At 37.8% G+C, this 72,089-nt stretch overlaps 3 protein-coding genes and 1 long non-coding RNA gene across 4 annotated transcripts; 1 reads left to right on the top strand and 3 right to left on the bottom strand.

Moving 5' to 3' along the window:
- Window positions 1-987: 987 nt before the first annotated feature.
- Window positions 988-4,204, bottom strand: LOC133741508 (uncharacterized). The gene is made up of 3 exons (XR_009861975.1): window positions 3,400-4,204; window positions 2,617-2,693; window positions 988-1,737 (listed from the first exon to the last, which is right to left on the bottom strand). It is a non-coding gene; the product is annotated as an uncharacterized LOC133741508 (long non-coding RNA).
- Window positions 4,205-10,377: 6,173 nt separating this feature from the next.
- Window positions 10,378-27,644, top strand: LOC133739703 (phosphatidylinositol 4-kinase alpha 1). The gene is made up of 26 exons (XM_062167492.1): window positions 10,378-11,679; window positions 11,839-12,180; window positions 12,279-12,440; window positions 12,855-13,025; window positions 13,214-13,372; window positions 13,471-13,598; window positions 13,781-14,087; window positions 14,940-15,108; window positions 15,283-15,500; window positions 16,173-16,331; window positions 16,440-16,622; window positions 16,756-17,289; window positions 17,377-17,736; window positions 18,329-18,543; window positions 18,862-19,048; window positions 19,211-19,347; window positions 19,473-19,626; window positions 21,198-21,464; window positions 22,883-22,960; window positions 23,166-23,213; window positions 24,227-24,399; window positions 24,504-24,699; window positions 25,503-25,643; window positions 26,128-26,336; window positions 26,891-27,052; window positions 27,151-27,644. Exons 1-26 carry the CDS (start codon window positions 10,696-10,698, stop codon window positions 27,407-27,409), a joined length of 6,102 nt encoding a protein of 2,033 aa, XP_062023476.1. The 5' UTR covers window positions 10,378-10,695; the 3' UTR covers window positions 27,410-27,644.
- Window positions 27,645-31,417: 3,773 nt separating this feature from the next.
- LOC133740227 (uncharacterized) lies at window positions 31,418-34,307 on the bottom strand. Its single transcript, XM_062168166.1, has 2 exons — window positions 34,249-34,307; window positions 31,418-33,443 (listed from the first exon to the last, which is right to left on the bottom strand). The coding sequence occupies exons 1-2, from the start codon at window positions 34,291-34,293 to the stop codon at window positions 31,689-31,691; spliced, it is 1,800 nt and encodes a 599-aa protein (XP_062024150.1). The 5' UTR covers window positions 34,294-34,307; the 3' UTR covers window positions 31,418-31,688.
- Window positions 34,308-43,971: 9,664 nt separating this feature from the next.
- LOC133741115 (BURP domain protein USPL1-like) lies at window positions 43,972-46,454 on the bottom strand. Its single transcript, XM_062169062.1, has 2 exons — window positions 46,394-46,454; window positions 43,972-45,719 (listed from the first exon to the last, which is right to left on the bottom strand). The coding sequence occupies exon 2, from the start codon at window positions 45,356-45,358 to the stop codon at window positions 44,147-44,149; it is 1,212 nt and encodes a 403-aa protein (XP_062025046.1). The 5' UTR covers window positions 45,359-45,719; window positions 46,394-46,454; the 3' UTR covers window positions 43,972-44,146.
- Window positions 46,455-72,089: the final 25,635 nt, after the last annotated feature.

The following is a 72,089-nucleotide window of genomic DNA, read 5'->3' on the forward strand; positions in this document are numbered from 1 at the left end:
GAGTTACACTTACAACTCTAAAAAAAAATCTCGATCACTCCATCTATCAATTGCTTCAACAAGCAATATGTACCATCTTAGCATCCACTAATCGATACTGGTACCACACTCAGTATCTCACCCACGAATCACCTCACTGCTCATTTGGTGGTAAGTCAACATCTAGTGGGTCAAAATTCTGTGATTATAGCACTTCACACTAACCACGTCATAATCCATAATCTGTCCTCACAACAGTATCTGGCCTCATAAATTAGTTATACAACCCTAGCACTCCTAGAGTTGAAAACAACGTTATTACCTAAGCTCATACATCAACACAATGTCTCTTCACAGTCAATCCTATCACGAGGTCATATCAATCTTTCCATAAGTCAACCATACACAAAATCCATCATAGTAACAACGAATTATGCATTACTACTCAACAATAGTCAGTGAACCAGCACTCCACAATAATTTCCAATACCATCCGCAGATCTCAAACCACACCCCGACATTTAGCTAATATATAGTAGCTATCCTAAACACCAAACAACTGTGCATGAATGAATGCTCCATTATAACACAATTCCATCACTAAGCAACCAATAACTGCTAAGTATTCTTCAACTCAAAACATCTGCATATCCAACTAATGGAAAGTATCACAACTACTAGTCAAATACTCGTAACGACTTTAGATACAAGCATTGGTCAAACACCATGACCCCAACAACCAACGACTACAATGCACATAAGGATACTGTTTTTCGTGAAAACCATCCTCAATAACTCCACCAGAGTTTAATCCAAAGGTTCCCATTCCTCAAAGGTGATAACTCAAAGAAGCTACACAAGCTCCACTACTTCACTTACAAAGTCAACCTATGCCATGATCACTTGACATACTACCCTTATTAAAGGTAACATAAGTATCTCCCAAATTACATCACTACACTCGAACACCAATATAGTCTTGAGAATTCTGTCTCATAATCTCTCACACTCCTATCATCTTGAGTTGGTGAGATCAATTCTCTTTTCAACTATTCCTAGGGTCTCAATCTCTTTCACCATTTCAACCCAAGAATAACATCCATCACATCAACTACAGGTAGACTAGGCAACTCAACCTCTAATGCCTCCACCTCATCCTCAACTGTCTCCATAGAAAGGTCATGTCCCTACATCAGACTCGACCTCTACCTCACCGACTCATCAGAGTTAAATCCAGAGGTTCCTATTCCTCGAAGATCACAACTCGCGGAAACTAAACTTATTCTAATACGAACTTAGTAGACAACTCTACCGTCCTACGGACTTACACGTTGTCTAGACCCCATACTAAGACATACCCAATGATTTTACCAGTACCGAAGAGTATATGATGGGGATCCGCTGCAGACGGGCCATCACTCGGGAGGTACTGATTATCACCAAATATGTACCTTACGCTCTGATACCAAACTGTCACGCCCCGAATTTTGAATAATAAATTCAAATCCGAAACATGAATTAAACCACTTAATTAAATAAACGTTCTGAATTTTTTTCTCAATATAATCTCACCACAAGGTACACAAACTCCAAATCTCGAAACCTCGAGTTCATTATTACAATTCACTCTCACAAGCAATATTGTAAAGCTCTAAATGAGCATAACACACCTCACAACTTACAATTGCTGTAAAACTCTAACAATTGCTCTAACCGCACGATCACCGTCCTGGTTCTCCCGTCCTGTAGGATTACCCGCTACACAATTTGAATAGTGTACCGGGAGTTGCAACAACACAAAACCCGGTAAGCTTTTGACAGCTAGTATGAGTAAACAAGAAAGAACTGTTGATTTATTAAATTACAAGACCACCACAAACCCACGTTACTTTCTCACTCTCATATATATATATAGACACTTATGAGTTACTCTCAATTTAGCTCATAAGATCACTCACTCTCATATATATATATAGACACTTATGAGTTACTCTCAATTTAGCTCATAAGATCCCTCACTCTCATATATATATATAGACACTTATGAGTTACTCTCAAATTCGCTCATAAGATTTCCCAACATTTGGTAGACAGACTCATATATATATATAGACCCTTATGAGTTACTCTCAATTTCCCTCATAAGGTTACCATATATATATTGACACTTATGAGTTACTCTCAATTTCACTCATAAGGTCACTCCACATTTGGCAGACAGACTAGAGCTCTAACTGAACGTAACCACTCGTCCGGCCACAGACGTGATTACGATTTAATACTATTAATAACCACCAGCCCGGTACGAGAGCGTGATTCACTAATAGATGCCATGGTCACCTCGTGACCTAGTGATTTCCACAGATCACAACAATTTATTGTTCCTCAACAATAAAACTCAACACCTCTCACAATATATTGTTTCTCAACAATAAACTCAATATCTCTCACAATATATTGTTTCTCAACAATAACTCAACACAACTCCAACAATACATATTATTTCACGTAATAATATATATACAGACATTCACACAGGAATGTCTAGTAACACCAACAATAGTTCATATGATTGCAACAAAATAAAGCAATTAATTGTATTGGGTTCGTAATATGAACCACGTGAGGTTTACTCACCTCGATAATCCCGCTGCGTCTTAAATTCAGCTCAAAATACGATCCACAATCGTCCACCAACTCAAACCGTCAATCACCTAGTCAGATACGATCTTAACTTAGCAATCATTCATAACCCACACATATACGGAAATCCAACGGTCGGATTCTAATTTAATGATGATCCAACGGTCAGATCGAATTTATACGATGATCCAACGGTCGGATCTGAATTTAATGATGATCCAACGGTCGGATCCTCACGGATCGCCTTTAGGATCATCCTCCAAAATTATCACGAAGACTCAGATCTTCTTGAATCACTCTAACAAACATCTCCATAAAATTATATGAAAATCCGACGGTCAGATTCTCACGAATCGCCTTCCGAATCACTATTTCTCAATTATACGAAGATCCAACGGTCGGATCTTCGCCCGTGACCTCACAAAGTCACCGGGACAGTCATACGATCAACATATCCAAAATTGAAGCAAAACCGATGGTCAGATCTTCACAGATCGTAAACCGAAGATAAACGTAAAAACGTTAAATAGTAACGTCAAAACGAAAATCCACTATTTATCAACTTTTTCTAACATGACCATGTTATATATCAAAACGCTCGTATGGATGCATAGATCATCGCCTAGATAATGAAAACTCGAAATATGGTCTGATGCGCCGCCACAAGCGGTGGTCAGTGGGCGGTCAACGCGGCGGTCAACGCCGGTCAACCACCTCAGATGGCAAAGTGACCAACTACAAACTGGTTCAAAATGAAAGGGTGGTCGACTTTCATACCTGGAGCTAAGCCTGGTTCGGCCTAGATCGTCCTAGATCAAGCGTTGAAGTTGGATTAATCTCGTGCGTCTGATCAGATTCCAGATTGAATCAGGGACGTCGAAATCTTCAACTCGTGATCTTTCACTCCACACTCCAAATCGTCAAGCAAGGCCTATATGGGGATGATCAGGGGGAGGAGGAGATCACGAAAATGGGAACGATCGGCCCATGCAACGCCGGAAAAATGGAATTCCGGTCGGGTCGGATTCCTCTTGGCTGGCTTCTTCGATCCGGGTCTGGGAGCAGCGACGGGGCGAGGCGACACCGGAGGGAGGCTCGTCGTGGGCCGGCGATCCCAGGGAGGCCCGGGTCCGGGGACGGAGGAGGCTGGAGGGGGGTGAAAAAGCCGGGTCGGGTCGAGCTCGACCCGCCGGGTCTGAGGGGAAAACAGAGAAAACGCGGGGACTGTTCCGCAATTTCAACATGTTTTCGTCCTTAATGAAAAATCAACATTTTTTTTGATATTTATAGAAAATTCCCAATTTTCAAATATTCATAACTTATTCATACGAACTCCGAATAATGCGTTCCACATGTCCACGAACTCGTATCGACGAGCTCTACAACTTTCATGAAGGAAGTTTTCCCAAATTTTGAACGTATAAAAAGTCAACTTTGTTGACCCCCTAAAAACGTTCGTTTTCGAAAATAAAATCGTTCGAACTAATTCCACAACTTCTCCAAGCTTCGTACTCGCTCCTACTATCGTGAAATCATTTCTAAAAATCCACGGAATTTAATTTGGATTTTCCGGGGTATTACACTATATCCACATAGGCTGTTATATATTCTATACTTTTTCTCTTAATGCAAAAGCCGGTGATTATTGCTTGGACCTGAAAATGCAGTGGGTTATCTGGTTTACTTATAAAGCTTAGAGCCACTGGCTTCTCTTGGCTGATGGTGCAACTTTTTATTTTCCATTATGTTGCTTTACCAATTGTTTATCTCGAAGTTGGAAAAATTAGAGGTTCAATTTTTTTTTTTTTTTCACTTTCTTTTGTGTCTTTATTTTTAGCTCTCGGGTAATGTTTATGGTCCCCCCTTCTTTGATTAAGTTGTATTTTTGTTTTTATGTTATTAATAAAAGGGTTAAATACTTGTTACTCCTCAAACTTTTCCCTGAAAAACAGTTTAGTCCCTCGCCTTTCAAATTAAACTGGATAGTCCTTATTCTCTCCAATTCTCACACAACGGATCCAAAATGACTATTATAACCCTCCATTTTTTTTTCCACTTTTTTATTTTTATCTTTTTACTTATGCTTGTACTATCCACGTCGTTCGGCGAGGCACCCAAACCTTTTCTTCCTCGCAGAGATCGACGACCTGCAGCTGCACAACAAACCTCAACCACGCCACTAACAACTCCTTCCTTCTCTGGTAAGCAACGATCACCTCTCCTATTCGGTAACTTCCAAAATCCAAAAATTTCATGGTTCTGGGTTGGGTTAATTGATGAGATAGAGAGGTGGAGAGAGACTAAAATATCAGATTTTCTCTCCGTGGTCGACTAACTTCGATCATATTTGTGGCTCACTATTGCCTCCGTCATGCTCACCGACCCTCGACGAGCAAAACCCATTCTCCATGTTGTCCGGCAATGCCCAAAAGTGAACTCAGGCGCCGGCAAACCAATATCCAGAATTGATTTGGACACCTTGGTCCGACACAACACCGCCAAGAGCCTATCTCTTCTTCCATTAATCACATTTGTAAACCTCATAGTTGTGGATTCATGTATGATAGAGAAACAAGAAGAGATAAGCTAAATCCCGGATTTCCTCTCACCATGGTTGACGAATCTAGGTACCCATCCCGACAGCTCCTCCGGTCACCACTCCACATCTCAGCACTAGTCTTGTATGCCGGGAACAATGGCATCGATCTCTCGGTGGCAATTGCACAACCTAGCTCCCAGTGTTGTCGTCCTCATCCCGACAACTCCTCGTCTCTTCACCTCTGTTTAAACGGGCACTTGGCATCCTTTACTGACAGTCCACAAGCTGCTATCGCTGTCACACCTCACCGCCTCTTGGTGAACAACACCCCACCTACTGTCGGCGCCCAACTACCGGCGACACCATACGTACCGGCAACACATCCCGGTGACCCACACCGAGCTCTTGCTCAGAGATGTCGGCACGAACTTGGAGAGGGGGAGAGAGAGAGAGAATAAAAAAATTAAAAAGAGGAAAAAAAAAAGAGAGAGAGATTTAAAAAAAAAAAATAGAGAAAAATAATAAAAAAAGAGGAAGTGAGGGTATAATAGTCATTTTGGACATATTGTGGACCTGTTGTGTGAGAATTAGAGAGAATAAGGACTATCCAGTTTAATTTGAAAGGCAATGGACTAAACTGTTTTTCAGGGAAAAGTTTAAGGAGTAACAAGTATTTAACCCGTAATAAAATAAAAATAAAGGGATAGGCGGTGGGTTTTCATAGTATGGAAAACCCCTCTCTTTTGGGATTGGGGGTGAGACTTGTACCATATATTGTTTGCCTCCGAGAAACTAATATCGCTTAATCCCTTATTTGATTATAAAAACAAAAAACAGTCATTACCACATAGAGAAATAGAACATTTTATGAGTTTATGTTTTCCTTAATTTTCTGAGTCATTACCACGTGATAACGACCAAGCTTCCTAGCAACTCCTACTTCTCCAAACTCTCTTCATATCCCTTTCAAACAAAAAACTCTCCTCATATCATCTTCATAGTATGGAAAACCCCTCTCTTTTGGGATTGGGGGTGAGACTTGTACCATATATTGTTTGCCTCCGAGAAACTAATATCGCTTAATCCCTTATTTGATTATAAAAACAAAAAACAGTCATTACCACATAGAGAAATAGAACATTTTATGAGTTTATGTTTTCCTTAATTTTCTGAGTCATTACCACGTGATAACGACCAAGCTTCCTAGCAACTCCTACTTCTCCAAACTCTCTTCATATCCCTTTCAAACAAAAAACTCTCCTCATATCATCTTCATTATGACGTACAGTGGATATCAAAATATCATTTGCGTACAGAACCAATAGTCATGAAACTTTGGGATGCCAAATATTAAACAATATTGTCTTAAGCACATTAGTCTTCATAGGTCATCAAGAACTAGGGCTGGGCACCTGAAACCGAAAACCCGAACCCGAACCGGTCCCGTACCGAAAACCGGCGGGACAGGACGGTTTGAAATCCTGAGAATCAACTATTTGGGCCTGTCCATCGGTTCGGAAAGTTTGAATCCCGCATAGGCCTGGCTCGTCCCGTTTTATTTTCATTTATTCTATTTTTCTTACTTTTCTATTTATATGGCATTTGATTGGTTGATTTTCGAGTCTATAGTCTTAACATGAACTCGAGCACACTGGATAGGCCGATCCTAACGGTAAAATAATCCCCAATTATGATCCCTTCATTCCTTCACGCAGCAACCACTCAATCACAAACTCACAGTATCACTCACCGTTCCAAGCTTAGAACCCTAGATCCCCAATTCATCATTCATCAATTCGTCCTCTTGCTTTGTTGTTCCGATCGGATCTGAAGCTCTCTTCAGACTCAAAAGTCATTTCACTTTCTCTCTCTCTCTCTCTAACCCACCAGCCATGCAAGACTGCTCTGCTCTCTGATCATGTACCACTCTTTCAGCTTCTTTGATTATTATTCGTCTGCTTTTTTGTGAAATCGAGCTGGGTTTTTGTAAAGAATCGAAATTGGAAACTGGGTTTTGGGCTGTGATAAGTGAGGGTTTTGGGTTTTCTTGAGTCCCAAACGAAAGTTGAAAATGGCGTTTGTTTTGGGGGAAATTGTTGCTTCTGGCCTTGGATTGTGAAAGATATGTTCTTTGAGTAATTGAATTCGATTCAGAAATTGGGTTTGATTTTGATTGTGAATTAAGGCTGTAGATATATTTGTGCAGATATTTTGTTCCGAGTCATCAACATCTTGATTCTTGCGGCTTGAGGAAGCTGATGGCTAGAGGGAAGAAAATAGCTCGACCTCGATCAGATGCTTCTGGTCATGTTTTTCTTCTTGTTTAACTTTTAGGCTTTTAGCTGCAGCTTGCAGGTTTGGTACTTTGGCAGTTTGGTATGCAATTGCAATTTGCAAGTGTGGAACTATGCAATATGCAGTATGCACTATGCAGATTTGGTCTTTTTTTCCATCAGTTTTAGCCTTTTAGGCTTTTAGCTTTTATTGAATAAGTCAATAAGATCAGCTTGTTGGATTATGGAATGATATAGTGTTGTAGGGAATTGCAATCTTATTTGTTCTCTTTGAAATGATCATTTGAATGTAGTGTTGAAATAATGGAAAACAGAAATGCAAACTGGGAAATTTTACCAGATTGCAAACTCAGGTAATCTGTCTTTTTTTTTTTTTTTTTTTTTTTTTTTCGGGCCTGTCCCGGATTGGGCCCGGTCCCGGCTCGGCCTGTCGGGATTACTTCTCAAAATAGCCTTAACCATCCCGGCCCGTCCCAACTAATAATTCCGGGCCCGGGATCGGGATTACCAAGATTTCGGCCCGTCCCGGCCCGTGCCCAGCCCTATCAAGAATCATTGTTCAATAGATGATGACCCAAAAGATTGTGAGTTTTGCAAACCTGAAGTTGTTTTTGATAAATTTCTTCACTAATCTTCACATAGGTTATGTTGCCATGCACAATAGCTAGAGGCAACCCTAGGTTGGCATTTAGAGGAGCGCACGTGACGCACATTCCATTCACATAAGAGTCTATGGAATTTCTCTATCTTTATCTTCCCACCTTTTTATTTTTTAATTTTTGCTATTCTTGGTCTTTCTTATTTTATGAGAGCGGTCTGGGCCTAGTCCCTCACTGTCCACTTCTTGTACTTGGACAGTTTGATACCCGATGTATTAAAGGGGACAGTTTGGTACCTGAAGTTAGACTCTGTTTGACACTTTGGTACTTCTGTTAATTTTTCTGTTAAATGTAAGGATAAAATTGACATTTAGAATATATGTATAAAAACATAATAAAAAAACATGAGTTTGTGGGTTGATTTTCTTCATAATTTTATAGGTATGAATTAATGCTTATGGGTTATGTTGAAGGTGAAATATTCGAATTTTATGTTTAAGAAATATAGTAATCATATAGTGAACACCCATGAGAGTACTCCATTGAAACTAGTCTCGTACAACTAAATTTTTTTAAACATAAAATTCAATTATGTCAACTTTAACATAACCCAAAAGCATTAAATCATTTTCATTTTCTCCTAAATGACCCAAAAAATGATGAAGACCTAAAATAATACCAAATAATATCATCGCATTGTGTTTATGAAGAGGAGGAAAAATCCAAGTTTTGGAGGAAAAATCAGTGGATTCATAGAGAATAGTACCAAAAAAATATTGATTATTATATTTCTTTAACATAAAATTCGAATATTTCACCTTCAACATAACTCATAAACATTTATGGCACGTTTACTTACTTGGAATGGAAATAATCATGAATCGGAGACAAGTGGAATGGGAGAAGAAATGAATCGGTATTGATTCCGGAGGAATGATTCCTAAACCCATCTCCCCCCTTCGTAATCGAATTCCTGAGTATTCAGGAATCGATTCCTGATAAGGAGGTGGGACCTACATCCATTCCGATTCATTCATGTGTTAGTAAACGCAGGAATTCTTTTACTCGGAATCATTCCGATTCCTTTATGTGTTAGTAAACGCAGGAATGTTTTTACCCCGTAATCATTCCCTTTCCTTCCAAGTAAGTAAACGTGCCCTTATTCATACCTATAAAATTATGAAGAACGGCAATCAACCCACAAACTCATGTTTTTTTATTATGTTTTTATACATATATTCTAAATGTCAATTTTATCATTACATTTAACAGAAAAATTAACAGAAGTACCAAAGTGTCAAACAGAGTCTAACTTCAGATACCAAACTGTCCCCTTTAATACATCGGGTATCAAACTGTCCAAGTAGCAATACCTCAGGTACCATAGGAGGAATTTACCCTTCTTTTAATAATAGTTTTGGCGAGAGGCAGACAATGGCCTCCCGGATGTAGTGCTTACCTTCGGAGTTGTGTAGGTGCTTAGACATTCCTCTCAAACTGCTGTAGAAAAGTTAATATTGTCTTATCTTTGATAGCTTTTAGAAAAATAACATTTTATTAAATGATGTGACTTTGCCACAATAGCGACCACATGACGAGGAATACAGCTAGTATCTAAAATGATGATTCACTTTTGGTTCGCAGAATTGAGGACTCAGGACTTTCCTTTTGGTAACCACAAACTCCAGAAATACTTTCCTGACAGAGGGGAAAGTAGGGGGAAAATCATTCCACTCAGACCCTATGGGATTGATTTTCCCTTCCCATTTTTCAGCATTTATTATAAAAGTTTTGGACAACAATACCCTCTCTTACATAAAAAATTGGTGTTTACTTTTAAATTTTTATGATGTTGTTTTTATTTTAAAATACAAGGGTATTATTGAAACATTGATATATTTTTACTTTCCTTTCCTGCACCAACCAAACACCGACGGAGAAATCAAATGGTCTTTCCTAAATACTTTCCCTGCTTTACCAAAAAGAGGAAAGGAAACATGACAGGAACTTTAGTTTCCCTTCCCCATGGGAAAGAAAAAGGAATTGATTTCCCTTCCGTGAACCAAACGAGAAAATCTTTAAGAAGACAGAGTCACGTGTTGACCTGTAAAATAGTCAAAATCACGTGCACTGTTTTAACTCACCGCGACTCGCTCGCACAGCAAGAAGCACTAGTAAGTAGCAATCGTGCGTTGCGTTCGGGTACGGTGATGACGGAAGAGAGGAGGGAGCGAAGACGCAGAGTCTGACTAGGATCCGAGGGGCGCGAGGACAGAAATAAAAAAGCCAAAAACAGAATCTCAAAAAAAAAAACAAAAAACAAAAAGTAAAAACTCACAGAAGAAACAGAAAGCCAAAAACACAGGAAGCGAGGAACTAAAGGAGAAAAGCGACCCTTCCTACAAGAAGAGAATTGAAATTTGTTTCCTTTCTGGCAAACCCTAATTTCTCTCCCTCTCTCTCTCTCTCTCAGTCTCGCTTCGTTTGTACGGACATTATGGCAGTCTCAGTCTCCAATCCGCGGCGGAAATCCTGAGGACGGCCTCGGCTTCGGCGGCATTGTTTATGCGGGGAATCCAAAATTCCTCTTGATTAATTTTCGAAATTCGGGTTTTGAATTTGTCGGATTCGGATCGACGCAATGGAGTCTCTGATGGAGCTCTGCGACCTAATCGCGGAGCACCCGGCCCAATTCTCCGAGAAGCTTTCGTGGATATGCGACCGGTGTCCGGCGCCGGAGTCTCTCCTAGGCAGATCGCCTCGGGTGACTCGGTCTCAGCTCAATGCCGTGCTCGCCGTCGCTCGCTTTCTCTCCAAATGCCCCGATTGGGCCGATCTCCGCCCCAAGTCCGTCGTCGTCGAGTTTCTCCGCTCCATTCCCTCCTCCTTCGACCGCTCCTTTTGGCCTCAGTCCTTCGGAACCGACTTGATCGCTTCGTTTTTCGTCGATTTTCTCGGATATGTGTCGAAAGCCACTGAATTGTCGCCGGAATTCGCTGCCGAGATCGCCGGCTTCTCTGGAGAGGTCGTCGTTTCAGCGATTAGCAACGGAGGCGAAGATTTAGGGATTTCTAGGGCTTTTCTTATGGCTCTGTCGCAGAATTTCCCTCCAATTTTGCCTCTGGATGCCGAGAAGCTCATCACGATGCTAATTGAGCAGTTTGCGGTGGTTTCCGGCAATGTAGCTCAGTCACCGGTGACGCCGAGAGGTCAAAATACTGCAAACTCGGAGACTTCGTCGACGCAGAGCTCGCCGATGAATAATGGTAACCATCAGCAGCCGAATGAAAGTAATGAAGTCAGTAATGTGTCGGGTTCATCCGGCAGTGCGTCTTCTAGGGGGTCAGTGGTGATGAATGGGAGCAGCATTTTGTGGAAGAGTGGGGTTGATCAGTTGGGAGTGACTTTTGGTTTGAATGATGGAGGCGGCGGAGGCGGAGCGGCCATGCTTAGGCAGCAAGTTGCTCAATTTGAGGAAGAGTCTGTGGAAAATTTGGAGAAGCAAGAAGTTGCTTTCAAATTGATTGCTCATATTTTGGAAAAAGCTCGCATTGATACTGGGCTTTTAGAGCAGGTTAGATTAATTTCAAAGAGGCAGCTGCAGTCTATGTACGTGTTCCTGAGGGTAAGGTTTTCAGAGTTTTCATTTTGGTTATATTGTCGTGTGCGTATTATAGCTACTGCATTATAGTCTTGTGTATGTGAAAATCTAGAGAATGTGCTTATTTGAGGGAAAGAAATGTAAGAAAGAAATTTGTTGGAATGTTTGGTTACATTTTGGCAGATTAGGAAGCGAGATTGGACTGAACATGGGGCTCTCTTAAAAGCCAGGATCAATACGAAGCTGTCAGTTTATCAAGCTGCTGTCAAGTTGACTCTTAATTGCCTTGCTTGCTTTGATACTGATGGGAAATCAGCCAAGAAATTGGCACATGAGACTGTTGCGTTGTTGATGGAAGCTGCTGAAGCATGTTTACAATCTGTGTGGCGGAAGATGCGAATTTGTGAAGAGCTCTTTGGTTGTTTGTTGTCTGGGCTTTCCCAAATTGCTGTCAAACGGGGAGGCCAGGCCCTGCGCATTTTGCTCATCCGCCTCAAACCCGTTGTGTTAGCCGTATGCACTCAGGTACATGTTTTTGATGGCTTTAAATTCAAAATATCAATCAAAACCTTTGTGGTGAAAAGTGAATGTTACTTTACATTTCCCCAATTTGATTTAAACAGGCTGATACTTGGGCAAGCAGCCAAGGAGCGATGTTTGAGAGTGTATTGAAGACAAGTTGTGAGATAATTGAGTCATGTTGGACCAAGGAGCGAGCTCCAGTCGATACATTCATAATGGGACTAGCTACAAGCATTCGTGAACGAAATGATTATGAGGAACAGGTTGGTTGTATGATTCCCTTGACTAGTTAATAGATTTTCATACACGATGCACATATGGATGCATACATGCAAGCCTAAACACGATGCACAAATAGATGCATACATGCATGCAGATTTGGATGCATTCATACATGCACATATGGATGCATTAGTATTGATGCTTTCAGGAGTTTTTAAGTAATTTCTTTTTCTTGTTTGGGTTGAATTGTTTGTTATTCCTTTTTGGACCCTTTCTGTGAGGAAGGGTTTCAGTGTTTTTGCAAAGTCTAAATGTTCCATTTGAGACCGTGGTACACTGCATTTTCTCAGTATGCCAAACGCTGATGTCCATGAGTAATAAATACTGTCAACTTTTCCCGTGCATCTAACTTGACCTATTTTGATTTCATTCTTTTGTTGTCTTACCAACTTCAGGGTGATAAAGGCAAAGAGGCGGTGCCTGTTGTGCAGCTTAATGTTGTACGTCTGCTAGCTGATCTGAATGTTGCTGTTAAGAAGTCTGAAGTTGTAGACATGATATTACCTCTATTTATTGAAAGCTTAGAAGAGGGTGATGCAACAACTCCTAGTTTATTGCGACTGCGGGTAAGTTATATTTGTACGAAGAGCATGTATGTCTAAGGTTGGGTTCTGTTTCTACTGTCTCGTATTTATCTAGCGATTTTGATCAATAACTGTGATTGTCCAGCAAGCTATTAGCTAGATGGTTTTGTGAATTATTACTATTATTATGCTGGGAAGAAGTTTGTCAGTTTTTTTATACTCTATTGCAGCTCCTTGATGCTGTATCACGCATGGCAAGTTTAGGTTTTGAGAAATCTTACCGTGAGACTGTTGTTCTAATGACAAGGAGTTACTTGAATAAGCTTTCAAGTTTGGGATCTGCCGATAGCAAAACTGTTCCACAAGAAGCGACAACAGAACGTGTTGAGGTTCGTGTACTGTCTAGACTATGAACTACTTATGATAGTGTTAATTTCTCGACCTGATATATTTGAAATGGATTCTCACTGGTTCAATCACATTCTAGACTCTTCCTGCAGGATTTCTACTCATTGCTAGCGGTCTTACAAGTACTAAATTGCGTTCAGACTATCGTCATCGTTTGCTATCTTTATGCTCAGATGTAGGCCTAGCAGCTGAATCCAAAAGCGGAAGGTAGAATTCGTTAAAATAGTATCTTCTGATTGTATGCGATAATATCTTTCAAATACTTTCATTTGAATCATTACAAAATATGCACTCTGGAGATTTTTGTTTTCTGATACTTTGTTCAACATGTTTCTTTGTCACATTGCATATTTTGATTCAAAGTTTCATCTGATATCTAACTATTGCAGGAGTGGAGCAGATTTTCTGGGTCCATTACTTCCTGCTGTAGCTGAAATATGCTCTGATTTTGATCCTACAGTAGATGTGGAGCCTTCACTTTTAAAGTTATTTCGCAACTTGTGGTTCTATGTTGCTCTTTTTGGCTTGGCACCTCCTATACAGAAGGTTCAACAACCTCTGAAACAAGTATCAACTACACTGAACAGTGTGGGAAGCATGGGTACAATTCCTCTTCAAGCTGTGGGTGGACCATATATGTGGAATACACAATGGTCTTTTGCTGTTCAGAGAATTGCACAAGGAACTCCTCCACTTGTAAGTTCTCATTTCTTTTTATGTCAAGTAGTAATTGGAACTATATATGGGGTATGCTATCTGCATTTTGCATGTTAGATCCTTTGCTGATCATCTTATGAACAGAAACTGAGTCCTGGAGAGATGCTTATTTTATGCAATTTAGGATTGAATATGTCTTTGGGCTGTTGTTATCTCATGGAAATCATTTTCTGGAAATGCAATGTGGGTTTTGACTTCTGTGTATGAAATATTTTTGCTCGAAAACATTGTTTTGCTTTGTGCGGCTATATGGTCTGAATGTCAATTTAGTTCATAGTTTCATACCAGTTATTATGCTCCTCAATTTTCGGTGCCAGTGTGTAACGGAATGGTATGATTGTAAGTTCAAATATATGTTTCTTGATGGAGTTGGTGCCTTCAGTATCTTCATGCTGTATTCAAAACCTTTTTTATTTTTTCAATCCTTTATTTTTGCTATATGCAAACTTGGTATGATCTCAAATCGAGAAGCAACTTCCCAAACAATTAATCAAACAACATAAGAATTCTTTCTGTAAGACAAAGTGAGAAATAGTGAACAAAGAAAAAGAATAGAGAAAAGAACTAGAACGTGATTAGTATGTAAAGTCTCTTAATCAAGTCAATCAGTTGAAGAGAAGTCTGAAAGACTGAAACCCTATCATGAAAAGGACTTTATGTAGGTAAATGAATTTATACTTCATGATGCTTAGGCAGTTGTAGGCTTGTAGCTCTCTGAAACTCTTTGTATGGGCTGATGATTACCTGCAGGTCACACTTTTACTAGCTGACTGGTTTTTATTGAATTCAGCTTCTGTATGTGAATGTCTTACCTGACAATAACTTTCCCAGGTTGTTAGCTCTGTGAAGTGGCTTGAAGATGAGTTGGAACTGAATGCTCTTCACAACCCTGGCAGTCGTCGAGGGAATGGCAATGAGAAAGCTGCTTTAGCTCAACGAGCTGCCCTTTCTACTGCTCTAGGAGGGCGAGTTGATGTTGCAGCAATGACCACTATATCAGGTTTTTAATTCGGTTGTTTTACTTGGTGATTCATGGCGTTGAATGCACATAATCTGTCTTCTTTTATTGTCTGGAATCTCCTCTGTGCTTCGATATGAGAAAGAATAGGTCCTTGTACTCGCTTGATTTCAATCTTTCCAAAATTTAAAAGCTAATCTAGGTAATGGTTTGCAGGAGTGAAGGCTACCTATCTTCTTGCGGTGGCATTCCTGGAGATTATACGTTTCAGCAGCAACGGTGGCATCCTGAATGGTGACTCTAGCTCAACTGCTTCTAGAAGTGCATTCAGTTGCGTATTTGAATACCTGAAAACTCCAAATCTCATGCCTGCCGTCTTCCAATGTTTGATGGCAACTGTCCATAGGGCTTTTGAAACAGCAGTTTTATGGCTGGTATGCCTTTTATCTCATATAAAGCTTTGAGATTGTACCTTTTTTCTTTTATTTTTCTCTTAATGTAGACTCATGAGGGCTCATTTGGGATTGCTTCTGTTACATAGCACTTCCACCGGAAGTGGCTTTGTTAGAAGCACATAAAACGACTTTTATAAAAATTTTAGTGTTTTTTATTTTTTTTGGGTAAAGCTGAAGTGCTTTTAGGAAGCACATGCCAAATGCGTAAAAGTGCTTCTATAATTCAGTAAGCTCTTTTAACTTGTTTTGCCAAACACTACCAAAAGCGCTTTTGGTTGTCTGAAAGCACTTTGCTAATTCTAGAAGCAATTCAAAGTGAGCCCTCATTACTCATTGGTATTCTATAGCAGATAATAAAGGGGAGTGATTTTGGCACCCTATTTTTACACTTGCACTCCACTTTTAACTACTGAAAAGTGGAGTGCAAGTGTTAAATTGTGGACTGCCGCAATAAAAAGGCATAAGGGGCATCATATTGCATCTATGGTCTTGTTCCAATATATAAATAAATAGTCTAAATGATACTGTGTGTAAATGAGTAGAAGGGCAGTTGAGCATTTTTGTTCTAGTACAATGTTGGTTTTGCTTCTGTATCCCATGCGTGTATGTGTATGGCATGTCAGTATCACAGCTTCTTTGATTTGGGTTCAGGAAGATCGAATATCTGAAACAGGAAATGAAGCTGAGGTGAGGGAGTCAACTCTTTTTGCCCATGCTTGCTTTCTTATCAAAAGTATGTCGCAGAGAGAGGAACACATTCGGGAGGTTTCTGTGAACTTGCTGACTCAGCTTAGAGATAAGTTTCCACAGGTGAGATTGTTAGTATATTTATATGCACTTCTCTAATTATTACCTGGTGCTTTTTTTTCCCATTGAACTTAGCTAGTAGATCTTAAACAAATGTAACTACTAATGCAGGTCTTGTGGAATTCATCGTGTGTTGATTCCCTGCTATTCTCAATTCATAATGATTCGCCTTCTATTGTTGTCAATGATCCTGCTTGGGTGGTGACTGTTCGTTCTTTGTACCAAAAGATTGTTCGAGAGTGGATCATTAAATCACTTTCATATGCTCCTTGCTCTAGCCAGGGTCTTCTACAGGTTGATCTCTGGACTGTCTATTATGAAGCTAGCTTCAAATCTGCAAAATATTTATGTTGTATGCGTAACATTGGCAAAAACTATCATTTAATTCATGCTCATAAATTTTTTATTTTTTATTTATACACTGCAGGAAAAGCTTTGTAAAGCAAACACATGGCAAAGAGCACAGCATACACCTGATGTGGTTTCTCTTTTATCTGAGATACGGATTGGCACAGGTAAAACTGATTGCTGGAATGGCATACAAACAGCAAATATTCCTGCAGTTATGGCTGCCGCAGCCGCAGCTTCAGGAGGCAACTTAAAATTAACGGAGGCCTTCAATTTGGAAGTGCTCAGTACTGGTATCGTCAGTGCAACAATGAAATGCAACCATGCTGGAGAAATCGCCGGAATGAGAAGGTTGTATAACAGCATGGGTGGATTTCAATCTGGCACTGCACCAACTGGATTTGGGCTCGGTGCTGGGCTTCAAAGGTTGATCTCGGGAGCATTTCCTCAACAGACACAAGCCGAGGATGACCAATTTAATGGGATGTTGCTCACAAAGTTTGTTCGTTTACTACAACAATTTGTTAATGCTGCAGAGAAAGGATGGGAAGTGGAGAAGTCTCAATTCCGTGAGACTTGTTCTCAGGCAACTGCATTACTTCTGTCGAATCTGGTAACTTGTGCTGCTTCTCTTAATTCTTGCTTGCTCAATTCTTAAGGCTTTGTGTCATTATCTGATTTACTAGTTCTTTCATTTCAGGGCTCTAATTCAAAATCAAATGTGGAGGGCTTCTCACAACTTCTCCGTCTTCTCTGTTGGTGTCCTGCTTATATTTCTACATCAGATGCAATGGAAACTGGTGTATTCATTTGGACTTGGTTGGTTTCTTCTGCTCCTGAACTGGGCTCCCTAGTCCTTGCAGAGCTTGTTGATGCATGGTTATGGACCATTGATACAAAACGTGGTATCTTTGCTTCTGACGTAAAATATTCTGGGCCTGCTGCAAAGTTAAGGCCTCAACTTTCTCCTGGTGAGCCAGAAGCGCCGCCTGAATTTGATCCTGTTGAGCAAATAATGGCTCATAGATTATGGCTTGGATTTTTCATTGACCGCTTTGAGGTTAGGAATCACATCTCTCTGTCTCTCATCCCCTGTTGCTGTATGTTTATATATTAATAATATAATTATATATACATATGCTATCTCTAGTAAGGTTAACCTTACCATAGAAAGTGCATCCATCCTTACTGGAGACATAACGTCCAACGATTGTAAGACTTAGAGTTTAGAAATCACTCCCTTTCAGCCTTATTCCTAGATAGGAAAGCTGCAGTGATATGAAAATGTTGTTTTTCTTGAAGTTCTGGTGCTTCTGTTTGTATGGAGTTCTTTTCGGCCCGTATGAGGACCTCTTGTCCTCTATTTTCTCTTTTTCAAATAAAATTTCTGTTTCTTCTACAGAAAAAGTAGGTAGTATTTGGTAGTACTATTCACCTATGCAAGTTTAACTGGGTAATTTGTTCAAAGTTGATTATGAGAATCAAAATTAATGGTGGCATGATTATGAGTATGATTGCGCTCCCTGTGAGAAGCAAATTAATGTTTAAAATATGGTTTTTCATTATGTTTATGTTGTGAATTGTGACTGTTCACAAGGAATTTGTGTGCTTACTTTTATATTTATCATTGTCATTCTGTTTGGCTGTACTAGGTAGTTCGACACAATAGTATTGAGCAACTCTTGCTTCTTGGTCGAATGTTACAAGGGACGACAAAGCTTCCCTGGAATTTTTCACACCATCCTGCTGCTACTGGTACATTTTTCACTGTCATGCTTCTTGGGCTCAAGTTCTGCTCATGTCAATCGCAGCGCAATTTGCAGAACTTTAAAACAGGTCTTCAGTTGCTGGAAGACCGGATTTATAGGTGACTGAAATTAGGTCTTTTACTGTCAATTTTACTAAGCATTTTTCAATTTTCTCACATTTTCTTGAATTCTGTATATTTGCATTCATTCTTTACTTGTTAGTTTGGACCTTCAACTGCATAATTAAGAAATTAGTAGCTGAATCTGATTGAAAGACGGACTCCCAAATGCATAGCTCAATCTGTATTGTTGTCCCGTGTATGCATTTCTGATTTGGGTACAGTCTTGTGGTCACGCAAGTGGATTTCTATGCGACTTATGTTGACTGATGCACATTCTAAAATTTGGTTGAAAGTTTCTTGTGTTGCATGTTACAGGGCCTCTTTGGGATGGTTTGCTTTTGAGCCTGAATGGTATGACACAAGCTATATGAATTTTACTCAGAGTGAAGCTCAATCCGTCTCTGCATTTGTCCACTACCTTTCAAATGAGCGGGCAGATGCAGCTGTCCAATTGGATTTAAAAGGAAGAGGACATGAAAATGGGAACCGTTTGGTTGATGCGGTGAGATGTGTATGATTAATATTGTTGCAGTACAGCCATATAGTTTCAATAAATGATTCCTCTACTTGAAGAGGATGTCTGTTGCATTCTTGTTGTATATTTTCTCGATTTATGTGACTGAGGCTTTTCTACACTCTAATCATCAAGTAATAATTCTTGCAGAATGATCAATATCACCCTGTCTGGGGTCAGATGGAGAACTATGCTGCAGGAAGAGAAAAACGAAAACAGCTACTCTTGATGCTATGCCAGTATGAGGCTGACAGGCTTGAAGTCTGGGCGCAACCCACTAATACTAAGTAATCTTTTATTTATATATGTATTCATCAGTGTTTAAGTGAATAGACACTTTTCTCAACGTCCATGGTTCCATGTGAAATTTTGAATGTTAATTTCTTGCGTTTTGAATTCCATTTGCTTTCAGGGAGACTTCAACTTCTAAGCAAAAAATTAGTTCGGAGAAATGGATTGAATATGCTAGGACCGCCTTTTCTGTAGATCCTCGAATTGCTTTATCTTTGGCAAAGAGGTTCCCAACAAACACATTCTTGAAGGCTGAAGTAACTCAGCTGGTTCAGGTATGTCTTTCCTTAATCAAGAGCTAGAGTAGAAAATGTTTGGACTTTGATTTATGCAAATGAGCATGTGCTTTGGCGATTCAAAACGCTTGCAATATTTGAGAACGTTAGAGATTTATGTATTATAACTGAGTACAGAATATTACACTGGGTATTGTTAGTCTTTTAGAAATAATTATAAGATCTTGGAATTTGGAAATTCTCTTACTCTAGCATGGAATCAGAGTGGGAGATATTTCAATTCCTTGCAACGGCAGTCTCCCAATTATAAGTTTATTCTACATGCTGGGCATTAATAGTGGACAGGACACACAACGCAGTGTTAGAGTATCAAAGAATTGTTGTTGGTCCCTCACGTCCTAGTAGATTTAGTTTATGGAAATAGTAGCAACTTCATCATACGGGAATTGAGAGTATAAAATCCCTCATTGGGAGTTCTAAGCCTTACATAGGAATATAAGAGATCTTGGACCTGTTCACCCATTTTGTATACTTGGAATTCGACAACTGATCTATGCTGTAAGAAATATTCTTGGGACATGGTGTGTGTATTCTGCACTGAGGCTGGAATATGGGAAACAAGCTGCCGAAAAAGAAGCACAAAAGAAGTGGTGCATTGTGGAAAGCTCTGGTTGCTGCAAATAATTTGTGGAGGGAGAGGAAAACTATGATATTGGAGAAAAACTATTGATCATGCCGTCTCATTTTCCCTAACCTAGAACTTCTTAGAAGTTGCAGTTCCACCAAATGACATTGGATACTTGTGACCTTTGAGAGTTTTGCTTTAATCTAATGCATAAGCTGATAACCTTGCATGGGTTGTTAGCTAGGATGATTCAGAGAACTGAGTGGCTTAGGCTTAACTCTCTTGAACTTATATAATGCCTGGATTTTGTGATTGCATTTATCTGCTCAGATTGGCACAGTCCTTAGAAGGTCAAGAGTGGAAATGTAATATTCCAAACATTCGTAATTTTTGGCTTTAGTTCATATATGACGTTATTACATTCTGCACGGGCTTTATTAAATCTTAACATGTCTTTTTTGGTTTGGAATCTACTGACATGTTTAATTTTAGTAATCTGCTCCTGTTGGTGTATAGTTATTTTCTTAAGTTGTGGGAGCAATGAGTACCATGTATTTTGCATAAATATTCCTGTAGTTCATCGTTAACTCTTGTCCCTTGGTATCCTGCCTGATTGCAAGAACAATACTGCAAAGTTGGCTGCTTCTCATAAGTCTCAATTTGTAAATGAAACAGGAAAAGTTACAGTCTCGGTTTGTTATGTAAGAAAGTTGAAACCAGTCATTACCATCCCAATGTATTTTAGTCAAATAAATCTATTTTGAATCTAATGGCTCTACAAAATCAACAGAAATTAACCATATCTATTTATTATAATCTATTTTCTTACACCTCCTAAGAAAAGTTTATGCATGCATTGTCATTTATTTTTATCTTCATGTATAATCTAAATGCAAATGTCTATTTGTTCTTGTTTCTCTGTTTGTTCCAGCCTTACTGCAATTTACTTGTTGGATCTTACAGATTCTTATATTTCTTTTTGCAGTCACATATATTGGACATCCGCTCCATTCCTGAAGCATTGCCATATTTTGTTACCCCAAAGGCCGTTGATGAAAATTCGGCACTTTTGCAACAGTTGCCACACTGGGCTGCCTGTTCAATCACACAAGCTCTTGAGTTTCTTACTCCAGCATATAAGGGACATCCTCGAGTCATGGCATATGTTCTTAGAGTACTGGAGTCTTATCCTCCTGAACGAGTAACTTTCTTCATGCCACAGCTAGTGCAGGCTCTGCGGTATGATGAAGAGGTGAGTTACTTAATAAAAGCTGTCAATTGTAATTTTCTTTTTTGACTGCGTGCATGTTCATTCAATGTTGTATTAGGTATGTGTTAGAAAGTGAATTGGATAAGTTAAAGTGGAGATTCTTTTTTTTTTTTGTGGGTTAACTGCATCTCATTCGTATTTACTCCGTTTCAAATTTTAGAATCCTTAAATTTCAATTTCATATCTTGGCTCCTACTTAAACTACAAAGTATCGATTTATTGTGAATCATATCACAGTCCTTTTAGGTACAGTTGATTTTAGGTGAATGATAAATATATGTTTAGGGTTTAGTGTTCAGTCTTGTAATCAACAAAGTTGCTTTCATTATCTCCCCACCACATCATACGTATTTACCATCCCATGCGTTCTTTAGCCATCCAAATTGCAAGAGAGGGACCAAAGAAGCAAGAGAAGGGTTGTCCATTAGCTGCTTTGAATAGGATTTACAAAATAAACCAAAGAATCCACCTTCCCTGCTCTTTTATCCTTGGGTCCAGAGCTACACTTTCCAGAATAGATGGGAACTCTATGAGCACTGCAACTTCCAAGACCCTAAGATAAAATGTATGGAAGAAGGATTCAAACGCAAGCTGGCAATGGTAACACATTTTTGTGAAAAGTTGTTATTAGTGATTGGTAGTTAGAACTTGAAACACACTTTTGAAAGACTTTTTATTTTTATCTTTTTAAAGATCAAATTACATAATCCGATCTTGAAAGAACTCCTTTTCAGTTTTTGCACTTGTACTTTTGTAAAATTCTTCTCATCCATCAATTTTCGTCTGAGTACGATTGCTGTTAATCTGCGAGTATGATTGCATGTGTATTTCAATTTAAACATATTGTATATACACAATAGTACAATACACATAATTAGACACACAAGTACAAAAATACTGAGCCTGCATTGGGTTAACTATTAACCACCATATTATGTGAAACAAATAGAATATTGGGAAAAGTATTTATAGGCTAACCGTTCTTTTCGTTTCTTGTCTTTAATTATCTTTTTTTTCTGCCTAGCTTCCTGAAGGGCATACCTGTATGTTATCTACTTGATTGAATTAGTATAAAATTATGGTGCAGGGTAAACTTGTTTGCTTTACTGTATATTTTATTTTGAACACTTATAAGTAGAAAATTGAACTCAACTTTGTTACACAGATTTTATCTCTAGTTATAATTCTTTTAATGTACACACAATCAGATAGTATACAATGTAATCATACTTTCGTAAACCAGATGGATTGGACATCAGTGTTCGAGCACTGGTTTGAGGGTGCTTAATTTGACCACACTTTCTAGTCTGCGAACTCCATGCGATATCATTTTGCAAACTCCATTTTTGCACTGTTTATATATTCTTTATGTTTCTGATTTCTATTTGTTCTTTTTGTAGAAATTAGTGGAAGGATATCTGCTTAGAGCCACCCAACGAAGTGATATATTTGCCCATATTTTAATCTGGCACTTACAGGTGAAGCCCAATTCTACTTTTTTTTGGAACTAATATACCTAGCTTTACACTACACATGCACACGCAGGCACGCACATAGAGATACACAGAATGTACACATGCAGATACTGCTGTGAATTTTGATTGCAAGTATTTCCCATGTGCTTTCAGTCTATAATTAAGTCGTAGTTTCTATTCTTATCAGTAGTGTGTTCATTAATGACAGGGTGAGACGGAAGTTCCAGAATCAGGACAAGAGGCTGTGTCTGCCAAGGTATGCCCAAAATCTGGGAATGACTACTTTCTGTGAAGTTGATTGGGACACAATAGTTTAGCTCTAATGCAAACTTATTCTCTTGATGTCACCGCAATTGCTGACGCCATATAGAAAGTTATTGCGTATTGTTCACATAATCTACTTATTCCTTTATGTCAAACCATAAGTATTGAATCGCATTATGCTAAAGACAGTTTCAGCATTGCATTGTTTTAGAAACAATATGTACATGTTCATAATTAAACAATTTTTTTTTTCTATAAGAGTATAAATTAAGAGAGTTAGTCCTCCTTTCCTGTCTTTTATTGGATTGGATTGGATTGGATATGTAAATTCCTTAGGTCCAGGGTGTATTAATGAATCAAATGGAAATAGATGGATTAGTTATTAGAAGTTGATGTCCCACCATGTTGTGAGCTTTGGAAACAGGGGGCATAAAAAAAGTTAGGATATCCAATCTAACATATCAAACGGGGACTCATGGGATGCCGTTAATATGTGATATTTGTGATGATACCTAGGGTTTAGGGATGCCGTTAATATGTGATATTTGTGATGATACCTAGGGCATGTTCTCACCAAGGATCATACTGCTTGCACTTCATTGAAGCTCGTCAATGTTAGTCAAGGGGCCAGACGCTTGTATTTGGTCGAGATGTTTGTTTTGTATTCTTACTTTTGGTCTGATAGACATCATGACCTTAAATGCATTTATTCTGTTGGAATGGGCAAGATTATAATCTGGGCAGCTCCCAATAAACTTCTCTGAGATTAGATCTACTTAGTTGTGGCATGAGAAATTTGCAGAGCAAAAATGCAGTGGTCATTAACAAACACCTATTACATAACCATCAAAATGTGTGTTTCCATTTGGGATCTTCAATAGAATGGTAGAAGTTAAGATATGTTTGCATGTATCTTTATCAATAGCACAAACTTTTGTATAAACTAGTGGGTTAGATTACATAAGTACATTCTCTAACTTTTATATGTTGATGCTGTCATTTCAGAATGCTGCATTTCAAGCATTGTTGCCGCAAGTTAGACAGCATATTGTTGACGGTTTTAATCCCAAGGCACTAGATGTGTTTCAGAGAGAATTTGATTTCTTTGACAAAGTTACATCTATTTCTGGTGTACTTTTCCCACTGCCGAAGGATGAACGTCGAGCTGGCATTCGGAGGTACTCCTAATCTATTTTATGTTTCCCATAAAAAAAGATTGTGAATGATATATACATTAAGCACAAGTTTGAAGTTGAACCTAATATGCAATGTGTTTTAACAGAGAGTTGGAGAAAATTGAAGTGATGGGAGAGGATCTCTATTTACCAACTGCTCCTAACAAGCTTGTCAGGGGGATTCAGGTAGATAGTGGAATACCACTGCAATCAGCAGCAAAAGTCCCTATAATGATAACATTTAATGTTGTCGATCGGGGTGGGGACCACAATGATGTAAAGCCACAAGCTTGTATTTTTAAGGTATGCCTAGCTTATCCCTTTGACTTTCATAATTTGCCTCATTGATCAGATATTGGTTGCAAAGCACTTATTGAAAACTTGTTCTACTTCCCCTTACTATTTTTTTAACCTTCTCACAAAAACCCATGCTTCTCATTTAGGAGCTAGTTTGCATGTCCAGTTTGGCTTATCCCATGAAATACAATGGAATATACATTATGTGAACATTTTTTTTTTTCCTGTCTGTTACTTTATTTATTTATTACAAAGTTGCAATCTTTGATTCTGATTTTTAATTGTGATACACATTAAAACTTCTTCATAATTTTCACCCACTATCTAGCTAGATTCTCGCTAAAATAATCACAGAACTACTCTAGTAATATCATTTGAAATTTAACTCCCACAATGTTTTCCATTCCAGCGACTTTGAATATTTCACTAGTTTTTGTTTATTGTTGAAAAAAGTAATCTGTACATGCTAATGGGCATTGATCACAAAATATAAATTTCACTCCAACCATGTTCTCTATTCTAGCTAACATTTATTTTGTTAGTTATTCATTACAAAGAAAGTAATATGAAGATGCTAATGGTCATCGACCACACGTAAGTCCTATTCTGCCATTATCCATAGTTAAATCTCTGTATCCTGTCCTAGATCTAGGTAACTAAAAATGAGAAACCCCTCTCCTCATAAATTAGGAGGCAACACGATAGGTAGGCAGTTGGAGCAATACTTTGCGACAAAATCAAAGATACGATATAGCATCCTTATTTTTTTAATATTTTGGTTCACGAATTAACCAAACTCTTTCTTCAAGGTTGGAGATGATTGCCGCCAAGATGTTCTTGCTCTTCAAGTGATTTCACTTCTTAGAGACATATTTGAAGCCGTTGGAATTCATCTTTATTTGTTTCCATATGGTGTGCTCCCAACTGGCCCAGAAAGAGGAATAATCGAGGTTTGAATCTCTTTAAATTCACTTAGTGATTGTGCATGTGTGCTTCCTTTGCCTATGTGGTACTCTGATGGTTCTTATACTGAGCTTTTTTCATTGAATTCCACAAACTTGTACGCCTTTTGTGTTTTAAAATTGAAGCTTTCTTCCACATACCTTACTTGCGATACTGTACTACGCAATCTTGAGGCTATGTTCGACTTCTTTCTTCTAACTGTATCAATGTTTAAGACTCAAGTAGTTGGAGAAATAGTTCAAAATAAATGCTTCAGTTTTACCTTAAAATTTGTCCGCAAAATAGATATGTTCAGCTGTAATTATGTTGGAATACCACTAACAGTTACACACTGTCGTAAATGCAATTCCAATGGATTTATCAACCCTTATTGAGTGACATGTTTTAGCCAAGCCTCTTATAATCTTTGAGCTAAATGACTGGCCACTGCATATTGGCTTTCTTATCTCCCAATATATCTTTGTTTTGCAGGTTGTACCAAATACACGGAGTAGAAGTCAGATGGGTGAAACTACTGATGGTGGTTTGTATGAGATTTTCCAACAGGACTACGGAACTGTTGGCTCTCCCAGCTTCGAAGCGGCGCGTGAAAACTTCATCGTTAGCAGTGCTGGTTATGCAGTTGCCAGCCTTTTACTTCAACCAAAGGATAGGCACAATGGCAATCTTTTGTTTGACAAGTATGATCTATCTCTCTCCCTCCTCCCCCTTAATTCTTCTTTTGGTCAGTACTTTAAATGACTAAGAGAATTCACCCAAAAGTAGATTCAGATCTATATGAGGACCTAACATGCCAAACCAAAATCATTATCCTCTAACCAATCCACTTGGTATGCATTGCTAGCCTACTGAAATGTATAAGCTTTGATTGCTTCTGACCACTTGACAAACCATAAGGGAAGATTTATGGGACAGACTTAAAGTTTTGGACATCCCTTTGGGCTTCGGTCACTTTCTGATTCAGGGATTTCTTTCTCAGCTATTCTTATGGCTGGAAGGCTGCAGCACACTAGGACATCTAGGATTTAAGTTTTACTCATTCTAGTTGGTTTACTTGTTTTCTTAGCTTTGTATTGTGTATGAAGCTTTTGGTTTCCCTGAAGTTTCTGTTCCTGTGGATTACTTATCCACTATTGTGTATATTCTCCTCCTTATTAGCAAGAAAGTGTATTTATAACGGAATAGTTGGAATAAGGATAATGCAAAACTAATGCTGACATGCCTGATAATGCAGTGTGGGAAGGCTCGTGCATATTGATTTTGGTTTCATCCTGGAAACTTCTCCGGGTGGAAATATGCGTTTCGAAAGTGCACACTTTAAGCTTAGCCATGAGATGACACAATTGCTAGACCCTTCTGGTGTTATGAAGAGTGATACTTGGAACCAGTTTGTGAGGTAGCGAGAGCTTTGAAATTTATTTTGCTTTTCCCCTCCCCTGTTTCTGGATGATATTTCTACTTACTGCACTCTTCTTTTGGTCTGTATGTCAACAGCTTGTGTGTGAAGGGGTACCTTGCTGCCCGTCGCCACATGGATGGGATCATTAGCACGGTGGCGTTAATGCTAGACAGTGGACTGCCTTGCTTCAGCAGGGGAGACCCTATTGGAAATCTTCGCAAGAGATTTCATCCCGAGATGAGTGAGCGTGAAGCGGCTAATTTTATGATCCGTGTCTGCACAGATGCCTACAACAAATGGACCACTGCTGGCTATGACTTGATACAGTATCTGCAACAAGGTATTGAAAAGTAAAAGAGGAAACTTTTTTCCAGAGACAACTAATGTACATGATTCCCTGTAATTTATAGTAATTACTAGTGTCTTATAGCTGCAATTTTTTTCCCGAGGGATTCTCTGAGGAACTGTTAAATGGGCATCAGATCGAGAATCATTGTATTCTAGGATAGGATTCCTCGTGAGGTTTGTAAAAATACAGTTTGTAGTGATTATTTATTAATGGAATTCTCATTGATTGTTACCAAAGAAATCCTTTTTGAAAGAATAAATGCAAATTAAACGATAAAATGATGTGTAACGTCCACATTGTGAGCTAAGTTTGCCATCCATATCAAATCACTTTTACGGTGCTTCTATTGTTTCCACTTTCTTACATTTTGTTTTGTGTGTTGTCAACATCACCTGCATGCTCAACTGGCTTCCCGGCTAGAGATTTGGACAATGTCGCCGGAAGATGGGGTGTGATAAGTGCATTTGCCGTTTGCTCAGTAGTGGGAACCTATTCAATGACGAGATCAGCAATGCATGAGATCATAGAGAGTAACTGTCAAGTTTAAAACCCATGAACATTATCTTTCCGACCTGCAGAGCAAATTAAGGTGCTTGATCTTGAATTGAAAGTAAAACTCGGTGTGAAATGAAAGATAAAGTAATAAGTTGTCACATTTGAGCAATGGAGGTGTAGGAATGAACATATGAAGGTCACATAAGACATGTTGAATCAACGAGGAAGCTATGTTGGACAATGCCTTGTGTAAAAGTCTACATATTAAGTTCATATGTAGGTCATTTTACATGAAACAAATGGAACCAAAGAGCCAACAAACCATACGTAGGTCATTTTACAACGCACAGAATACGGTCGCAAAGGATATTTCTCTTCTGCGGTCTGCCATTTGTGTGTGTCGTAGATACTGTCGTAAAATGGAATTTAACTATTTTTTTTGGCATACTTTGCACTCCCCATAAATGAGGAAAATTTTTACGGAACAACTTGCAACCTATTTATGATGCTTGACATTGTAATCGTTATAAAAAATAACACCTTAAATTCAATTCTGAAATTGGTAATTAATTTTAAAACAGGCCTAAAGGCTAAAGGTACATAGAAGTCTTACTAATACTAGATATCTTAACATATTGTGACCTCTTCAGAGGGACAAGGAAAAAAACCAAAAAAAAAAACAAGAAAACAAAACTTGTGTTAAAAGAGTTACGAGGCTCTCTACTTTTATAGAGGAGTTTAACCCATGGGATGTGCTCAACTTATATAAAGCTAGCAGTTGTTTAACAGAGTCCCCCAATAAAGGAGACTCATCAGCACAAACATGCATGTATAACTATATTAATCCTAGTAGTCTAACTAGTTGAGTTCATATCTAATTTGTTAAAAATAAACAAATGTCCGTAATAATCTTAACTCAGATATACAATTAATATTACAGAAGGATTATGTAATAATTGAAATAGTTGTATTATTGATCAGACTAATGAGATTGAGTCGGTAGGCCAACAATAAACGGAAAAACAAATTTAGTACGACAAAAAGAGTTATAGGAAGGTTGCATTTAGATTGGAATCCTAATTAGTTATGGTCCACATTTAAGATTGCGTTCAATCCTTCCTTAGGAATGAAAAGGAGTTCTGTACAAACCTGAGCTCTGTAACATATAATAATTAAGACGTTGTAGAGGTTAATTTGTCTTAAAACTACTTGTAGAGATATTAATTCAAAGAAGCTTGAAGGGATAAAGATGAAAAGCAGAGCCATCTCAAAAGTTTTAGAGGCCCTGTGCGAGATTGAGAATACATCCTCTCTACCCTGTCTTACATAAATATATTATTGAAATTTTTATTATATACAAACAAATATAAATACAATTAATTTTTTTTTAGTGTTTGTTTTGTTTTGCTTTGGGCCTCTTATATATCTTATATTACTTTTCCACTTCTTTAAAAAAAAAAAAAAAAAAAAAAAAAAAAACAGAGAGAAAGAGGACTAAAACTTGTAGACAAAAATTCCATTAAAACAAGCAAAACTACAATTGGATTATTAACGAAGATTAATACAATACAATACAATACTACCCAAAAAAACATAATAAATGAAAGATTGATCAAGGATAAATGTATTATCAACAAAAAAAGAAAAGAAAAAAGGACGAAGGAAAAGGAAGATAAATATAATTATGAAAGAAGAATAAGGGATAAATGTATAATGAAACCCTAGGAGAGCTTTCCTCTCAACCTAGTTTTCACCGGCGCCCTACACTCAGTCATGGCGGCCGGTATCAGCCTCCCTCTACGTCATCTGCTGATGAAACTCAGAAGCCGCCCTTGTGCGGTGACCACCCTACCTTGCTCTAGGTTACTCATCCTCTCTGGCCGGAAGGAAATAGGTGATGTGAGGGTTATGGATCGGTGCTCTGGTCCGATCAGACTCATTGGGGATTGGGTGGACGAATGGCCGTGTCGAATCAGGCCGAGGCGAGGCCGGCTCAAGTTTGGGTGGTTCGCAGCCGAGAACGACCGATGCATACAGTCTGGAAGCCAAGAGATGCGAGGTCCTGTGTGGCGGTGCGACCTCTGGACCCGGATCCAAACGACCAAACTCCGATTGATGGCGGCGCCGACCTTTGCTCTCCAACTTATGGATTTGGCGGAGATTGTCGTCATGCACCGTGAAGCGAATCAGGTTTAGGAATATGCAGAGCACGCTGGTGGGGTGTCTGCGTCAATGGCGGTGGCTGCATCTGGAGTGGTAGCGACGGCGTCGAACGTGATTGGTCGTGGAGCAGCAAGTGGGGTGGGCAGATCGATTTGGGGGCCCAAATGGTTTGGGTGGCCCAAATCAGTTTGGGTGCTCAAATCATTTTGGAAGCCCAAAAGCTTGTGGTGGCCCAACTCAGCTTTGAGGCTAAAATCAAATGGGCCTGGAGGGTCCAAACCTGCTCAGAGTACCTTTTGGCATTGGGCTCTTTGGTGGACCCTGCGAATGGGCTCATTTTCTTCAGGGTTTCGTATTTGGGATCCCGGAGGATCTTTACCCTACGGCTGGAGGCTCGAGAAAAGGGCAAAGGAAAGCTTTAGGTTTTCCTGGTCTTCTTGCCTATTACTAGAAAGTTGGTCTTCTATTATTTTCATCTTAGTTTTCTCTAGTTGTACACCAATTGAGGTCTCTAGGCGACTAGGTTTACTTTTCAAAGAGAGGTTAGTAGTGAGGATTTGTTTTCTTGTAGTGAGGCTCAACTATGTGAGCGTATGTGTTAACAGTGAGGGTCACCTGTCCTTTGCTAGGTAGCTTGTACCATTTATGATTTTGGTATGAGACAGCATCTGATGTACGTGCCTTCTGGCCATGGATAAATTAATGAAGTTATCTATTTTCTCAAAAAAAAAAGAATAAGGGATAAATGTAGTATCTATAAAAGAAGAAAAAGAAAATAGAGGAAGGAAGAAGTTGCATCGCACATGTTGCACGGCATCTAAGCCGGCTCTGATGAAAAGAAGTTGCAAAATTGCAAACTGTGTATGGAGGTGTGAGATTTATGATGAGGTAAAAGCTACAAGGCTAAGGAAGTGATGAAAATCGATCATTACCGTACCACTAAGAGAAGATAGAAGAGGATGAATCGAGAGGTCGACAGAGGTCGACATTGTTTTCTGCATATCACGGGTTTCATGTAAACGTCTAAACCTAGTCAAAGTTTGTGTGTGTGTGTCTACATATATATAGATAATATAAATTTCTCAATGTCCTTTGTCACTGATCTAAGGCAATTTTTTCTTTTTTTGACAGGGGATCTAAGGCCTGTTTGATATGCGTTATATGGATTATGTAATATGAACATAGCTAATTAAAGAGAAAGCGCTGGTTCTCTTTTAATGTGATTATTTCTTCCTGAAGTTTATCTTTGTGTTGGCCATGCATGTGATCATATATTGTTTTCGATGCGCATGTTAATTGAGAAAGAACTATTAAAAGATGAAATTGAAGGGGGGAATAAAAAGAAGAAGAAGAAAGAAATTTGGGAAATGAAATCATTACAAGCTCCAACTTCTTTGTACATAAAGACGACTACCCCGAGGTACTTGAGGTCATTTTACACACAACACTCGATCTCCTACAAACAGCAAATCCAAAGCAAGATCGACTGATAATTGAAAACATTAAACCAGAATTATAATTGATTACATTACCAGAACATGCATGGTGAGTAATCATTATTCGACACGGAGATGATACGAGACACACAACTAGGACTGGTGATCAAGGCGCGCAATTACCACCTGCTTAAAAGGTAGCTGTTGTTGGTGATGATGGAATCCAAACTAGATGATTTCCAGGGAAGAAATGGCACACTGGTGAAGAAGCACCAGCCTTGATTCCCAATAAGCGAAACAAACTGTGGTTAGGGTCCCAATCAGAAGTGTCCATGTGGCAAACAGCTACGGCTTCCACCTTATCTCCGTTCTCGCCTCCCAGTGAAACCTTGAAGAACTTGGTATCGTTCTCAAAGTGGTGGCAGAAGAAAACAGCATAAGGATAAGGGACCGGGTGGCAGAAGACCATTTTGGAAGCTAAGACTTGTTTGGGCTCATCCAAGATAGTGTACTTTTGTGTGATGGCAGTTGAGGTTTCTGGGTGGGTGGTAGAGAGAATATTGAAGTTGACCCCTGAACCAATGATTTTTTGAACAAAATCTATCATGGATTCTAGAGAAGTAGCACAGAACTTCGTCTCCCCCTTAATGGGTTTCAGTTCGCACTGGCCGAGTGTCCAGGCCATGTGTTTTGCGTCACGAGAGTCGCGTGGGGTTGAGAAGAGTTGGAGAAGGTGTGGGAGCTGAGATGTTGAAAATGGAATGGAATCGGCTGTTGCTTTAGGCAAGAAACGAGAATGGTCTTGTTTGGGGAAGTTGAGTGGCAGTGCATTCCCTTTGTAGAAATCCTCAAAAGTAAAAAATCCTTGCTTGAGTGCCTCAGTATGATCCAGGGGAGATGATGAATGTGCATGCATATGATCATGATGTTGATGGTCCATAGGTAACTCCTTACCCGAAACCACATCCTTTGCTCCATTTTGGGAAGGTGGATGTACATGCTTCTGATGTTCGCAGTTTTTTGCGCCTTGTGCAGAAATATATCCTGTTATATAAGGCGCCTCTACTTCCTTCTTGCCCTTTGTGCCTTGTGCGGAAATATATCCAGTTATATAAGGCGCCTCTACCTCTTTCTTGCCCTTTGTTCCTTGTGCGGAAATATATCCGGTGATGTAAGGCGCCTCTACCTCCTTCTTGAGCTTTGTGCCTTGTGCGGAAATGTATCCAGTTATGTAAGGCGCCTCTACCTCCTTGCCATTTGTGCCTTGTGCAGAAATGTATCCGGTTATGTAAGGTGCCTCTACCTCTTTCTTGAGCTTGCTGCCTTGTGCAGAAATGTATCCGGTTATGTAAGGCGCCTCTACCTCCTTCTTGAGCTTTGTGCCTTGTGAGGAAATGTACCCTGTTATGTAAGGCGCTTCTACCTCTTTTGACTCCCTTGTGGTCTTGTAACCAGTTAGGTAAGGCTCCTCTACCTTATTCTTTCCTTCTTTCGTTCCATACTGGGTATTGTAGAAATTAGCCTCTTTGTTTTGATATTGTGTTATATAAGGTGCCTCTACATCTTTTGTGCTCTTTGTGCCTCGTTTGGAAATGTATCCAGTGATGTAAGGCGCCTCTACTTCCTTTGTGCCCTTCGTGTCTTGTGCGGAAATATATCCTGTTATGTATGGCGTCTCTACTTCCTTGGTGTTGCCTTCCGCAGAAATGTACCCGGTTATGTAAGGAGCTTCGACCTCTTCCACTTTGCCTTCTTCTGTACCATACTGAGTTATGTAAGGAGCTTCGACCTCTTCCACTTTGCCTTCTTTTGTACCATACTGAGTTATGTAAGGAGCTTCGACCTCTTTTATGCCTTCTTCGATTCCATAACTAGTAATGTATGGTGCATCTTCTTCTTTTGGCTCCTGTTTGAGTACATTCCTTGCTCCATTGGCCTCACGACACTAATATTTCAAAGAAAGAAATAGCAATGTTTAATACATGGTTATCAAAGTTCAAGTTCTTTCGACCCTGAAATATTATTATAAATCTATTCAGAGGCATATCAGTAGTCCTGGATATATGGACTCAAGTAATTAATTAACAAAGTTTTTATAAATAAATTAGTGCATTACATGATCGTATACACCATGCAATCACTATTATGTCCAAGAACTTGTAATAGAGAAGCTGGTTTCGCAGCTCAATGAGTTGCATGCGCTTAATATATATACTATGTATTAATATATATGTGTAAGTGGTTTTTACTACCTCATCTTCTTCATGATATGACCCGAATTATATATGGATGTAACCTCTTGATGTCAAATTCTCAAGAAAAAGAAGAAAAAAAGGTGCCATGCATCTTATGTTAAACTTTTAATGTGGTCTCACTTCTATTATATTGGAAACCTATTTAAGTGGTACACAAGGTTATAGGTCTCACTTCTTTTATAGATTTACATACTCAAACAAAACTAGTACAAATAGTTCAAATTAATTCAATGAAGTACATCCCTCCCAATGAAGCCTATTTTGCTTTTGAACGAGTAAAATATTAAGAACATTTATTTTCCACAAAAAAATCTATACATGAATGTACATGCACTATATATGCACTACTACATTAGTGTAGATTAAATAGTAGTTGCTAACTAAGGCAGATATTGAATGGAAAGTAATGTGCATGCATAGTTGCTACTAATTGCTGTTAAGTTTATGATATAAAAGCAGCTAGTAGGCTAAATTAGTGAGATAACTGATGATTACCACTACTAACAGAAGGCAGAAGCTGATGATGAATCGAACGCCCATCTTTTGTTTTCTGCTTCAGGCTTTTTCTGTGTGGCTCTTTGTCATAGTTTAAGGGCTTTTTATAGGCATCCAAGATGTTTCATTGGTATTAATTTATTGGATAATCGTTCTTAACTTCTTATCGATGTGAAAGCAAAAAAATAATGCAACTATGCAAGACTTTTCTTTGGATACAATTATGCAATATGCCCGTAATTTATGGTAGAATAAATGATGGTGGATGAAAAATTGGTTAAAAAGAATTTCAATATATAAGAATCGTTTAATTGGTTATTATTCTAAGGTCACTTGACTCTCTTTATTAGATCATAGAGATTATTTCAAAGTAGATTCCAATAATACTATGTTCAACCTCTTTTATTCCATCATCAGTACCTTCATTGTCAATTCGAGATATAATAAAAATGAAAATAAGAGAAATTTTACTGCTATGTTCTGTATTTTTCAATCAGTAAGTATCCTTTATTATCAATATTAACGTTTGAAAAATTCAAAGCAGTACTTGACGGAACTTGATGTGTGAAATATCATATAAAATAGAAAAACTTATAAAGAGTCTGACCTAAAATATTACATTGCCTTGCTAATAAAGCTTGTTAAACAACGGAGTTTCACGCCTCCAATACTCTAAAACTTAAGTGGTGAAAAATTAAAAGGTATTACTAAATTTGACATGTCCTAATGTGCTTTGTTTGTAGAGTCATCCACTCCGATTGTTGAAGAGGGGAATTATCCCGTCTGAGATTTGTGGTTACTCTTTTATCTCTTTGTGCTCTGGCTTGCGACACTTTTCATCGTACCTCCTTTCAAAGTCGGGGTATTCTTTGAAGTTCGTTGTTTCTTCGTAGCTTCCATTGATTTGCATGTCTAGGTTAGTCGTTTCTTAGTTTGGAACAAAAATTGTAGCATCTGGTTCCATCACTTCCATGTCACCTAAATCTAATTGTCTTGACTATTGGCGACAAAGCTTTTGAGCCATATATATGGACCTCTTAGTAGGGATTTGGATGTCAATCCAAAAGATTAGGGATGGTAATAGGCTGTGGCGGGTGTTAACTGTCGATCTAAGCAAAGCCGGTTGGCACGACCATGTTGCAGAGGACATAGAGTCCTTGGTTGCGGCTAAATGGAGCGGTGCAACCCTAATGGGCGGGTATTCTAACAGAACTATAGAAGCTGATATTATTATATTACTTGTTGAGCTATGAATGAACTAACATTGTTTACTGAACGAAAAAAAAAAACTAATATTATTATTCACCAAATGAAAAAAAATAAAAAAATAAAGAAGAAGTGGATCGGAGTTTACAAACGTTAAGAATAGAAACTATGTAGGCATGCTAGTCTGCATCTCTGCATGTAGAAATAGGTGTACGTACGTAACTAAGAGTATACATGTTTATCTATAAAAATTGAGCGTATATACCAATTAGGATTAAGTGCTTATTTTTTAAATATATACAAAAACTTATTCCTAATCCATATCCCCAGAACACACATCACCAGTAAAGTACTAATCCCATAATTAAGAAGTCGATCTTTGCTTTGGACTTAAACCACGGGTGGAAGCTCATGAAAAGGAAACAAGATGGTAGATCCAAAAAAACGTAAATTATTAGAAATTTATCCATGATGGATATGACAAGTTTCCTAGGATCAAGAGAAAATTGGAGTAATGGATCACATCCATCACCACTTGCATCCCATCAATATAGCAATAGATATGACACAATCACATCAAGATAGGTTAGGCTTTGTGCTATATCAGCTACCGCATAAGGGGTGATGCAGGTGATAAAAGTAGTTTACATAGTATTACTCTGTAGTCTTTATTCATGAATAATGTTAGGTGAGCAACTTTTTGAATATCACTTGCATCCAGCTAATGTAGCACAACCACGTCAATTAACGAAATTCTCTGATAGATTAAACTTTATGCCATATCAGCTGATACCTAAAAGGTAGTTCACCTAACATTACTCTTTATTTATTTTTTAACTTCATGAATATTATAGTAACTAAAATCTACATTTCTTTTAGGGAAGGCAGGAGTTGAACTTTAACTTCTACGTAGAGTTAGAAAGAATAATTCAGCCCTTCTGATTGCTGCACTCAATAGTAAGGAGGAAAACCTTTCGGAGGTAAGTCGGATTCTTGATGATTGTAGAGATTATATGTCTGCTTTTCAATCTGTAAGGGTTCGGCATACTTACTGTGAAGCAAATGGTGTGGCACATATACTTGCTCACCTTGCTAGCTTATTTTCCATTGATGATGTTTGGCTAGATGAGACTCCTGCTATTATTCAGGATGTACTCTACGAGGATTATTCTCTTAGTTCTGCTGTAGCACGGGGTTCAGGTTTTATGTCCCCCCGTTGCAAAATTATGAAATTAATATAATAAATGGAACCGGTTCCAAACCCCTTTCAAAAAAAAAGAAAGAATAATTCATACATCAAATGCTGATTATCATAAACCTACTACGTTTATTTAATTTTAAAATTAACATAAAATTTCAAATTGTGAAACGAAGACTAATTTTCGACGTGGGAACATAATTAAAGCCATGAATGATCGATACTGCAGTTTTATGACGTGAGGTTTCAGCTACTCATGCTTGTGCATAGAAAACAATCCCCCGATGTACTCTTTATCAATAATGCCTCTACCCAAATAAGGCTCTACTCTTCGACCAAAACATATATAAAAGAATAATACCTACTGCATTGCTAGATGTTAGAAATGAAGTAGTTCTTATAAGTTATAAACCATATTTTATACTAAAGAATTCTTTGTTCATATTATTAATATTCCTTTTCAGAGGCCGGAAGTATTTTACTTTACTGGTCGAATGTTGTTGCTCTTGGATCTCGTTTGATTCCATAAAAGAAATCTTTTTTTTTTTTTTTTTTTTTTTTTTTTTCCATGGACATATTAAAAATTTTAGTAGGGGAGTGAAATTCACACTCTCAATTTCCAATCCACACTCCATGTTTCCTTTATTAGTATTTTAAGTTTTGTCATTTTGTAGTGTGATTGTAAAAATGTGATGTTAAGATACTAAAAAAGAAAACATATATGGAGTGTAGATTGTAAAACATGGAGTGTGGATTTCGCTCTCCTATTAAAATTCTCATGTTTAGTAATGCTGGGACATTATAAATTTGGAAAATTTGTAATTTATGTAGGAAAAAATTGAATCACTTGAGGGTACGAGAAGAGTTATTTTGCCCCAACCATTTTATTTACTCAACGAAACTTGTTCATATCTTTGTGCTAAGAAATTTTAAATACACGCTCTCTAACTACTTAATACACATTCCTATTATTTTCTATTTCAAATTAGATTTTATAAGTAGGTTAAATGATCAAAGCAGACATTTATGTATTAGAAAAAAAAAATTAAAATTGAATAGCGCCTATGTTCTATTCTACAACAGACATTTATTGTATTTATTTAAGTTTTGTTTTGTATTAATTTTTTTGAATAAGTAGTTTTCATCTTGCAGACCATATTGAACAAGTAGCATGTTCATTTCGCATGCCATATTGAATAAATAACATTCCTATACATATGCGCGCGCGCGCACACACACACACACTGCTACTAGCTTGTGAATTTTAAATGACTTGCAAATGTTCAATTTTTTTTTTCAAATTCCAATTGATTGATGTCATGATGGAGTTAGGATACAGCAGTAGCTCTATACAAATAGAGGACCAATACATTTGATTATAAATTGGACAATAATAGGCCAAAATTTTCATAATAAGTGGAAAACAGAAGAAAAAAAAAATCTTTTAATAATGTCGATGCCATTGGATTCCAGAAGTTAGCTAAAAGTTCTACTCCATAATTTTAGTTGAAGTGGTACTTCATTCTATTCATATCTTATGAGGTATCATTTTACTTTTGCATTTTTAGCCTTAATATAGTCAAATAATAGAATATATCATGGTTTTAGAGATTAAAGGTATTTTGGGTTGTGTATTTAGTAAATATTAGAATGTAAAATTAAACGGGTGGTGTATTGAGTATGGAGCGTGTACTAAGAGCAACTCCAAATAGCTTCCCTATATTTTGATTTTACTATATTTTAGGGAAAAATGAGTATTTTTTGCTCCAATATATTCCCTATAACTATCCCCATTTTAGGGATAGTGAGGAAAGAGAAAACCAAATTTCCTAAATTTACAACAATCTCTAAAATTTTAAGGAAAGATTATGGAGATTTTAGAGATTGCTGTAAAATAGAGAATCTGTTAGAGTTGGAGAAGAAAAATAGGTTAAAGCTTTGACTTTTGCTTATTTATAATACAAAAATTATAGAGAAACTGTTGGAGTTGCTCTAAGAGCATCTTTAGCAATGCTAGCCATTTTTGAGTCAAATTTTAGCCAAAATAGCCAAAAAGTCATTTTGGCTAGTCACTTTAGAAATATGTCTGTATCAATGCTCTCTATTTTAACTAATTTTGAATATTCTAAAATAAAAAAAACTAATTTTGAATTTATATTATTTTTTAAATGAAGATTAAATAGTTTAAATGTATTTATAAATTACATAAAATAACTCAAAAAGGATGTTTTAAATTATAGAGAGTCTCATCTCGCTCTCTATATTTAGGAGTAAGATAACTAAAAGTTATAATGGAGAGCCACTTAGAGCATCTTTAGCAGACTCTTTATTGTGGCTTCTTAGCTATTTTGGAGAGCATGTTTAACTTTTTATCTATTTTAGCAGCTGCACCAGACTCCTAAATGGCTCTCTATTATAACTTTTAGTTATCTCGCTCCTAAATATAGAGAGCGGGATGAGGCTCTCTATAATTTAAAACATTCATTTTAAGTTATTTTATGTAATTTATAAATACATTTAAACTATTTAATATTTATTTAAAAAATAATATAAATTCAAAACTAGCTAAAATAGAGAGTATTGATGCAAACATAATTCTAAAGTGGCTAGCTAAAATGACTTTTTAGCTACTTTAGCTAAAATTTGACTAAAAAATGGCTAGCATTGCTAAAGATGCTCTTAGGAGTCTGGTGCAGCTGCTAAAATATATAAAAAACTAAACATGCTCTCTAAAATAGCTAAGAAGCCAAAATAGAGAGTCTGCTAAGAGCATCTTTAGCAATGCTAGCCATTTTTTAGCTAAATTTTAGCTAAAATAGCTAGAAAGTCATTTTGGCTAGCTACTTTAGAAATACGTCTGTATTAATGCTCTCTATTTTAGCTAATTTTGAATTTATATTATTTTTTAAATGATGATTAAAGAGTTTAAATGTATTTTTAAATTACATAAAATAACTTAAAATGAATGTTTTAAATTATAGAGAGCCTCATCTCGCTCTCTATATTTAGGAGCGAGATAGCTAAAAGTTATAATAGAGAGCCACTTAGGAGTCTGGTGCAGCTGCTAAAATAGATAAAAAAAACTAAACATGCTCTCCAAAACAGCTAAGGAGCTAATAGAGAGTCTGCTAAATATACTCTAAGTAGTTTAGGTGTGTATTTAAAATTTCTCCTTTGTGCTTACAAACATAAAAAATTAATAAATTTCCTTTCTCAAGACCTCACATCCGCTAGTCAAACGAGACTAAACTTCATTTGTAAAAATATGCGCATCAAAAGTAGTGCACAGAAGATTAAATGTGTTGTACGTAATTGACTCGTAATCGTACGTGACTTTAGACTTAAGCCACTCACCACTCACCACTCCCCACTCGCTAAGTATTGTATTCTGAAACTCTACCACAATGCAGGCACAATATAATTATATATGGAGATGCATTAGATCTTAATTAATCATAATTCGGATAATCAGTTAAAAATGAAAGCTAATCCAGTGTGTCAGCTAGCACATTCGTTGTGTATGAAACTCAGCATTTGATAGACGTGATTAATTAGTACCGTAGATTAATTTGACCATTACCAGTCAGATGATTGTGCACTAGGTGGGAGCTCATTTACTAAAGGTTCTCTTGCGATGCTTAAATGAATAGGACTTATGATTGTTGCACTGTGAGAACTGATCGACAAATGAGCCGTCAAAGGCCCTTGAGAAAACTATCAAATGAGCAGTAACAATCGTAGTTTGCTAGCAAACGAAACCCTAGCTCCTTCTGTTATTTTGAAGGGTATATTTATACTGTCAGAAGTAGATTATGCTCTTTGTCTGTCAAATCCACTGACTACTGAAGCCAGGGTAAAAGTTGCTCAAGCATGGAATGTCCTCCCTTGTTAGTGTGCTTTTTATCAAGATTACAAGGTTCCTCAAAGGATTCTTAGGCCTAGATACTAATCCGTGCCGCGAGATCATGTTAGAACGTTTTTGCCTACCTGGCCACTAAGAATAGATTGTGATTTAAATTCAATCAGCGTCGGCAGAATTCGAACCCGGGTGTGGGGGTTCCACACCTGGAGGCTCTTATCAACTCAACCACCTGTACGTGGTAGTTCTCTTGTTAGTGTGCTTGTTTAGCTTATATATTTTCAGCTTCTGGGTTCTGGAGTTTCTCCTTCCCGGTTTGTTGTTTTTTTTCCTTCTTCCTTGGGTTGTTTACTGGGTTCTTAATTAATTCTTTGGCATGGCTCCTTTCTCTTGGTGTATGTGTGCTGTAAATGTATTAATGTCTCGCTGAAAATCATGTGTGGTGTACGTGAAGGAATTGTGTCCTAAAACAATCATTTTGATGTAATTATTATTGTAATTATTATTATTCAAAAGGGCAAGTTTATTGTTCATTGCTTATACTTAATATTTGATTGAACAAGGTCCAAGGAATATGAGTTAAAGAGAAAGTAATCTAAAGAGTTAGATGTGTGAGACATTTACTCTTTCACACTCTTATCCTAAAAGGTTCCTAGTCATAGGATTATCACTTGGACATTGATAATCCGGAAAGACTAGCACATACTATGTATTCTCAATATGGAGGATGATATGTCTCTTGTCATTTGTGTAGAGACACTAATACAAGTATGTGGGTGCTCTTAACTTAAAGAGTATACTGAACGCGATCATTAGAGTTCTTGTATGGAGTCTTACTTACATGTCAAACTTGAACTCTAAATTGCAATAATACAAATTAGTCCTTTGACCTGAGACACCATAGTTGTCTTATGAGTGAATGGATTATCTCTTGATGATGCAATAACATTGTGTCCCTTAATGGATATAATAGATGCATTCATTGGTATAATCAATTCGGTCATGGAGACATGTGAGTGTACAACAAGGAATCTCTATCCTTAAGTAAATAAGGTGTATGTTCAAAGATGTGATTCAATGAGTCTTTGGCCAAAGCATTGAATGAGATTTAAAAAGGAGTTTTTAATCACATTCTAAGAATCACATAAGAATGAAAATCACATTAGGGGATTGACATATCAATTCCATACCCCGATGATGTGATTTAGAACATAGTGTAAGAGAAGGACCGTATTGTATTGTAATTCCAATTGAATAGGTTCTTTGTCATTCTACATTAACTAGGGTAGTCATGATATGTTGCAAGACGTCACTCATGACTTGTGAAGTCCCCGAGGATTAATAAACATTTATTATCCTAATAACAAGGGAGAATCAAAAATGGAGTTTTTGATTCGTAAACAAAATAGAATGGTTTCTATAAACTTCACTGCCTTGTTAATTAGAACCTAAGAGATCGCACACCATATAAGTGGATCATTGAGATTGTATATGAAGAAGATTAAACAAGAGTTGGTTATGAGCAAATAATTAATTAGATTTATTATTTGAACACAATTAGGATTTTCGGGTAAAACCGAACCTATTGGGCCTAAACGATTGTCGGGTTTTTTGGTGTGGACTTGGGCTTCACTAAATGAGATTTAAATGAAAGCCCAAGACACATTTTTAGTGCCCAATAACATGTATGGACCAGCCAAAATATTGGCTTTATGAAAGTCAATATTTTTCTTTTAGTAATTGGAGTTATTTCCTATTATATAAAAGGGAAAGCATGGACAAAGAAAAGTGAGTGTCTCCACACTATTATTTTCAGATTAGAGAGAGAGAAAGAGAGTTCTCTCTTGGTCCATTTTTCAGAAATTAAAGGAAAGAAGAACACTTGCATAATTTCTTCTTTTCTTTCATCTTTCTTCATCTCTTGATTCACTTGGTGAAGATCCTTAGAGGCCATATATTTTTGTGGCTTTACTTGTTACATCAAGGAGGAGATTACAAGCACAAGAAGGAGTATAAGAAGGAGTTCTTAATTCAAGGTGCTTCAAGGTGGAGGAAACACACACAAGGAGAGATCAAGGAGAGGAACTTTGGTGGTTCACTTGGATCGGATTAAAATCACGCTCCAAGGGTGAGTAGAACAGAAACTCCCTCTTTGTTCTTCCTTACCATGCATGCTATGTTTATATACATATCACAATAAGCCAAGATCATGGGTTAAAGGAATGGATTTTATGTTTAGTTAGTAGTTTAATTGTTAAACTTATTCCGCACTAATTAAAAAGTTTTGAAATCCATCCATTCCTTCAGTACGTACTTAATATAATGATTTGTGGAGTAACAACCTGGATATATAAATATAGTCACAGTGAAATGCATGTGATCTGAATTTCACGGCATATATAAGTCTTTTTTCAATGACTTGTATCAAAGATAATTTATGGAAAAAAAAAAAATAGTCAAAGTAGAGATCATTTATCCTCTTTTATTTAATCTTTTTTTTTGAAGTGCCTCTGAGTCAGTTTGTATGAGTTCCGTGTTTACATATTTTATTGCCATAGTTTTAGAGAGTGTATTTTTTTTTTTTTGGTTTCTAGTGCTATCAACGGTATGAGTATTGAGATTATCTACCTCTTTCTATTGTGTTTTTATGAGTAGTTTATTATTTGTAACTTCCTTTTAAAAATAAAATGATCAAAGTTAAAAGATTGAAAATATTGTGTTCATCTATTTGAAAATCTGTCAACTTTGAATGTCATTTTCATCGAACATACTTTACTAATTAACACCATTTTTAAGGAGTTAAAGCTGTTTAATTTATAATATAAATCTTAATTACAACCAACTATTACCCGCAAACAGTGCATGATCCAAATTATGTAGAGATTGAATATATGTGATTGCGTGTTTCTTTCAATATATCTTGTGAACAAGTTCAATGAGTAACGAACCCAATGAAAGATTTGAATTTTGCAATTGTGGAAGGATTTGTTTGGATGAATTTGGTTGCGTTGAACCTATTGGGATTCAACTTGGTTTTTTGATATATCTAGGTAGTTTTGAATGCTAAATGCCTTGAGCACCCTTAGTGAGATCATACAAGAACGTAATTAATTCGGATATGTCTGACTAATTATCTGGTTGATTAGTTTTGCTGCTTTTGTCCCATCTTGAGAAAAAATTTAAATTAAATTTCCGAGTACGTGGTACATGACACATTGATTTTTATTGGACAAATTACCATGCATGAAAAAAACTACTTATTGGGGTTAATATTGTCAGCTGGTATTTGGTTAAATAGATAAGAACATCACTGGGAGTGCTAACGTATCTTTGAAGGCCCATGGCATAGCCTAGTTAAAACATAAACGTGGAAAGAGAAGATTTGAGAAATGCATTGAAAAATGTGTACAAGTTCGGGATTTCTTTGTACACGAGAAACCTCCAGGTGCTTGAGGTCATCATCTTAACATGGCACTTGCTCATACAAACAACAAATTAAAAGGTAGATGGATCATTAGCCAGAATTCTTGACTACATTACCAGAGCATATGCATGGTAAGTACTCATTATTCGACACCTACACGACAGGACATATGATACACGACTTAGACTAGTGATCAAGACAAATAAAATGATCAAGCAGTAGCTGTTGCTGGGAATGGAATCCAAACAAGATGATTTTCCGGGAAGAAATGGCACACCGGAGAGGAGGCACTAGCTTTGATACCCAAGTTGCGGAACAGACTGAGCTTAGAATCCCAATCAGAAGTGTCCATGTGGCAAACCGCTACGGCTTCCACCTTATCTCCATTCTCACCTCCTAGTGAGACCCGGAAGAACCTGGTGTCGCTCTCAAAGTGATGGCAAAAGAAAACAGCGTAAGGATAAGGGACCGGATGGCAAAAGACCATTTTGGAAGCTATGACTTGTTTAGGTTCTTCCAGAATCGTGTACTTCTGTGTAATGGAGGTTGAGGTTGAGGGGTGGGTCGTGGAGATAATATTGAATTTGTTCCCAGAACCAATGATTTTGTGAACGAAATCATTCATTGACTCTAGCGAAGTAGCACAAAACTTGGTCTCACCCTTGATGGGTTTTTGCTCGCATTGATCAAGTGTGTACGCCATGTGTTTGGCGTCACGAGAATCGCGTGGGATCGAGAAGAGTTGGAGAAGGTGTGGGAGTTGTGATGTTGAGAATGGAAGGGAATCAGCTGTTTTCTTAGGCAAGAAAGGAGAATGGTCTTGGTTTGGGAAGTTGAGTGGCATTGTACTCCCCTTATGGAAATCAACCAAAGTGAAAAAGCCTTGCTCGTGTGCCTCATTGCGAGATGATGAATGTGCATGCATATGATCATGGTGCTCATGGGCGGATGGAACTGGCTTCTGTACTTTGTTTTCTCCTCCTTGTGTGCCATACTGGGTTATGTAAGAAGCCTCAGTTTCTTTGTTTCCGTACTGATTTATGTAAGTAGCCTCAGCTTCTTTGTCTCCGTACTGGGTTATGTAAGAAGCCTCTGTTTCTTTTATGTCTTCTTTGTTTCCATATTGGGTAATGTAAGAAGCCTCTTTATTTCCATAATTGGTCATGTAAGGCTCCTCAGCTTCTTTCTCACTTTCTGTAGCTCCATAGTTGGTCATGTAAGGCTCTCTTGCCTTCACTTCTTTCACACTTTTTCTAGCTCCATAGTTAGTCATGTAAGGTTTCTCAGCTTCTTTCACACTTTCTGTAGCTCCATAGTTGGTCATGTAAGGCTCTCTTACCTCCACTTCTTTCACACTTTTTCTAGCTCCATAGTTGGTCATGTAAGGCTCCCCTTTCCTCCACTGCACTTTCTCTAACTCCATAGTTGGTCATGTAAGGCTCTCTTACCTCCACCGCTTCCACACTTTCTCTAGCTCCGTAGTTGGTCATGTATGGCTCTCTTACCTCCACTTCTTTCACAATTTTTCTAGCTCCATAATTGGTCATGTAAGGCTCGCTTTTCTCCACTTCTTTCACACTTTCTCTAGCACCATAGTTGGTCATGTAAGGCACACTTATCTCCACCTCTTTCACAATTTTTCTGCCACCATAATTGGTCATATAAGGCTCACTCACCTCCAACTCTTTGACAATTTTCCTAGCTCCATAATTTGTGACGTAGGGCTCGCTATTGATCTCCACTTGTTTTGTGCTTACGTCCCATGCTCCACTGGCATAAGGACACTGCAATTAACAAACACAAATTTGAGGTTCTATTTTAAGAAATGGCCAGTGATGATTTTATTTTCTTGTTAGCTCCTACAACAATGTATCCTTAATTGATAAGAGCTTAGCATGCGAATAATCACACACTGTGAGGTTAAGTGGGGTATTTGCTGTTGTGCCCCCTCGCAAATAGCCAAATATATATCCCAATGAATCTAACCCTAATTTCAAATCATAATATTTGTGATTTGTCCCACTCCAAACAACCATATATTGGATTCATTATAAAACAATAATCAGGTGGTAAAAATATGATATTAGAAACTATGACGAGATTAATGTCCTACTAGGTAATGAATGACTATTTGGCCAAAGGGAATGAGACAAAAAATTAAAAAGGAAATGAATTCTTTGTCAAAAAGCAAAACTGCACTAATTGTAATTGCAATTGCCGTAAAACAATGTAATAATTTCCCTATAGGGGCAATGCGCAAACGCTCATTTTGGATATGAGCACTTTTCATATTCTAAATTAGTAATTTTATATAAAAAAAGAAAACCAGTGGTCACAAAAGTGCAAATGTAGAGAACTGATAGTGTGAAAAAAGCCAGCTGAATTTCCTTTTATAATAGCTGCTAATTAAGAATTAAAGTGTAGAACAGTAATTTTCTTTGTGAGAAGTAAAAGTTACCACTAAGAACAGAAGGCAGAAGATGATGAATTGAAAGCCCATGTTTTCTGTTTGTGCTTTAGGGTATTTGTGCGGCTCTTAGTGATGGTGTTAGGGGCTTTTTATAAGCATTTGAGAGGTTTCATTATTAGATCAATATTCATTTTCTAATGCAACGACTACGACTTGGATAAAATTAGGCAAGACTTTTGGCCTGTAAGTTATGGTTTCATTACTTTGTTTATACTAAGAGATTCCATGAAATAAATCTAATCGGAAGAGTGTATATCAAACTATAATTGACAATAATTTTTTCATGCGCGTGAAAATTTATTGTACGACTCCAGTAACCACCACGTCAAGTCCAGACTAATGTGATTGGTTTTCACATAGACTTTATTTGTTTTTATTGGTCATTCAGTTAACTTTTTTTTTACCCCTTTGTAATGGATTCCGCAAAAATACCTTTTTTTTATTATTTTTATAATGCGAGTTACGGTACCCGGTCTCTTAACCTCAAGAAACAAAAAGATAGTGCAACCCCTGTAAATTTTTAAAAATACCACTCAACTGTCCTGATATAGTAGTTCGCTCCTACTCACCTTACCACTTTCATATTAATTTCAACTTCATTCGATGAAAATAGAAATCTTTTCTCCTAAAACAAAATCTAAGGTCACTAAAACCAAGATCTTAAACTGGTTAATGGCTTGAAATCGTCTGTCCCAATTTCTCCGTCTCTCTCCCTGTCTCCCACGAGTGTATTGACACCTGTATTACCACGTCACTACACTAACCAACTACTTGACAGAGTTAAGCATTTGAGAAAATCTATTATTTTCTGATAATAATTAATTAAAATATAAACCAATATTGAAGAACAATATGTATAGATTAGGACGAATATAGATCGAATCGAACCCAGATCAGATCCAACTTTCTTCTTTGAACGAACCCAGATCAAATCCTACTTTCTTAGTTGGAAAAGAATGCGAGCTCGTTGACGAGCCGGAGTGAAGACCATTGATTAATTAGGTCTCCAAAGTGTGCGTTGGAATAATGACCAACATGAAATTTAGTTTGGCTTTGTTAATACCCAAATCCGTGTTAAAGAAGATCATAATTTTTTTTTTTGGCAAGAAGAAGATCATAACTGATGGGTTTGTTTGAATTTCATGGTCACAAAAGCTTTGATTGAGGATGATATTGTTAAACAGCGACAAGCGTGGCCCGTGGCCCGTGGCCCACCATTGTACCGATACTGTCCCAACTTAACCACCCTTTAGGTGTTGGGTTTTAATCACAAAAGGCCTCGGTACAATTGGGTGAGATCCACCCACTTATAAGTTATATTTTATTTGTCACTTTTCCAATGTGAGATCTTTCCTCTCCAACAGATATGCATAGTGCATCATGACAATGATTGGATTGGGGATTGTGAATTGGGAATTTGCATTTGACAAATTGTTGCTGGTACAAAGAGTAGACAGTTCTTTTCTCTAAGAAATCATGTTGCTAAGGAAGAAGAGCTTCTTGAACTAGATCTCCTGTCTTTGATCCCTTGGAGGAAAGTAGATGATGAGGTTCATCATCTGGGTTCGTCCTTAGAGGTGTTAATATTAGTCTATATTTTAATTAAAAAAATAATAAACACTTTAAATGCTTAACCCTGTTAAGTAGTTGGTAAGTGTGGTGACGTGGAAGGACAAGTGTCAATATACTAATGGGAGACAGGAGAGAGACAGGAAAATTGGGACAGAGGATTTCAAGCCGGTTAATTACATGTACTGCAAGGACTTCGGAAAAGACAAACGCTTCACTTAGTTTGTGGTTTCCAACATTTGTATTTAATGCTAACATGCTATCAATTTTATGCTAAGAAAGGGCCATAGTAAATAAAAATTAATAATTTTAATTCTACTCTAGAATTTCATGTGCATTTTGCGTAATGATTGAGATCCGATTTCTCTAAAATCAGAAACTGTGAAGTTATAAAAATTTCATAAATTCACATCTTCATGTAATTTGATGGTCAAGATAGAGTGACATAAGCTAATTTTAATTTTTGAAGTTTCCTTTTTGATGTTATGTCTATTTAAACAAATAATGATTAAAAAAAAAGAGAGAAAAAATTTATGCGAACGAAGAACAAAAAACTGGCATTTATGATCCATCTCATGTACAACAAAAAAGAGAACTAAGGCCTCGTTTGGTTCACAGAAGGGAAATCAATTCCCTTGTCTTTCCTATGGGGATGAAAAATTAAAATTCCTATCAGGTTTCTTTTCCGGTGTTTGGTAAAACAGGGAAAATATTCAAGAAAGAATATTTGATTTTCCTTCCAGTATTTGGTTGGTTTAGGAAAGGAAAGGGAAAAAAAAAATGTTCCAATAATATCCTTGTATTTTAAAATTTAGCATCATGGGTGAAATTAGCAATAACACATTTGAATAGGGATATTGTAGTCCTAAATTTTCATAATAAATGCTGGGAAAGATGAAGGGAAAACCAATCCCATGGGCTCTGAAATGAACCATCTTCCACCCTATTTTCCCCTTTGTCAGGAAAATAGCTCCCAAGTTTGTGCCTACCAAACAAAGAAAATGAACGATTTTTCTTTCTTGATTCCTCAAATCCGTAAACCAAACATGGCCTAAAAATTCATTTCAACTGGTAAATGAATGCTTAGTTCTCTTTTTCCTTCCTCAACTTCTCTCATCAACAAATCAGAGGGTTTTTGGATTCAAAATTTGAAAGTGAATTTTGTTTGCCCTCCATATACTTGTTTCATGTTATAATTAATTACCACCAAGAGAACGTCTACACGAAGAGTTTTTGTTTCAGAAATAAGGGATAACCTTTTTGTTCATCATCTGATGGTTATCATCGATCTCAAATTCAACATATCTTTCGAATCCACACATAGGAAGGTTTTTATCAAGTTCAAATTTAACTGAACCAATTCTGTGAGAGCTGCCAAAAAAAAAAAACGTTATTAGTTAAATTGGCTGTTTATTAAGCTCTAGATTACATGGAAGACGACGATTTAATGAATTTTACAAAACTTCACGGGCTCTTCACTCCAAAGGAGTCAGATTTGATCGTAACTATGATCCATTCATGAACTTGCATATCATGTGAAAAGAACATTTTCAGTATATTTATGAGTTTGTAATGAAACTCAAATGACGTTTCCATTTGATTAGTGTTAATATATATATATATATATTCGGTGTACACCCTATTACCAATTGATTCTAAGAGTGATATTTTAATTTCAAGTCTTCGATCTACATGATATCAAAACCAAACTATACATTCTAAGCCTAATAATTAATTAATTAACAACACATAAAGAAGCCTAAAGAGAAATAAATTTTAGATATTTTTAGGTCGCAAATCCATTTCAGGCTTAATTAACAACAAAGAGACTTAGCCCTTAACATACCAGGTCTTCTATTCTAAGGAAGTCCTTAACTTAACTTAAGGAACGAATTTCCGTATTTTGACCACTTTTATATAGCATATTCACATCTTAACCATTCAGTTTTTAGGTATATATGAGTAGATCACTTCTGAAAATTTTCAGCCAAATTGATGATGGTTAAGGCATCCAATACTGCAATTTACACGAACGGTTCAGGTTGGACAGATTCAGTTCGTTCGTGTAAATTGCAGTTTTGGATGTCTTAACGATAATTAATTAAGTTGAAAATTTGCAGAAGTGATCTATTCATATATACCTAAAAACTGAACGGTTAAGATATGAATATGTGATCGAAAAGTAATCAAAATATGAAAATCCGTTCCTTAAGCTAAGTTAAGGATCTCCTTAGCAGAGCAAGATTCCTTAACATACAACCGTAAGTTGCATTTTAAGAAAAGGCAGCTAAATATTGAAGTCTTGATTCTTGCGTAACATTACAATATACGAGTGACATACATAGCACTTAAGTTATATGTCATAAACTCATGCTTATGCATTGAAAATAACATCCCAGCTTCTTTGGTTCAATTTCAACCCTTCATCGATCAATGATACCTCTACCGAATTGAGCCTGCGCATTGTACTCTATTCTGTTAATTTTAGAGACTTTCATTTTAATTTGGGGTTTAGGGTAGACTTTCATTTTAATTTTAGAGTTTTAAGAGGTTGGAGTACTTTAATGGCCCTAAATTTCGTCGTTGCTTAGAGATGCAAATAATTAGTCCTCGCATGATATATCAAATTGCCCTAAAATTATTGTGCGTAAGCCTTACTCTAGCCTTTAGCCAGACTTCAAGTATCATCAAACTTAGAGACACAGTGCACAAAGGTCTATAGAAATGCCTCCGCGCGATTTTATAGACACCAGATTCCTGCCCAATTGTTGCTTCAGCGACGTGCGCCATAATTCAATCAAGGGGACAATTGCATATTGTGTATAGCAGAGATGTTCATCTGCTCACCTATTAGATTTACTGACAGTATTCTAAGTGTGTTAATTGTAATCATTGAATTTAAATCTAATGGTAGACACCATGAACTTTTTAGTTATTTGGTGAAGAGTTAACACTAGTACTGTATAATTGTCACGCTCCGATTTTCAAGCACAAATAATAAATAAATACAAATATACAGAGTGTGATGATTCAGACATCAACACTAATACCTGTAACATTTTTCTTCTTAAAACAAATACATGATCATGTCTAGAACCCACAATGTCAATACAGACTCGTTCTATAGAGTCATATATTACATTTCACATAATTTACGAATTAAGTTGCGTTAACAAATTAATAAGTAAACGCTCCCTTAGAGCTTACTACGAAATGGAAGTCTAAATAAAGTCAAGCAACAAAATTAGCTTCCGAACACCTACAGTTACAGCCGCGCGCACGATTCCTACTTCAGCCAAGATTTCCCTGACCTGCAGGACCAACCCCTACACCATTGAATAGTGCACCGGGTTGCAACAACAAATCCAGTAAGCTTTTGACAGCTGGTATGAGTAAACTCCAACAAACAACATAGAAGACCAAAATAAAGAAATTAAACAAATCACACAAAATAGCAACCCCTGCATATGATTTAGTTCAGGTAATTGCATGAAGACAAAACAAAAAGATAATCCTTGCGTATGGTTTAGTTCAGAAGATTATATGCAATTAAAACAATACAGGAAAATGGTAATCCCTACGTATGATTTAGTTCAGGAGATTACGTGGAAATGGAAATGCTTAAATAACACATAACCTAATTCACTCAACAATAGACAAACACTTAATGAAATATGAATCACTATAAGGCTCATCGAAATCATCAATAGCACCATAACCAATCAGTAATATTAATCATAATCACCACTTTGATTATCACCAACGAGCAAAAACATTAATTATCAACATTTGGGGTTTTCATAACTCCAATAGAATGAACCCTAGGTAGAGCTCCTGCTCTTTCTCAGTGCCGCCCTGTTTCTAGTGCTACTTATAAGCCTGATTTCTATTGAAATTGGTAAAATGATGCATTTTCAGGCTATTCTTTATCATCAGGTCAATCACATCAATCTTCTCTACCCTCTCACTTCACTTCCACAATCTTGCTCCTGTTCACGGTTGGATTTCAATGGAGTTTGAAAGGTTTTTGACAAATAGTGTTGCAATACTTTAGGATACACATCGAAGGATTGGATTGCTTGTACTGGGTTTTCTATTGATGGTGGCTCTGTCATTGTCACAATCGGTGGGGAGGAGCTTTTTCTTGCAACTTCTTTCTTGGTTGGTGGTTTGTTTAGTGACCAATCTCGGGAGACTGTGACGGTGGCGGTGGTTGCTAGCAAGGGAAGGTGTCGCAGGTATTGATGATAGTGGCAGCGACTGGTAGGGTGCTAGGATTTTTTATTGGGCTAGGGCCTTCTAGATCTGCTACATTGGATTGGGCTAAGGTTTGGGTCTTTTTGTGTCTGAACTTTTCCCTAATTTAGGGTATAATTTTTGTAGCCTGCAAGATTGAATTTCAACTTTCTAGACATTAAGTTGTTTTTCTTATTGGTATGCTCGTTTGAATAAATGAGCTTAATGGAGTTAATGAGCGGTGTTAATCGGTCTTTTGTTTTGCTTCATCTAGAGACATGATCCAACCCGTGGAGTTGATGTAATATACCGTTCTCTAGCCTATATTAATAATAGTATTCTCTTTATTTTTTTTAAAAAAGTTATATATATATATATATATATATATATATATATATATATATATTGTTTTGATTTTAATATATGGGGCCTTCTTTATTCATGTTAGTGACTCGACACCAAACAAATAAATTTTCCTACAAATTTTCATACTATTTTTATCTTGGGGCTATGTCCAAATAATTGATTTTGTTTCCTATTACCCAATTAAGCTCATTTTTTTGTTTTTTTATTATTATTTATTTTTGTGACTATTTTGCCCTCTCCTCTTTGTCACATAGAGATAAGGTGGGAGACAGAGAGTGAGAACACCGAAGAGTTTGTCAGAACCTTGCAGGAGGTTGCTGGACTTTGTCGGAACATCATCGGAGATCGTGGGACCCTCACCTGTCGTCAGATGTCACTGGAGATGTCTTTGGAGGTCCACGGGTTGGTCATCGGAGATCTCATAAAATTTTTAGAAAGTTTATTGACCCCCAATAAAAGCTATTATTGTCCTCTAATAAAAGTTTTATTACGTTTTATTGCCCCACAATAAAATTTTTATTGCCCCACAATAAAATTTTTATTGAGAGTTAATAATCAGTGAGAAATGAAGATGACCGTGATTTTGAAAGTTATAAGAGGTTTATTGACCCCCAATAAAAGTTTTATTGAGGGTCAATAATCAGTGAAAAGATGAAGATGTTCTTGATTTTGAAAGTTTTAGTTTATTGACCCAAGCTGTTATTGCCCCCAATAAAGGAAAAACTTGTCACACCCCGATTTTTACACACAAACAAAAATCAATATATAATCCCATAATTATACATGCGTGATGGTTCAGCCATCAATACAAAATACTTGGACAACTTTTTTACTTTTTGATGATTCGGTGCCTATACTAGCGCCTCACGCGTAATACAACACTGTCATCAAGTTTATGGCAAATAAATTAAGCTCCAAGTATCGTACCCAAGGGAATAGGGAACCCCCACTTGGTTACGGACAACTAAGCACAAATACAAATTATCCTAGCAACAAGTACCCGAAATTGTGATTTTTGATTGTGAAGACTTAAACTAAATATGAGATCCGAAAACAGAAAATTGCTAAAAATAAAAATGCAATGCTAAAGTAATTTGCGAAAAATTCAAGACAAGAGAGTGTTGGGTGCTAGGGAGGTTCCTTCACCCAAATCCTATGTGCCGGAAGCTAATTTAATGTAGATGCAAAATTCTTCATTTGGCAGTAGTCGTATCCTAGGCGGTTCAAGGCTCAAGGACCATATATTCTCAATTACGGTGTTAATGTGCCGTTTCAAGGGTCACACAAACTCAATTAGAGAGAGCTAGAGCCGGTTCAAGGGTCTCTAAGTTGCTCTAATTGGCATAAAGCTCAAGAATTAGACCACTAAGCGATTCACCCTCGCAATCACGCGGCGGGTGTAAATCACCATGCTTATAACCCCCTACAATACCAAATTGAGGGTTCTAGCTTAGGAATTAGAGGGGGTCAAACCTCTAACTCCATCCTAGACATGCTCAAAATACATACCCTAGAGTTGACTAGGCTCCTAGACATGCATTTCAACCCAACAAAAATTGATATAAGCATCCATCAAATAAAATTGCATCATGACATTAAAATAGGCATCCTTTACATAAAATTTGGGCTAGGGCACACAACCCTAGCCCCCAACAAAATTTCTACTCACAACCCATAAATATATACATCATCAATTCCATCAATTTCATACAAACTAAAGAGGGAGAACAACCAAAACAAGTTACAAATGCTAAAAAGCAAACATAATAAGCCTTGAAATTATAATTTCTCCCTTTTACCCAAGTGGTGATTAAACCCCTACTGCTTGAAGTGCTTCCCCTTTGAATCATGTGAAATTGATGAGAAGATGAAATTTTGGTGAGGTGGATCTTAGTGAGGAAGTGTGGATCTTCGTGAGGAGAAGAAAATCTTGGTGAGGAAGGAAAAATGGAGAAGGAAGAGATTTTGGTGAGGTGGGATGGATTTTGGTGAGGAGAAGAAGGAGTTGTGGTGAGAGGTGTGAGAGGTGTGTTCGGCTATGTATAGAGGAAGAGAAAGGAATTGGAATTGGATCTGGGTGTGAGAGAGAGAGAAGAGAGGAAAAATGGGGTTAATTATATGAGTGGTCTCCGTGGCTTTCAAGAGAGGAAGAGATAATAGTCAATAACAAAATTATAAATAGTTACAAAAGAGGAACGCGCTCCACGCGCCCCTAACCCTAGAAAACTTTGATTTCGTTTTTCCTTGCTCTCGTCCGACTGCGCCGCGCCGTGGGCTCAGGCTGCTGGCCTCGCCGGCATGCTTCGAGTGCGGCCGGACGGGATGTTGATGTAGTTGAGTGGTATTTGAGAAAGCCCAGTCGGGTTGATAGCTGTGCGGTGGTGGCTTCACTGTTCCGTGTGTTTGCAGGCCTTGTCAGAGTAAGACAGCAGCGGCTTGAGGGAAGGAGGGTGTTGTCGGGGTCGCTTCGCCTTAGATTAGAGCGCGGACGACGAGTAGGGTCTGATGGTAAAGCATGGGTGATGGCGATGTTGGGATTGGTTTTGTACAGATCAGATCGGATTTTTCACATTCGATTTGGTTTGTTTGACGCCGATCTGGGGAGGGGGTTGGTTGGGATGGGCCACGGTCCTTGCTGGCGTGAATGGGATGTTGGAGGGCAGGAGAGATGGCTGACGTTCGGAGTAGGTGGCGGTAGAGCTGCAGTCGGTGGTGGTCCGACAAGAGGCTGGCATGCGAGATGGAGGAGGTGCTGCATCTGCAGCTTTCAGTTCCGGTTTGGGCTTGGTGCTTATTGGGCCGGGCTTATGGCCTTGGACCCATATTATGTTATTTTTCTGTTTTACTGTTTTTTACCTTCAAGTAGATGTGGCTTTATCCCAGTAATAAGTCCCTGTCATTTTTTGGCAGGGCGACGTGGGCGTTGTCCCGGTATGCACACTCTGTGTGCCTTGTCTGGCCTAGCGAGGCGGCGAGCCATTTGCTTGATCAAATGGACGCAACCTCCTAGTGGCAGGATGAAATTGAGTGTCGCCGGATTTATTTCCGTGCGGCAACATAGTGGGAAAGCTGTACTATTTGTAATGATGCTTCTTTGTGATAGAGTTATCTTTCCAGTATGTCACCTTTATGTCAAAGCAAATGGAGTAGCCTTTCGTGCACTCTTTGCTAATTTGTGCTTGTTAGAATACATAGATTTGGTGGAGAGTCTTGGTATTATTTCAGGATGTTCTCTTTATGCTTATTGTAATCTGGGGTTCAGGCTCTACGTCCCCCCCTTGTATTCTGCAATTTCATTAATCAAGGCTTGAGGGCAGCCGCACCAGCCCCCTTTCAAAAAAAAGAGAGAGGAAGAGATAGAATAGATGAGATGCTAGCTGGCAAAACAAGAAAGGAAGAGAGGAAAAGAAAAAAAGGAAAAAGAAAGAAAATAAAAGAAGAGCACTGCAGCACACGTGAAGGAAAAGAAAGGGAAGGAAAACTGATGGTGGTACTGCTGACGTCATCATGACGTCAAGGACCAATATTGACCAGCATTGACAATTTCGTCTTTTTGTCGGAAACTCTAATTTACTCCAATTTCACACCATTTTCTCACGTTTCCGCAACTCCGCTTATTTTCTACAAAATAAATAAAAATGAATTAATCACATATTAATTGACATTAGAATTGACTTATTTCTAGTGCTTTAGATATAATTACACGCATATAAATGCGTATAATCACACCCCCACACTTGAACTTTGTTTGTCCCCAAGCAAACTAAATGTAAATTAACAACCAAAAATCTATTGACTCAAACACAAATCCTCAAACATAAAGAAAGTGTGGTATTAGCCTTTCCAACCATGACCCTCGGAGAACTAATTATGTATATGACCATGAAGTCGACAAAGCATGACATAGAAATTATAAATTTGTAAGGCAATTAAGATGCACATGTAAGAAATGCTCAAGTATATGCATGTGTAAACCATGTGTCACATCAATCCACCATAATCAAATAGACACATAGAAGACCCGATATAACCCACTAAACTCACATAGGTTCACTAAATATTACCGCTCAAGTGTTTAGGGGCTATATGTATTTCACTCAAAAGCAATTTCACAACACGCGTCACCATATGCTTGCTCTTCGATCTCATCTCCGCTAGGTAACCCACAACATTCAAGATTAAGAGGTCTTTTATTTGGTTGTAATGGGGCTAAAGGCGAGTGGCTATAAGAAATGAAGGATAGGGAAAAACAAAGTCCATGTAAGCTCATGAAGCGATTCTCTCTTGTAGAGATATATGACTTTTGCTTACGAATGCTAACTCACTTACTCTAAACCCAATGTACAACCCACACTACACTATACTATGTAATACTTTTTTTTTTTTTTTTTTCTTCACACAACTTTTTTTTTTTTTTTTTCTTTCTTCTACTTTTATTTTCCTTGAACTTTCTTTTTATTTTCACAAACTTTTTTTTTTTTGCTCTCTCTTTTTCTAATTTCTTTCTTCTTCTACTTTCTTCTCTCTTCTCAATGCGATTCCGCACATACTATTGGCGGCAATTGAATTCCGCTTCCTTGATGGCATTGACCAATATTGACCAGCATTGACAATTTCGTCCTTTTGTCGGAAACTCTAATTTGCTCCAATTTCACACCATTTTCTCACGTTTCCGCAACTCCGCTTATTTTCTACAAAATAAATAAAAATGAATTAATCACATATTAATTGACATGAGGATTGACTTATTTCTAGTGCTTTAGATAAAATTACACGCATATAAATGCGTATAATCACTTTTAAACTAAGTACATACTGATGCCCTGAACCCACAATGTCAATATATACTCGCTCTGCAGAGTCATATATTACACAAGTTTACATATTAAATTGTCACAACAAAATAATAAGTAAATGCTCCTCAGAGCATACTACAAACGGAAGTCTTAACAACGGTGAAGTCACAAAATTGGCTTCCTACCGTAAAGCTGCAACTATCAGAACCAGCTTCAGCCACGATTACCCTGACCTGCAGGATTAACCCCTACACCATCGAATAGTGCACCGGGTTGCCATACAACAAACCCAGTAAGCTTATGAAAGCTCGTATGAGTAACTCAAAACAAAACTCCACACAACTCACACCAAAACGAGGAAAACGTTTCAACTCGAGAAAAAAGAACACATACCATGCTTCCCAAACAATATTCTTTTTCCAAAAGAAAACAACAAAAGCCACCCTGTGTCAAAATCATATTAATTGGACCTCCGACAATTAAAATATGATAAATCAATCCAACCTAGATAATGAAAATCAACAACACAACAAATCATATCTATTGTTAACCTAACAAATCGAATATGATACTTCGGTCCAACCTGGACAATAAAAGTCAACTCGGTGACCAAATCATATAAATTGAAACTCTGACAATTTAAATATGATAAACAAGTCCACCCTGGACATTTAAAAGAAAGAATCCCCGAAACTCTCTTTTAAAACGTGTATTCAAAACAACGAAAGTCACCCCGTGACAACATCATATTAATTGAAACTCTAACAATTAAATATGTCTTTCCCCAAAGAAACAACAAAAGTCACCTCATGACAAAATCATATTAATTGAAACTCTGACAATTAAATATGACCACAAGTCCCACCCTGGACATTTAAAAGAAAGAATCCCCGAAACTCCCTTTTAAAACACGTACTCATGACCATCAAGTAGGCCCCCGCTTCTCCCCATGATGTATAATGGCAACAGACTAGAGCTCTAACTGATAGTATCCACTCACCCGGCCAAAGGCGTGAATTCTCGATATATATGCCTGAGGTTACTCCCAACAACCCCGAATCCTCAGACTCCCCGGTCGTCAGTTCAAAACATTTAAAAGCGGTCACTCAGGACCAAACTGTTACTTAACTCTCAAAGAGATGTCACCTCGTGACCTCCGAATCATCCGACCTCCCCGGTCGTCAGATCAAAACAAATCAAAAGGAGATGTCACATCATGACCTCCGAATCATCGGACTTCCCTGGTCGTCAAATTCAAAACATTTAGCATGTTACTCTAGACCCAAAATGTTAAATAAAAACAAAAGGAGAAATCACAACCTGTGACTCTCAGATCTTCAGACCCTCGATTGTCAGATCAAAACATTTAAAATGTTCATCCGGACATGAAAATGTTACACACTCTCGAAAAGAGAAATCACCACCTGTGACTCCCAAAACCCCAAACACTTTTCAAAACAATAGAAAATCCCATTTCCCACAATAATTGTTTCCTAAAAAGTCACACAAAACAATAGAATGAAACCCATCAATCCATATTGCTTAAATCACCTTTCAATCCATAAAGATATACATACTTCACATAAATATATATATATCCGTAGTCATTCACTCAGGAATGCCACTAATACCAACTATAGTTTGCAGTTAACTAAATAACTCTCAAACCAATAAAGGTAACTCCGTTCGTAAATGAACATTGTGAGATTACTCATCTCAGAATCCCGCTGCGTCTTCTATACAGAACAGAGTAGCACAACCACAAAATATCCGTCCAAGAATACTTCGTCAAATACATAATCACATACGGTCTCAACTTAGTACACAAATCACAAGCGATTAAAGTTTGAAACCCCCGTTTTGAACTAAAATCCCCAAAAGTAACGCCAATAGAGACGAAACCTCATCCGAGACCACCAAAGTCTCCGGAATACTTCTATGATCGATATATCAAAACCACAAGTCGATCGGATAATCGAATCTCCACGGATCGAAAACCGAACAGTTCGAAATCACAAAAACCCTAACATGCTCATACGATCTCCAAAAATTACGTATTATATATCGAAATGCTCGTATCGACGAGTAGATGATAAATAACACAAGAAACTGCTCCTTACATGGCCGAAATGCCATCATAGCGCCGCCATAGGCAGTTGCACAACCACCACAACCACCGCCGAACCAAACTCAAATCACCTTAATCCAACTGTCCAAAATGTCAAGAATACTAAGTAGAGCAACTTTAATACCGGGGGTTCAAGCCAACTCGGCCTAGATTGCCGTCCAAAGTTCAATATTTACTGTTCACCATGAGTTGCAACTCCACAACGAGAATCGAGCAAAACTACCACCAGGGATCGACAGAGGAGGCTGCTGCGAACTCAAAAAGGTTGGTTTCACCCTCCGCTGTAGCTGGAAATCGAGAGAACCAGTTGGGTCCGACTGCCTCTAACTTCGCCTCCTTGCAACACTGCCGTGAGTGTGATTCTCCACTAGAGGATGCCACAGGGAGGTGCGCACGGAGGAGGCGGAAACGATTTGGGTTGGCACCGTCGTAAGAGATCGCGGGAATTCGCCGAAAAACTCGGGTCGGAAAACCAGGTCTGGGTCGGGTCGGTCGCGTTTTAGGAGAGAGAACGGAGGTTTCTGACTTTCCAGAAATGGAAGGTTTCCAAAAATATCAGATTATGAATTTCCAAAATAGTAACTTCTATTTATAGTAATTTTCAAAAATGGTAGAAATTTCCGCTGACCATAACTTCTTCATACAAACTCTGATTTATGCGTGTCATATGTCCACGAACTCGTATCAACGCGCTCTACGACTTTTGTGAAGGAAGTTTTCTGAAAAATCCAACGTATAAAAAGTCAATCTTCGCGCCTCCTAAAATGACGCTTCCTGAATAATTATTCGTCCGAAAATAATTCTACTCCATTCCTGAACCACGTACTCGTACCAACAACCACTAAATTAATTCTGAAAAATCCTTGAAAAATAATAACGAATTTTCAGGGTATTACAAAACTAAAGTTTATTGACTTTGCCGGAACCTAGCCGGAGGTCGTTGAAGGTCACCAAAACGGTAGCCAGAGATCCACAGGGATGTCGTCGAAGATCTCATAAAAATTTTAAAGAATTTAGGAGGTTTATTGGACACGTATTGAAATCAATTCATTTACACTTCTTAATTCTCCTTTACAATTCATTTACTCCAATGCTCTTTCCCTTCTTAATTCTATCCTCTTCATAGACACGTATTGAAATCAATTCATTTACACTCTAACTCTTCTTCTGCGTAATTTTACTGCATCTGACTATATTGTTGAGGTAGAGATTTCAAAAGCAAGTGTACCAGGAAGGTGTCTTCAATACTGACATTTAGGACCTTGAGTTTTGCAGCTACATCAATACCTTTCATTATATATTCTCTAATGCTTCCAACTCTATCAAACTTCATGGTAATGAGAGTATTCATCAGGTTTCCAATTTTCGCTTTATCTGACACTTTGAATTTTTCTTCTACGTTTTTATATTATTCCCTAGCGTACTCAGGTATACTACCTGTCATAACATCTGTCATAAACTTCTTTAGGATTACTAGGGTCTATCTGTTGTGTTTGTGCCATTTATGGTACTTATCTTTCACCTCTTTACAGGTAGTTGGTGTTGGTTCAGCTGGTGGATCTTCCTTAAGGGCATGGTCAAAATCTATCATTCCTAAATGCAACTCTATATCTTGCTTCCATCGTTTAAACTTTGATCCATTTAGGTTTTCAATTTGATGTAGTCTTAAAGGGAGGTTCATAGTTGTAGTGAAAACATGTAGAGGTTCCAGATTTAGTAATAAATTTTATAAATATAAACATAAGGCATCGAACTAAAGTGCCCCAAAAACATAAGGTGTCTGCCTTACCTAGGGTAGTCAGAGGACATATAGACAAAAGCTGAATCATATAACCAGAATATTAAAACAACTATAGGTTTATTAGATTATGTCAACACCTAGAGTGGTAAGAAGAACAATCTCTAACAACCGCTGAATGCATTTTAATTTTCTATTATATGCTAGCATTGAACCTAAGAGATGTGAATGTTTAAACCTCCTTAAGGGAACAAAGACACAGACAATTAGATTCAATAGTACAAGTGGTTGATCCATTACTTATGTTTAATATTAACTCTTTTCAAAAGATTGGTATTGACAATGCAATTTGTTAAAAGATTATGATTAAACTGGATCAAGGGATGTTTTAAAGCTTCATGTGTCTTAGGTTTTGTTACAGCATGTTCACAAGAATGTCTATTACTAATGTTTAATATTAATTCTTTTCAAAAGATTGCTATTGACAATGCAGTTTGTTAAAAGATTATGATTAAACTGGATCAAGGGATGTTTTAAAGCTTCATGTGTCTTAGGTTTTGTTACAACATGTTCACAAGAATGTATGAAATACTTAATAGGGATATTGTAATGACCTGGATTTTCGTATTAATTTCTTATATTTCACGTGAAATTAATAAAAGTCCCAGTTCTTACAAATTATGGTTTTGATGCCTTTTTTTTGAATTCAAACCCGAATTGGGTATCAATATATTCATCACAAGCCAGAAAAGGCCGTTACATACTCTTCCGCTGCCATCGATAGACAGACAAGAAGATAGTGGTAGTACCCACAGTGGTACATAGAAATAGACCTAATCATTACACATTTAAATACGTAGACATAGCGTGAATCCTCCTTTGGTACTACTCCAGAGGCACTAGAGACACATAGGGTGCACAAAAGCGCCTAGGTTCCTAAATACATAGGAAATTATTGAAATAGATTAAACTAAAACTTAGATTAAACAAAAACTAATTAAATAGTAGCCCAACAGTCCAAAAGATAGTAGGAGCCAAAGGCCCAGAAGCAGCCCAGCCCAGGTCACTTCATCTTCTCTGTGCAAAAAAATGGCGCACACCAGCGGCCACCACATACAACCACCGCACAACCGTGCGATTGAAATCTTCGCTGCCCACTTCAAAGGAACACCACCACCACCGCACCGCCACCACTCCGAGAACAGAGGCAAAACTCCGACGAGTGCCAACAAACCCGATCCAGAGGAAACGAATCCCAGCGCCCCGAAAAACACCACCAGAACCTCACGATGCCTCCACCGCAGTCGCTGTCACCTGAAACCAGATCCCAGCCTCGTGCCATTCCTTCAAGTTGTGTTGACAACCGTCCAAGCCACAAACACAACAAAGCAAACCCAAACTGAAACGACAGTCAAAACCTCGAGCATCTCACAATCTCAGAAGCCGAAGGACTCTAGATCAACATCACCTGTCCGGCAGCAATGTAACGATGGCGAGGCAAAAACCCAGGCTGACGCATAGCCCCGCCGGACAAGAGGGATTTAACAAACCCTAGACCAGAGCCTCCGTCCAAGGTTTTTAGAGAGAGGGAGGTATTAGTTTGGGTTTAGAAAGTGAATTATGGTTTTGATGCCTTGTTCTTATGATTAATCGAGAAATAGAAATTATTTCAGACAATTATTCGCTCAGAATGCTTCGATTCAAGGGTTGGCTTTTTCCACATTACGATTCTGTGAAAACTTCCTTCACAGAAATCGTAGAGCGCGTCGATACGAATTCGTGGACATGCGGAACGTGAAAGTCGGAAAAGGCCAATGGAAAATTTTTCCATTTTGGATAAATAGAAAATTTTCAGAAATTTTGAGAAAAACCCTAGTTTCCGAAAAAGGAAACCCTAGTTTCTCTCTCTCTCTCTCTCTCCGCGCCAAAAATCGCCGCAAATATTTCTTCGAACCATATCTCAGCCGTCTGGCCACCGTTGGGCGCTGCATCGGTCCCATTTGATTCATCTCTCTTCCCTCTTCAAGTTTTTTGTGGTAGCTTCCTTGTTCGATTTTGGTTGTAGAAGTCTCTCTCTCTCTCTCTCTCTCTCTCTCTCTCTCTCTTCCCGCGCCGAAAATCGCCGCAAATATGTCTTCCGACCATATCTCGGCAGTCTGGCCACCGTTGGCCGCGCCATCGGTCCCATTTGATTCATCTCTCTTCCCTCTTCAAGTTTTTTGTGGTGGCTTGGTTGTTCGATTTTGGTTGTAGAAGTCACAGCAAGGGGGAGAAGTGGGTGGCAGCGCTACTTCAGGGTCACCGTCGGAACTCACGATTCCGGCCACTTCCGGCGCCAATTCTTGAGGGCTTTTGAAGCCCAGGAGATGTACATCATCCCCTCCAAGCGGCTTGAAGCAATTTGAATTGTGGAGGTCGAATTGAGGATTTGAAATTTTAGGGTTTCACCGAGTTCTTGAATTTTCAAGGTAAATTTCAGCCAAATCGCTTAGATTCTGACTTTGTGCTAGTTGTGAAAGTTGTTGTACATGTTGAGAAGAACATTTTGGCATAGGTTTCATGACCCAATTTGGGGGTTGCCGGCGGCGTGTGGCGGCGGGTCTGGCCAGTTTTTGGGGTTCTGTTTTCATGGTTATCATCTACTCGTCAATACGAGCATGTTGATATATTATGCGGTCATGATGTGGCCATTTGAAGCTTGCTAGATTTAATGTATATTCAATTTTCTCAGTTTGGGATCTGTGAGGATCCAACCAATTAGATCGCCTTATAATTTTGAGAAATTGATCCTAGAAGTGTTCCGAAGACCTTGGGAGGTCTAGGAGGAAGTTTTGTCTCGATTGACGAAATCTTCGGTTTTTTGTTCAAATGCTCGGTTTGAACCGTAACCACTTTCATTTTATTCGTGTACTAATTTGAGACCTTATTTTATTTAGGTGATTGACGGAGTGTGTTCTGTACTTTATCTCGACTGTAAGAGAAGACGCAACGGGATTTAGAGGTGAGTAAATCTCACGAGGTTCATTTATGAACAGAGTTACTTTATTATTTGTTAAATTATGAAATCGTTTTCGAAAAGAAATATTGTTTTAAATTATATGAACTTGATCGGCTACGGTTCATAGGTAAGTTAAAATGAGATTTTAATTATAAAAATGATTTTCTCAAGTTTTGCGATTGTGGACTATAGTTGGTATTAGTGGCATTCCTGAGTGGATGACTACGAATATATATATATATATATATAGGCCGGTTCTGAAGCGGACGTCCGCACTTTGCTAAAGTGCGGACGGCGACGCAGCAGCGGCGACGGCGGCTCGGGGCTTGGCGGACGGAGGCCGGAGGCTTGGCGGACGGGTCTGGGTAGCGTTCGAGGTCGGAGGAGGTCCGAGTTGCAGGTTTTCTGGGCGGCGCTGCAACGACGTCGCCGGCGACTCCACCGACTGCAGACCTCTCCGCCCGACCCTTGGCGTCCTTCCGGCAACCTCCGCCGCTCCGTCGCGCCCCGAGCAGAGCTGCAGCAGCGCCGTCCGCACTTTAACGAAGGTGCGGACGTCCTCTTTGGAACGCCTCCGTATATATATATATATATATATATATATATATATATATATATATATATATATATATATATATATATTTACGTGAAATATATCTTGATGGTGTGGCATTGTGATAAGTATAATAATTGTGATTTTATTCAGGTTATTGTTTTGAGTATTTACTCTTTTTGGGAATGCATTATATCATGTAATTGTTGATTTATATTGTGTTGAAAGAGTATCTGAGTTTTGGTCTAACATTTTGAGTCATGTGAGACTTTTCAAAAGTTTTCGGTCTACGGATCTGGTGTCACAGTAGTGGATCTGGTGTCACAGTAGTGACAAAGGCAAATATAATCGGAAACCATGTCTTTGGCCGGGTGAGTGGTTCCGATCAGTTAGAGCTCTAGTCTGTCTGCCATTGTATGTCATGGGGGTAACACGCGGGTTACTCGCGACTCATGAGTACACATTTTTAAAAGAGAGTTTCGAGTGGTTTCTTTCTTTTATTGTCCATTGAGTGACTTGGGTTCTTACTAAATTGTGGAGTTGATTTCGGATTGCTTTAATTTATTCTTGAGTTGAGAAATTGTCAAGCATGCGGTGTTTGAGTCATTTTATTTGAGTTTACTCATACGAGCTTAAAAAGCTTACCGGGTTTGTTGTTTGCAACCTAGTGCACTATTCCATGGTGTAGGGGTTATTCCTGCAGGTTAGGACAACCAGGGTTAAGACCGAGGTGTGTAGTTGCAGCAGTGTTAGGTTTTTAACCTATTTTGTTATTGTACTGCTATTAGTAGTATGCTCTTAGTGAGCATTTATATTTTACTTTGATGCTTTCGAGTTTATGTAAACACTTGGTGATGTAATATTTGACTATTTGACTCTAGTGATTGAGTCTGTATTGACATTTGTGGTTTCAGTTTATTTTGTTGCTTAGTTTAAATGAAAAAAAATTCTAAGCATTTGGGCGATTTGTTGAGTTATCGCATTTCGGATTTGAATTTTCTTTATTCAAAATTCGGGGCGTGACAGATATAAAAGTTAATATGAAAGAACAATGAACATCGTATGAAAGGTAAAGAAAACCAATACTTAAAACACACAAGGCTTTCAAATTTATTAAAAACATACCAGGATACGATGCCTGTTTCTTGTTGATGAAGAAGACAATCCAAAACCCGGTAGGATAGTAGAGTTCTCCAATCATGATCCCAATTGGGAGAAGAAAATTTAGGCTGAAAAGATCATGATCAAGATCATCATCGAAGAACCCTAGAATTCTGGAAATCAATTTGAGGATAACCGTTAGAAAAATAACGGCTGGTTTTGCCAAGAGCCATCGCCCTTGCAGATTTTGATTTGGCTTTAATTAGGCTTTGGGTGTCGATAATAAAGTGAGGCCCAATAAAACTTAAATCAAGAAACATGTTTTTAAAAAAAAAAAAAATTTAAGGTTCTTGAGAACAAAGGCTTTGATATCAATTGTAAGAATATGCAGAAACATATATGCCGTTACATATTGTACTCAAGACAAGAACACATGTGATATATATTCATGAGTAAGAAAACTAACCTGAATAAGACATGCTTGATCTTCTTCTCTGACCAATTTGATGAAGGCAGTCTCACTAATAGGGCAGAGAACTTGAGTGCTTGTAAGTGATTGTTAGAGCAGGGATCAAGGTCAATATATTGGCTTAAAGATTACGTGCCTCCCATAAAGGTTTCCTAATCCTTTTACATTTAGGCCAACCTGTTTCCAGTTCCATATACAATTAGGTATACCTCATTAGAAAAGTAACCTCTTAAATCAGTACTGATATCAATAGGAAATCAAACATGAATCGATGAACACTAGGAATGTCTATTTGCTTATTCTGCAAGTATGCAGCTTAGTTATTGTAATACTTAACGAATATTGATAGTTCACATTAAGTCTTGCACTATAAGGCTCTCTTAAAAATGGACCCTTAAAAAGAGCTTTACAAAAAGAAAACATGTTTTACGACATCATTTCACCCAGATAACCATTCCAGCCTGCTCCAACACTCCAACGAATAGAAGGTTCCAAACCAAACCACCATAACACCTGCCTACGACTCTGTTGTGCTCATCTCTAAGAAATGTCACTGGATCTCCAAGATTTAGTTGTGCTCATGTCTGAGAAATGTCACCGGATCCCCAAAGAAGCCCCTACGATGTCTTGGATTTCAATGGAAGAGCGAGGGAGGGAGGGAGGGGAGGAGTGTCGGGTTTCCAGCCCATGAGTGTTTCCTAAGACAATTGTCTTAGAGTATGAAAATTGTTTACCCATTAGGTTTTGGATTCCTACTGATGAATGGAGTTCCAATAAGGAAGGAAAATCCTTATTGATGTAGGATTACTTGTAAGCTGATATCCTTATGGCTATATAAGGAGGGGTTCTGCTCTTGGTTTTTCATCACAAAGACAGAGAGCAAAGTGTATTCCATTCTCGGAGTTAGAGAGTGAGAGAGGGCAAAGAAGAGAGAGATAGGAAGAGAAGAGAGAGTCCTTCTTTCTGCCCATTATAAATATAGTGGAAGATTGTTTTTCTGCCCGGTGGACGTAGGCAAAAGTTTTGCTGAACCTCCTTAAATCTGTGTTCTTGTGCTCGTATCTCTGTGGTTATTTCTCTTGGTGTGTTGTGCCTATTTGTGTTTTCGACTTCACAGTGGTATCAAAGCTCAGGCTCGTCTAAGAAATTCAAGGTTTGATTCGGCAGGTTCGGTGTCATCAAAATGGAAGGAATAAATAGCACAATGATCAAACTCACCCACTCAAATTGGGTGACGTGGAAGCCAAGAATGGAGGATATCCTTTATTTCAAGGATTTGCATGAGCCTATTGAAGGTGTGGCTGCCAAGCCAAGCAATATGAATGATAACAATTGGCGAAAGTTGAACCGGAAAGCCATTGGCACGATAAGACAATGGGTGGATGATACCGTCTTTCACCATATGTCGAAAGAAACTGATGCTGAAGAACTCTGGAAGAAATTGGAATCCCTCTTTGAAAAGAAGACCGCTGCGAAGAAAGCATTCCTTATCAAAGAGATGGTCAACATCAAGTTCAATGAACATGTTAGTGTTGCTGTGCACTTGAATAATTTCCAGAATGTGACCAATCATTGGCGACAATGGGTATAAAGATTGACGATGAGCTGCTAGCACTGCTGTTGTTAGGAACTTTGCAAGAAGGTTGGGAAACTTTTGTGGTGACCGTAAGTAATTCTACGTCTGATGGTGTACTGTCTATGGATATCGTTAAGAATAACATGCTTAACAAAGAAACAAGAAGGAAAGCTATGGGCATAGACAATGGACAAGGAAAGCTCCTTGTCATAATGGGTAAAGACAAGAATTCAGGTCGAGGGTTTAGTGGCAAGTGTCACTATTGTGGCAATATGGGCCACATGAAACGGACGTGTCGAAAGTGGAAACATGACAAAAAGAAAGGAAACTACCAAAATAATGGAGATGCTAACATTATCTTAGGGGATATTCTTACAGTTCAAGAATGTCTATATGTTGGTGACAAGGGTCACAATTGGTTCGTGGATACCGGTGCAAGTTGTCATGTTACTTCCAACTTGGAGCTATTTTTTACATACGAAGCACGCGACTTTGGGATGTTAAAAATGGGCAATACAAGCTACTCCAAGATTTCGAGAATGGGAGATATTTGCATCGAGACTAATCTTGGTTACCAGATGACATTAAAGGACGTGAGGCACGTTTCTGATTTGTGTGTCAACATATTGTCTTCAAGTGCTCTTGATAGACAAGGTTTCCACCAATATATTGGTAATGGAAAGTGGAAGCTTACAAACAGGTCGTTGGATATTGCTAAAGGAGAGCTTTGTCATTCCCTGTACAAGACACATACCTTGGTATGCAGAGATGACTTGAGTGCAATGGGTGATACTTCACACATATGGCGCCACAGTGAAGGCCATATAAGGAAGAAAGGTGATCTGGAAAAGAAGTCCCTAATTTTCTTTTCCAATGATGAGTTTTCTGACCAAGGAGAAGATGGTCAAGAGTTGTTCCACCAGGAGGGACATGGTGATGGGTTATTCGATCAGGGGGAGCTACATGCTCCAAACATGAAGTTCTGCATCAAGTCAGCTCGGGCGGACCCCCAGTAATGGAGTCACGCCGATATTCCTCCCTCATGGTCTGGAGAGGGAGATTGTTGGGTTTCCAGCCCATGAGTCTTTCCTAAGACAATTGTCTTAGAGTATGAGAATTGTTTACCCAGTAGGTTTTGGATTCCTACTGATGAATGGAGTTCCAATAAGGAAGGAAAATCCTTATTGATGTAGGATTACGTGTAATCCTTGTTGATTACAGAGAAGGAGAAGGCATAATTGCCTACCACCAATAGGAATAGGTTTCCTAATCGATGAAGAAAGCTGATATCCTTATGGCTATATAAGGAGGGGTTCTGCTCTTGGTTTTTCATCACAAAGACAGAGAGCAAAGTGTATTCCATTCTCGGAGTTAGAGAGTGAGAGAGGGCAAAGAAGAGAGAGATAGGAAGAGAAGAGAGAGTCCTTGTTTTCTTATTCTTTCTGGTTGTACCCATTATAAATATAGTGGAAGATTGTTTTTCTGCCCAGTGGACGTAGGCAAAAGTTTTGCTGCACCACCTTAAATCTGTGTTCTTGTGCTCGTATCTCTGTGGTTATTTCTCTTGGTGTGTTGTGCCTGTTTGTGTTTTCGACTTCACATATTGACCGATTCTCAACAAGGAGGAGGGGGGGGTGTGATATGCTTTGTAATTTTATAATTGAGCTAAGCCTAAAACAGTTATTTCGCATTTAAATGTGGTGAGTGTGAATTCTAATTTGTGGGTGGGATGAGTGTGAGTTTTTTGGGTAAAATTTAGACATTGGGTCAAGGCCCCTTAATCTTTTCAATTCATTGGTATTTGATGGGCTATTTCTAATCCAACTCTTTTCCTTATTCACAGACCGAAAATCATCATTTATAGTATAGGTAAATAAGAGTCAGTGGTGGACTTACAATTAGGTTCGGGAAGGTCAGGACCTCCCCCCACCCCCCAAAACTATGTTAAATTAACCTTACATAATTTCCTACTAGTATGAACTTATTTAAGTCATGTTATGCTTTCAATTGTTTTTGGTTTCTTAGTCCTCTCAGATTGCTTGCAAGGGACCACCTGGCCAAGTGTGTACTTGATTGGGTTTTGGATATGATGGATAGCCTAGATGTTGACCAGTGTAACTATTTCTTCATGGGCTTATGGGCAATTTGGGAAGAGCGTAACAATATAATCTGGAAAGGTGTAAATTTTCAACCTATGAACATGATTCAATGGACTACTAAGCTGTTAGAAGACTTCCAGAAGTATCATCCAAAGACGGTGAGGAAGCAAAGTAGGACTCTGACCAAGTGGCAAAATCCTCCTAGTGGTCATCTGAAAATAACTGTGGATGAGGCTTTTCGAGCTGAAGATGGGAGCAGAGGTATCAAAGTAGTAGCCAGGAATGATGCTGGTCTGGGTATTGCTGCGTTGCTAGGCATTTTCTACCTGCATACTTGGTCCTTATTATGAAAACAGAGGCATGTAGAGCTGGTTTAGTTCTTGGTATTCGCCAAGGCTGGACTAACATAGATATTGAAAGCTACTCTGCCATTCTGATTGCTGTTCTCAAGAGAGGAGAAAAATTTCTCTAAGGTAAGTCGAGTTTTAGATGATTGTAAAGAGTATGTGTGTCTTTCAATCAGTTAGAGTTCGACATATTTACCGTGAAGCAAATGGTGTAGCAGATATATAGACTTGCTCACCTTGCTAGTGGTGGTGTTATTGATGATGTGTGGTTAGATGAGATGCCTGCAATCATTCAGGATGCTCTCTACGAGGATCTGTGTTACTGTTTCTATGTAGCTCGGGGTTCAGGTTTTATGTCCCCCCCCCCCAAATGCAAAACTCTATTATTAGTATAATAAATCGAAGAGGACTTGAGGTTAAGCCTCTCAGCTGGACTGGGTTCCAAACCTCTTTCATAAAAAATAAAATAAATAAAATATATAAAAAAAAAAACTTTACATAATTTCCTTCATAATAGCTTAATGTGTTAATTTGTTAGTAACCCCCCAATCCCCATAATATACCAAAAAAAGATTTTTTGAATTAATGGTAATTTCATATATAAAACTCATGCCAAGGAGGCTATTACATATGAGAGTTTCTATTGGGACCTCCAAATTTGCTCACTTGACCTCACTCTATTATGAATTATTAAATGACATATATAACCTACTATAAAATTACTATTAAGGACAACAATTATACCAAAAAAATATTACATTTATTTTATATAGACTTTCCAATTCAATAATATTAGATTGTATTCCTTATTATTTTCCTTATCTATTTTCATTTTCCAAATTATATTTTAATAGATATCACTACAATTCATTTTCCATAACTATTAATTTTCCAATTTCACTAGAAATCATTTTCCAAATTATATTTTCCTTATCTATTTTCATTTTCCAATTCAATAATATTAGATTGTATTCCTTATTATTTTCCTTATCAATTTTCATTTTACTCATTAAAACATTCATATATATTTAATAAAAATTAAATATATAAAAATGTATTAAGATCATGTGACATAAAAATTTATGATATATATGTTGAACGCATATTGGTGAGGGAAAACAAAATAATTCATCTTATGATTTATGACCTAAATCTAAGTCAATCCATTATATTTGCAAAAAAAAAAAAAAAAAAAAAAATAATAATAATAATAATAATTAATTAATTAATCATGTGGTACAAAAAATATAGAAAAAAAAACATTAAAAAAACGAATGATTTTTTTTTTTTGAGAATAAAAACAAATGATTTCTTCACTTTTTTTTTGCACAGCTAAAATATTAAAAAAAATAATAATAACATAATAGTTCATGGCATTTTCTTATTGATTAGACATTAATTTTTGAAACTCAAGTTTGATTAAGAAATGTATATTTAGTTAAGATTTATAAAGTGATTAAATCATTGAAATGACTAAATTTTTTATTTTAAAGATAATAATTTGTTTGCAAATTATATAAGTGGGGTTATTTGAGGAAGTTTAGTGAGGTTTAGTGAGTAAATTTAGTATTTGAAAATTTGATAAGAGGTGTAAAAAGCATAGAGGTCAAGTGAGTAAATTTGGAGGTTCCAATAGAAAAACTCATTACATATCCACCCGCTGCCTCACAATGGACAGAACAAGACTTTACGGTGAAACCATAGTGAT

This window comes from Rosa rugosa, chromosome 3 (assembly GCF_958449725.1).
Source record: "Rosa rugosa chromosome 3, drRosRugo1.1, whole genome shotgun sequence".
Classification (NCBI taxonomy): domain Eukaryota; kingdom Viridiplantae; phylum Streptophyta; class Magnoliopsida; order Rosales; family Rosaceae; genus Rosa; species Rosa rugosa.

Bases quoted from the DNA above. Each gene is read 5' to 3' on its own strand.
- LOC133740227 (XM_062168166.1), bottom strand. From the start codon at position 34,293: ATGGGCGTTCGATTCATCATCAGCTTCTGCCTTCTGTTAGTAGTG. The intron at 33,444-34,248 runs GTAATCATCAGT...TTGAAATATTAG, and splicing joins TCTGCCTTCTGTTAGTAGTG to TGTCGTGAGGCCAATGGAGC.
- LOC133739703 (XM_062167492.1), top strand. From the start codon at position 10,696: ATGGAGTCTCTGATGGAGCTCTGCGACCTAATCGCGGAGCACCCGGCC. The intron at 14,088-14,939 runs GTAAGTTCTCAT...TAACTTTCCCAG, and splicing joins CACAAGGAACTCCTCCACTT to GTTGTTAGCTCTGTGAAGTG. The intron at 24,700-25,502 runs GTATGCCTAGCT...TCTTTCTTCAAG, and splicing joins CACAAGCTTGTATTTTTAAG to GTTGGAGATGATTGCCGCCA.
- LOC133741115 (XM_062169062.1), bottom strand. From the start codon at position 45,358: ATGGAGTTAGAGAAAGTGCAGTGGAGGAAAGGGGAGCCTTACATGACC.